The sequence below is a fragment of the Nicotiana tabacum genome, chromosome 18 (genome assembly GCF_000715075.1).
Source record: "Nicotiana tabacum cultivar K326 chromosome 18, ASM71507v2, whole genome shotgun sequence".
NCBI lineage: Eukaryota > Viridiplantae > Streptophyta > Magnoliopsida > Solanales > Solanaceae > Nicotiana > Nicotiana tabacum.
In genome coordinates this window covers 130190846-130262934 of record NC_134097.1, presented here as the reverse complement: position 1 = coordinate 130262934, position 72089 = coordinate 130190846, and the positions used below count along the sequence as shown (strand labels likewise).

At 39.0% G+C, this 72089-nt stretch overlaps 1 protein-coding gene across 3 annotated transcripts; it reads left to right on the top strand.

The window, feature by feature from the left end:
- Window positions 1-33526: 33526 nt before the first annotated feature.
- On the top strand, window positions 33527-46422 carry LOC107809471 (uncharacterized). 3 transcript variants are annotated; one of them, XR_012702309.1, is made up of 13 exons: window positions 33527-33729; window positions 34605-35127; window positions 37606-37784; window positions 38837-38941; window positions 40176-41540; window positions 41889-42566; window positions 42658-42883; window positions 43043-43887; window positions 44003-44104; window positions 45423-45518; window positions 45719-45784; window positions 45887-45946; window positions 46026-46422. XR_012702309.1 is itself a non-coding variant. In XM_016634116.2 (12 exons), the coding sequence occupies exons 2-12, from the start codon at window positions 34611-34613 to the stop codon at window positions 46143-46145; spliced, it is 4257 nt and encodes a 1418-aa protein (XP_016489602.2). In that variant the 5' UTR covers window positions 33527-33729; window positions 34605-34610; the 3' UTR covers window positions 46146-46422. The 3 variants fall into 3 exon arrangements, 2 of the variants coding, with proteins under 2 accessions (XP_016489602.2, XP_075093391.1); XM_016634116.2 differs by lacking the exon at window positions 44003-44104; XM_075237290.1 differs by lacking the exons at window positions 44003-44104; window positions 45719-45784; window positions 45887-45946; window positions 46026-46422 and having other exon boundaries at window positions 45433-45495.
- The last annotated feature ends 25667 nt before the right edge of the window (window positions 46423-72089 follow it).

Below are 72089 nucleotides of genomic sequence, written 5' to 3'. Positions count from 1 at the left end.
TTGCAGAGATGTTACGCTTCGCAATAATAAGTTACGACAGTGTTGCGCCCTGCTGCAGTAATATATTACGATGATTTTACGTCCAACAGTATTAAGTTACGACAGTGTTGCACCCTGCAATATTTTATGATGTATTTGTCGTAAAGTAATTGACATCAGTCCAAGGAAAAGATTATTTGGGGATTATAAGGATTATACTATTTCACAAGTGATTAGTAAATTCATGAAGGTAAAAGGGGGAGCAAGTCTAAGAAAAACAAATTTTATCAAAGTTTGGCATTTTGGAATAAAATACGGATCGAGCGACAATACTCGATAATTATGAACTAGTACCATGCAAGGTACCATATGACCACGGTAGTATAATATATAAAGTATATATGAAGTATTTTAAAAATAAATAGAATTTTAAGTAATTTGTATCAATTTTTAAATTATGCGGGTAATTTAATTAATTACCGGGTAATAGGACATTACCCGATTAATTAATAAGTGGATAAAAAACTATTAATTATACCACCCTCCCACGTGACACAAAGCCACAAATTAGGGAGGATGAATCATAATATACATGTATAGGTATCCTCAAGGTAAGTCTTGAGTAAGACTTATAAAGTCTTATCCATAAATCTTGAATAAGACTTGAAAACCAAGAATTAATAAAAAAAAAAACAGACTTCAAACGTTAAAGTCATTGATTCCAAGCCAAATTAAACTCTAACTAAGATAAGACTTGAATAGGTCTTATCTTTTTTTTCATTTTTAGGTCCAAAACACATGAGAAGATCAGAAACATCTCCTTCTTTAAATGTTCAAGAAAACGTTAAATATAGAATAGTAATCACTTGGTTTAAAGGTTTGATTTTTGGTTAAGTTTCAAAGCCATTGTCTTTGAGAAAAGCGTGAAGGAACATAACCAAAATTTTTCCAAAATTTCAAATCCAAAACAAGTTCATTCCAATTTCAAGGAATCCAAGTCCATATTTCGCAGAAGCAGATTCGTTCAAATAATTTTAGGAACAGGTATGTTAAGGTCATCCCTTCTTTCTTTTGGCATGGTCCAAATTATACTGAAGAAACGAGCAAATACACAGTTTCTATAAATTACTCTATTCATAGAATAGTAGGGGTGTCTATATTCTTGATTCCCCATGAGAATTATTATTATCTTTTGTTCATGGGTCTCAAAATAATATGCAGTTGGAAAAGTTTATCCGGAAGGAATATCGAGATTATTATGTATTTTTCATGCATTTCTCTCATGTATACATGTGCATTGACCCATTTGTCTCTCTCTCTCTCTCTCTCTCTCATATATATATATATATATATATATATATATATATATATATATATATATATATATGGGAAAAGGTTACGACGTTATATATATACCACCACCTGATCAGTTGGTATATGTTGATGATGTTGCCTACAGTGGCTGAAATATGATTCAAACAGTGTTATATACGCGTATATATGTATGTATATATATATATATATATATATGTGTGTGTGTGTGTGTGTGTGTGTGTGTGTGTGTGATATGGGAAAGGTTATGGCGTTATACACGCACCACCACCTGATCAGTTGGCATACGATGATGATTTTGCCCAAAGTGGCCGATATGATATGATGGGATGCCCTCAGAGGCTGATGATGTTATGAAACATGTACCTATGCATGACATGACATTCATACGCATATGCATGACGCTAAAAGTAATTTATGATTTACAAAGTTATTCAGACTTACAGGTTGAGTCATGTACTCTATATTTCTTCCATGTCTCTTATGTATTTATGTGCCTTACATACTCGGTACATTATTCGTACTGACGTCTTTTTTGTCTGGGGACGCTGCGTTTCATGCCCGCAGGTCCCGATAGACAGGTCGAGAGCCCTTCAAGTAGGCTATCAGCTCAGCGGAAGATGTTGGTGCGCTCCATTTGCTTCACAGTTGCTCGTTTGGTTAGTATGATTTAGACGTGTATTGTTTGATATGGCGAGACTCTGTCACGACCTTTATGACATTTATGTACTCTTAGAGGCTTGTAGACATATGTCGTGTACATAAAAGATTGTACGATCTTGTCGGCCTATGTTTTGAGTTTATAAAGGATCACGTTGGCCTATTAGGCCCGTGTGTCATGTGTATATGATGATGTAATAAGAAAGATACGTTACGTTGGTACTTGGTTGAGTAAGGTACCGAGTGCCCGTCGCGGCCCATCGGTTTGGGTCGTGACAGGTGTTGGCACCATCACGGCCTAATGTGGAATTTGGGTCGTGACACATACAACATTCAAATTAAAAAAAAATGTAACTACAACAGGATACAATTTACATACAATTATACTATAATTTTACTACAATTTCATAAGTTCTTCTTCTTCTTCGAGTTTTAATCTGAAATTCAGCCAAAATCAAGTCCAATCTTTCACCAAATACCCTCAAATTTGAGATATAAACTCCAAAGAATATTCTTAATTGTTTGCAACAACACTCAATCCAAACAAATAATGATTTTTGAAAACCTAAATTCGAATTCAAAGATTTTGTTTTCTTGAAGATTTTGTTTTCTATACTAAAATACTTCTTCTCTAGCGCGTTTTTCCAGCATCTTATCTTGAAGATTTTGTAATTTCAGATTTTATCTTCTTTCCACTATTGCGTTTTTGCTTATAAAAACAAACAATCCATTACCAAGCCAGAATTTGTGGAATTTTGATTGCTAAACTTGCACATCAAGAGCGTTGATATGGTCATTGAATCACTGAAATATTGCTTTTGATCAGTATTGCTCCAAGCAAAGAATCCCCAAATTTAAGGTATTATATGGATTGTATATAATTAGTAAGTAATTCTTGTTTAGGCGGGTAATATACAAAATTAAGACAATTTTAGTAAATAAGTTTAAGATATTGTTTAGGAATGATTTTTTTTTTTAATTTAGGCAGATTTTTTTAAATTGGGCTAAAGGCCCAGTAAAAAAAAGTCTTTGTTGGCAGAATTTTATAGGGTGAAGACCCAGTTTATGTATTGTATAATATTAATTGGTCTAATAGCCTAAATTAAAAATCTAAAATAGATTTATTTTAAATAAATTCCAGATAATATTAAAATAGTCATATGAACCTAATTTTCAGAATATAAATTTAGTATTTATATTCTTTTAATGAAAACTAGAATTGTTTTATTACCTCAATTGCTTGAAATGTTAATTTTTTTAACATTAAATTTATTTATCAATTTGTTTAACATACTTGAAATGTTAATTGTTTTAACATTACTTTTGTTAATTAGTTTTAATACATGTTTTATGTTAATTTGTTGAGTATGAAATCAAATGTTAGTTATTTTAACATTAATATTACTTGTTAATTTATTTAACATGTATGAGATGTTAATTAGTTTGACATTAATTTTATTTGCATGCTAATATAAGTTATTTGTTAACTTATGATCGACATGGGATTATAAAATTATATTAGATAATTATGTTGTCTTAAACATGATTAAGACGCTTAGCTAGATAATTGAATATGCTAATTTTCATAATATTTTAATTTTTGGATGATGACTGAGAACATAGTGAACTTTCGACTCCATGATTAATATATGTGTTTATTAACCTAATCAATTGATGCTTAGTATCATAATATGTATGTATGTCAAACATCTTGTCTTGCATCATTTTTATTTTTAGATGATCCTCATAATATTTTTTATTTTGTTAAAGAATGACTACTGCTTCGAAAAATATTGTTGATGAGCTCAACAAAGGGTTGAAACTTAATGGTGACAACTATGAAACCTGGAGCTTGAAAGTCCAGTATGTGCTAGAGGAGCAAGAGGCTTTGGAGGCCATTAACAATGTGATGAATGAGCCTGAGGAAGGCAACACTGTACCGCATAGGCGTGAGCGTGAAACCTATGACAGTTGGAAGAAAAAGAACTACATTGCTCGCATTACTTGTTGAGCGCCTTGGATGATGACATCCTAAGGGAGTTTAAGGATTATCAAAGAGCTACGGATCTTTGTAATGCTTTGAGAAAAAGGTTCGGTACTTGTTCCACTACAAGGCTACGATCCTTAACGATCAAATTTGATTCATATAAGAAACACCCAGAACATTCAATGAAAACACATCTGAGGCAAATGACAAATATGATCGGGGAGTTGAAAGATGTTGGTCATGTGTTAACTGATGAGTAACAAATCCAAGCTATCAGACACTCTTTACCTAGTTTTTGGGATCATATAAAAATGCATTTGACCCATAATGAGTGAATCACAACTCTGGAAGATGTCTGGAGACACCTTGAATTAGAGAAGGAACGACTTGAGGCTGCAAAGCCAATAGTTGAGTTGCACATGGAAACAACCTCCAAAACCAAGAGTGATTTAAAGAAAAAGAACTAGGGAAAGAAGAGAGGGCCACCTCAAGCTTAGCCAGCTCAGCCTGCTAAAAGAGCAAAGACTGAAAAAGGCAAGAACAAACGTCCCAAATGTGTCAAATTGCTAAAGTAAAATGCTATAATTGTGACAAGATGGGTCACTATGCTAGAGATTGATCTGAGCCTCTAAGAAAGGTATTTCACGATGCTCGAATTAATGAACTTTGTGTTTCTAGTTCTATTTTTCTAATTGAATCTAATCCTTTGTGGATTATAGACTCAAGAGAAATGGACCACATAGCTTGGGAACGCAGTGCCTTAGTTGGTTTTCGGCGAGTTCCACGTAAAGCAAAGTGGATATATGTGGGCAACAACAATAAAGTTGTTGTTGAAGGGATCAGTACATGCAAGTTAGTCATGCATGGTAATCGAGACCTAATACTATATGATATTCTCTTTTCACCAACAATTCGCCGAAATATTATTTCAGTTTCAGTTTTTCTTAAGCTAGGATTTGACTTGTTTTGTCATGGAAATTCTGCCAAGTTGACTTTTGGTTCAACTTTATTTGGTTTTGGTCATGTGACCGGAGGTTTAGTTATTATGGATTTGGATTATGATTCATTTAATACTAATGCTAATTTTTCTATGTTTGTTTCTTCACATAAATATGATATTAATGTAAACATATGGCATGCTAGACTTGGTCATATTGGCCAACAAAGAATGCAAAGGTTAGCAAAACAAGGTTTGCTTTCCAGCACTGAACATGTGGAATTGTTCACTTGTGAAAATTGTCTAGCTGGAAAATTATCAAGAAAACCTTTTGGTCAGGCGACTAGAGCCGAATATCCTTTGCAATTAGTTCATTCGGACATTTGTGGGTCTATGAATATTAGGGCTAGGCATGGAGCAAGTTATTTCATCACATTTATTGATGACTTTACCCGTTTCAGTTGTGTATATTTGATTTCCTACAAATCAGAAGTAATAAGTTGCTTTAAATGCTATATGAGCTTCGTGGAAAATCAATTACACAAGAAGATAAATGCTCTTCGAACTGACTGTGGTCGTGAATACTTATCAACCCAGTTTAATAATTTATGTGATGAAAAAGGAATAGTTCATCAGTTGACTATCCTAAATACTCCACAACAAAATGGTGTTGTGGAGAGAAGAAATAGAATGCTCCTAGAATTGGTTAGGTCAATGATGGCACAAGCTAACTTCCCAATAAGTTATTGGGGTGATACGTTGTTTATTGCTACCTTTATGCTTAACCGAATGCCTACAAAATTAGTTAATACTACTCCATATGAGTTATGGACTAGAAGACAACCCGACTTGAGTGTATTAAGACCTCGGGATTGTGCTGCCTATACACATGATTCCTCTCACAAATATGGCAAATTGGGCCCGAGGGAAAAGAAAAGTATCTTTATAAGATACTCTGATACCTCAAAGGGTTATGTGTTTATAGGTCAACAAGACAATGGGAGTGTAACTGAGTTTGAATTACGAGATGTCACATTCTTAGAGGATGAGTTCCCTGAGAAGGGAGAGGTAGGTCAAGACCTAACCTTATTTGAGATAGTGGATCAAGAAGTACAAGGATCACTTCATTTGAGTGGGAGAATTTTAGCAGATGATGAATTAATTTCTCATCAAAGACCTCCTTCATCATCAGATGCGAATGAAAGTAATCCTTTTACATTTAGTGGAAGTGACCAAATGGATCTTGTTCCTGATGGGAGTGAGATAGTTACAGATCTTGTTTCAAGTGGGAGCAAGATGAATGATCTTGATCCGAGTAAGAGCAACATTGATCCAAATATGAACAATGATGAATCACAAATAAGAAGTGGTTCTCGTAAAAAGATTCCTCGCCGACGTTTTGATATTGAAGGCAACTGACTATTTATGATGCTCTTACAAGAATAAAACGAGCCTAAAAATGTAAAAGATGCTCTCTCATGCCCTTCTAAAGATAAATGGACAAAAGCAATGGAAGATGAATTGGAGTCTATGAGAGTCAACAAAGTTTGGGAACTAGTTGACCTCCCAGAAGGACGCAAATCAATTGGGAGCAAATGGGTTCTCAAAATTAAGCTCAAGGTTGATGGCACAGTTGAGAGATATAAGGCTCTACTGGTAGCGAAAGAATATACACAGCAGAAAGGAATAGACTACGAAGAGACTTTCTCGTCTGCTGTACGATTTACCTCGGTTTGTCTAGTTCTAGCTATTGTTGCAAGCTTGGATATTGAATTACATCAAATGGATTTAAGGACTGTCTTTCTAAATGGAGAACTAGATGAAGAAATCTATATGGAACAACCTGAGTGTTTCACTAAAAAGTGCTACGAACAAAAGTTTTGTAGACTTTTAAAGTCTATTTATGGCCTCAAACAATCTTCAAGGCATTGGTATATACGCTTTCAGAATGATCTTGTATCCAATGATTTTACCATGATGGATGAAGACCATTACATCTATACCAAGAGATCAAGAAACAAGCTTGTGATTTTAACATTATATGTAGATGACATACTTAGAGCTGGAAATGATAAGGAGTTTATAACAGAGATAAAGTCATGGTTATCATCCTGTCACACCTCCTTTTGCGCGCCCGCCCCGAAGGGTTAAATGCGCGAGGGGAGTTTTTCCAATTTAAGTGACAATATTCGAAATGGGATTATTTATTTAATTCAGAGTCGCCACTTGGGAAAGGTTTGGTTTTTGGTGTCCCAAGTCACCGGTTTATCTTGAATCCCAAATCGAGGAAATTTTCGACTTTTCCAAATGAAGTCTGCGAACCAGAAATTCTAAGTAAGGAATTCTGTTGACCCGAGGGAAGGTGTTAGGCACCCTCGAATCCCGTGGTTCTAGCACGGTCGCTTAAATTGTTATAATGGCTAAATATCCGATTTAAATACATGTTGTGACCTATGTGCTTTTATTAAGTTTCAATCGCTTTTATTATTATCAATTATTTTACAGAATTGCAACGTCGTGAAAATGCGTCTCGAACCACGTCACAATCAATGCACCCGTGATTGTCGACACATTTGGACTTCATTGAGATTTGGATTTGGGTCACATCAATGTGCACCCGAATTTAAGAATGTGATTTAATTAAACCGCGCCAACAGAGTCTAACGCGCTATTATCTTTGTAGAAGGCCATGAAATTTATTAAATGGCCCATTCTGAATTCTAGATAATTATCAAGGTTATTTATTGAGGGCCCCGCGATTTACATCTCATTTGGCGAGGCTCGTCTCATTATTTTAGAAGGAACATCCTAAAACGGTTACATTTCTGATGTGTTTATCTCTTAAAAATAGAAGAAAAGATACGTGCTATTTTACCTATGTGTTTGGCCCAAATCCGGATTTTAGCTAATCGTCCGATTAACCATTTACGGACTGAAGAAACATTGTACCTTATGCAAACATGTTCTGAACTTGATAAAATAAATGTATATGGGATTGATGAAATGCTACGACTGTTACAAGAACTCCCTAACTTTAACTTATTCAGACAAGATTAATTAGAATTGCTTATTTAGGAAATGCGACTAGTGGTATTTGAAACACATCCTGTAAACTGCTTCATGCAAAACGAAACTCAAGAGTTTGAAACTGTATTGTCTTTAGCTAGAGTTAAACAATCATTTGCCCTTACATATTCGAAACATGCTTAAATAGAGAGTTTGAGTTAACAATTGTATTAAAATGGCTGCACATTTCATGGATTGTATTTACATCTTATGTACTACTAAACGAATAAAATGTCACAGTTTCAGATTGACATAAACTTTAATTAAGTACAACCTTACTAATGTGTCTCTATTAGGCTAATCAGACCAAGAAACTACAAATCTTAACAACATTAAAAGGCAATTCATAAGCAATACAACAGGTGCTTCTAAATCCTTCAAATCTTTTGATTCATGCTTTCATTGCTACATCAAATGCGAGTCTTAGTATGTACCTGGATATTGGATACAAACAGAAGGAGCAAGGGGTCAGTAGGGCAATAGCAGCGACACCAAATAACAGCAGTAACAGCAGGTACCCAAATAGAACAGAAATCCCAGTGCAAGAGGCCAATAAAGCCAATGGAGGAGAGGCAGAATGAAACAAATTCCCAGTAGTAATGGAATCAGAGAATCAAGCAATCCAATCCCAGGGGAAACCAACAACACAAATCCAAACAATAGACTTAACTGACACTTGAAGGAAAACAGGACTAACTTGGACAGTTTGAACAAAATGAGAATCGAACCAACAGTAGGGAGAAGACAATTCCTGATTTTTGTGGTATCCCTTTCCCTATCTCCTTTCTTTTCAAATTCTAATGTCAGTCCTCAATTCGAAATCTATTTGGATTATCAAAGAGAAAACTTTTCCAGTTTCTATTTTTCAGAATTTGAAATTCTCAGATGTTCCCTCTCAGTGTCTCCCTCTATCTCTGTATGCTTTTTCTGTGTATCTCTATCAGCTCTCTCTTTCAAAACTTCTCACAGTGTGTATTTTTCTTTTTCAGTTCTGATTCCCCCTTTCTATCTATGCCCTCTCTGACCTCTATTATCAGATGGTCCTCCTCCCTCTCTCTATCTCTCTGTCTGTCTTCTGATGGTCTCCTATCCCCCCTTTTATAAGCCTCAAACTCAAACCTTTATCAGCCTGTTGGATTAATCAAATAACCCCTCCCATGTGCTCCCTTTTTCAGTTCCACTTAGCTATTTAAGTATTAATCCCATGACATTCCCTTGGCAGGCTTTAACTTTTCATTTTATTATCTAAAAGCAAGTATGGGCATTAAAATATATCTGACAGCATATACTGTCAGATTGTTTAAACTTAAAAGCTTCTTAGTGCAGAAAAACAGGCTGTGCACAAGGCACATGAGGTGCACCAATGCACATGTTGTGCCAAGTGCACATGCCCTCCATTTCAGAGCTTTAGACAAAACAATCCTTCTTTCATTACTGATCAATTCAAACAAGCTATAAGTAAGCAAAACTGGTTCTTAATTGGCTCAAAGCAAATGTTCATCAGAAGCAAATTGGTTTACTTCGTTCAGACAGTTGAAACTAATTGACGACACATGTCGACTCGACTATATTAGCCTTAACATACACAATTGAAGCCAAAAATCAGACATTTGAAGTATGGGACACATGGTTGGAATTATACTGACTAAACAGAAATACCCTCGAGGAGTCAAACAATCAATACACATTTGGAATACAACCCAATACATATGTCTTATCAGAATATGAGGGGTTCAAACAAACATAGTGGTTCAAACAAGGTGGACAAACAAAAGTTGGTAAAAATTCAAAAAAAAAAATTGACACAAAACATGAACAGACATTTAATCCCTCACATGGACCAAACAAATAAGGGAAGAAGGCAGACTCACCTCAAATCTTGAAAAATCGGAAACCTTGAACCGGACTTGGACAGAGTTTCTTAAGGCTGAACGGACTTTAATCGAAGTGTTTCTCGGATGAGAAACACTTCGATTAAGGTCCCTTGGACCTTAATTTCTTTGGCTCGAACGGGTATGAACTAGTGACGAGGAACTACAAAGTTCCAAAACTCAGATCCGGGATTCGTGTTTCCCTGGTTAGATTCGGACCAAACCAAGTATGGTTTGGTCACGAGGGGGGTCTGGGGAGTGTCTGGTGTGAAGCTGGGGTTGGTTGGGTTAGATCGAGTTTTGACTCGAATCTTCGAATGAAGATTCGAGGACCTGGGGGGTGATTCGAACTACATGGTTAGCAGATCCATGTTCAGGATGGCAAGGGGGTTCTAGGGTGTTAAGGGGAAGGTCACCGGCGTTCAGGCCGCCGGGTTTTTGGTGAAGGTGTGCAGGGGCGGCTTTAGGGATGGGTTTGGGTGAAGACGACGAGGCCGGGGTATTGGATAGGGGGGGTAGGGTAAGGATTTGGGCTTATATAGTTAGTGGGTGGGTCGATCTCAACCGTTAGATCAATCTAGATCTACGGTTTGGATCTGATGGTCTTAAGTGAAACGGTGTCGTTTCAAATGTTGAGGGTTTGGGTTTGGTCCGGGTGTAAACGGGTCGGGTTTGTTGATGGGTTATGGGGATTGATCTTGGCCGTCGATCACTCTGAGATCAACGGCCCAGATCAGGCACGACTCAAACGACGTCGTTTGGACGTCCTGGGCATCAGGTGACCTGGGCTGGGCAGGCCTGGGTCTTGGGCTGTTTGTTTGGGCCAATTTTGTTAAAATTGGCCCAAGTCCGGAAGGGGTCTTTTCTTATTTTTTTTTTATTATTTTTTCTTTTCTTATTTATTTTAAAACAAAGCTAAGCCGAAAAAATCAAATTAAAATTAAATACACACTCAAATACCATTATTTGCACACATACTAAAATATTTCAAAACCGGTAAAGTCAAAGCAAATAAAATCACGGACGAAAATGCCTATTCACGATTTTCTATTTAACGACCGAACTACGGTTTGAATTACGCAGGACACATATATATTTTTTGAATTTTATTTTAATAAAGTAAATAAAACAAGAATGGGCCAAAATCACAAATAAATCCACAAGGTGCCGCACAGAAATCCGAAATTGTACAGCGGGGGTCAATTATGTATTTTTTTTATTTCTTTTTGGAGCGATTGTCGTGTGAAGCAAAAATCACGTGCTCACAGCTGCCCCTCTTTGTTCGGAAAAACACGAAGGGTTTTCGTGCAAAGATCAAGTGAGCGTGTATGAGCGATTTTTGCCTATAGACCACTCCGTATGAAGCATTTTTTGAAAGATCTGACCGAATCTTGCTTCAAAGATTTCCTACATATCCTGGGCTAAACAGGAATCAGGTCAATGTAGTTCGAGAAGTTTTGGTAGCTGGGGCTACCATGGGACTGCAATGCTTGCCGCTACTGCTGCTGCTGTTGTCACTGCTACGTCACTGACCGCCTTATTACAACCAAGCGAAAATTGAAAACTGAACTAACTACTTTTATGCATGTCAACTGCTAGTTACAAGATTCCTATCTATGATTCTTTTACGACTTGATCTTGGGTCTTAGCTGATTCTGCTTGTAGACTCTGATCTGAATCTTGATGCTTGCGAGTTGCGGCGACTTGTTTTTTTTAATCTCCGGGATACCGAATAAAATGTGACCGGCAGAGGTCAGGACCTTAGTCAAATGTTGGAGTCGATTTGCTTTCCCTTTACTCTGATATCTCGGGATATCTCTTTTTGTCTTTTTCTTCTTTGATTCCGAACTGGGATTCATCTCGTGGGTCATTTCGATTCATGTGGCTCGAGGTCAGACCTGCGGGAGAAAAGAGACAAACAAACGAAATTTTCTGCCCCAGTTTCACTAGGAAAATTTCGTTACTTATTCACCAGGAAGTTCATAAAATGGATGAAAGAGGATATGCGTGCTCAGTTCAGGGTTGGAGCCCTAATATCGACTAGCTGGGGAAAGGTTCAGTGTAGGGTTTAAAACCCTTACGCCAAACAAAGGAAGAATTCAGTTTAGGGTTTAAAACCCTAATGCTGCCTAAAAGGAAAAAAGTTCAGTTTAGGGTTTAAAACCCTAATGCTGACTAAAAAGGAAAATTCAGTTTAGGGTTTAAAACCCTAATGCTGATTGGCTGGAAAAGCTCAGTTTAGAGTTTAGAACTCTAATGCTGGCTGAAAGGAAAAAGTTCAGTTTAGGGTTTAAAACCCTAATGCTGACTGAAAGGAAAAAGTTCAGTTTAGGGTTTAAAACCCTAATGCTGACTAAAGGAAAATTCAGTTTAGGGTTTAAAACCCTAATGCTGATTGCATGGAAAAGCTCAGTTTAGAGTTTAAAACTCTAATGCTGGCTAAAAGGAAAAAGTTCAGTTTAGGGTTTAAAACCCTAATGCTGACTAAAGGAAAATTCAGTTTAGGGTTTAAAACCCTAATGCTGATTGCATGGAAAAGCTCAGTTTAGAGTTTAAAACTCTAATGCTGGCTAAAAGGAAAAGGTTCAGTTTAGGGTTTAAAACCCTAATGCTGACTAAAGGAAAATTCAGTTTAGGGTTTAAAACCCTAATGCTGACTAAAGGAAAATTCAGTTTAGGGTTTAAAACCCTAATGCTGATTGCATGGAAAAGCTCAGTTTAGAGTTTAAAACTCTAATGCTGGCTAAAAGGAAAAAGTTCAGTTTAGGGTTTAAAACCCTAATGCTGACTAAAGGAAAATTCAGTTTAGGGTTTAAAACCCTAATGCTGACTAAAGGAAAATTCAGTTTAGGGTTTAAAACCCTAATGCTGCCTAAAAGGGAAAAAGTTCAGTTTAGGGTTTAAAACCCTAATGCTGATTGCATGGAAAAGCTCAGTTTAGAGTTTAAAACTCTAATGCTGGCTAAAAGGAAAAAGTTCAGTTTAGGGTTTAAAACCCTAATGCTGACTAAAGGAAAATTCAGTTTAGGGTTTAAAACCCTAATGCTGACTAAAGGAAAATTCAGTTTAGGGTTTAAAACCCTAATGCTGACTAAAGGAAAATTCAGTTTAGGGTTTAAAACCCTAATGCTGATTGCATGGAAAAGCTCAGTTTAGAGTTTAAAACTCTAATGCTGGCTAAAAGGAAAAAGTTCAGTTTAGGGTTTAAAACCCTAATGCTGACTAAAGGAAAATTCAGTTTAGGGTTTAAAACCCTAATGCTGACTAAAGGAAAATTCAGTTTAGGGTTTAAAACCCTAATGCTGACTAAAGGAAAATTCAGTTTAGGGTTTAAAACCCTAATGCTGTTTGCATGGAAAAGCTCAGTTTAGAGTTTAAAACTCTAATGCTGGCTAAAAGGAAAAAGTTCAGTTTAGGGTTTAAAACCCTAATGCTGACTAAAGGAAAATTCAGTTTAGGGTTTAAAACCCTAATGCTGATTGCATGGAAAAGCTCAGTTTAGAGTTTAAAACTCTAATGCTGGCTAAAAGGAAAAAGTTCAGTTTAGGGTTTAAAACCCTAATGCTGACTAAAGGAAAATTCAGTTTAGGGTTTAAAACCCTAATGCTGACTAAAGGAAAATTCAGTTTAGGGTTTAAAACCCTAATGCTGACTAAAGGAAAATTCAGTTTAGGGTTTAAAACCCTAATGCTGATTGCATGGAAAAGCTCAGTTTAGAGTTTAAAACTCTAATGCTGGCTAAAAGGAAAAAGTTCAGTTTAGGGTTTAAAACCCTAATGCTGACTAAAGGAAAATTCAGTTTAGGGTTTAAAACCCTAATGCTGACTAAAGGAAAATTCAGTTTAGGGTTTAAAACCCTAATGCTGACTAAAGGAAAATTCAGTTTAGGGTTTAAAACCCTAATGCTGATTGCATGGAAAAGCTCAGTTTAGAGTTTAAAACTCTAATGCTGGCTAAAAGGAAAAAGTTCAGTTTAGGGTTTAAAACCCTAATGCTGACTAAAGGAAAATTCAGTTTAGGGTTTAAAACCCTAATGCTGACTAAAGGAAAATTCAGTTTAGGGTTTAAAACCCTAATGCTGACTAAAGGAAAATTCAGTTTAGGGTTTAAAACCCTAATGCTGTTTGCATGGAAAAGCTCAGTTTAGAGTTTAAAACTCTAATGCTGGCTAAAAGGAAAAAGTTCAGTTTAGGGTTTAAAACCCTAATGCTGACTAAAGGAAAATTCAGTTTAGGGTTTAAAACCCTAATGCTGACTGGCTAGGGGCAAAGTTCGAGAATACTAAACGACCTCTCTTTTTTTTTGAACTTTCTTGTTTTAGTAGAAGATACAAGGGAGTTTCGTGGAAACTTACCTTTCGAGTGAATTCCTTATTGCCAAAATATTTCTTGTACCCATGTACCTTCTTCTTTGGGCGACACCTGCTCCTTGCACGGTTGTCTTGGATCGTACCTGTTTCAACTTTTCAGCAAAGGACAATTGTTAGTTCGGAAATGACGGTCGGTTTGGTGACCTCGATCGTTCCCGGTTGCTTTGTTGCGTCTTCATTTCTGTTGTGAAGTCCCGCCATTGATTTGATTCATATGCCGAAACCCTTTAGACCGCTCAGGCTTGTATTTCCAGATTCTGTGATGATTTGCCTCGTAAGGCTCTCTTTTTTTTGTGTCCCGTTTTGCTTGGAGGTTCTCAACGGGGATTTTATTGGAGGTATTTTGTGGGGATTTGTACAAAAGGGAAGCTTTGTGGGGAATATTTACAAAGTGGATTCTTTGTGGGGAATTTTGTACAATGGGCATGCTGGGGATTTATTTCAAAGTGGGATTTCTAGGATTTGTTGGGGTAAGCTTGTTGGGGATGTGTACAAAAGGACCCGCTGGGATGTGCTGGGGAGATTCCATTTTTTTTTTCTTTTTTTTTTTTTTTTTTTATAATTTGGGGAGATTCTGTGGGAGATTGTACAAGACTCTGTTGGGATTCGTACAGGGGGAGACTCTGTGGGGATTTGTCCGAAGGTGGACTTGCTGGGGAAGATTTCAAGATTTCTCTCTTTTCCTTTACTCCGGAACACCATCAAACGTCATGATTCATCATGCTTGGGTAATCATATCAACGAGATGAGGTGCTTTCCTTCATGAGATGGGATTCCGTGCAAACAAACCATGCCACCTGCCCTTTCCGGTGCGTCCTGAACTCCGGGTTAAAATGCAAAAAGGGATTCGAAAAGAAACAAAGCAGGGGAAAACAAATCAGAAAAGGAATACCCTTTTCGGGACGAGAAAGACTTATCTGAGGAAGATAACGCTGGCTTTAAATGACATGACATGCCTTTTGGACTGGACGTATGACCTTCTAAGAGCTTGCGTTTTCCTGAACCAGAACGGACCTGTGATTCCAAACTGGTGGCACTCTGCCGAGACTTTCTTGGGGTGGCGTCATTCTTTTCGGCCAACAGCGCCCTTTGCGGGTTTTCGCTGGCTGACCTCTCTCATTTCTCTTCCTGTCGTCGCTTGATAGCACTCTTTGCGAGTTTTTACTAAACAAGCTCTCTCATTTTGGTTTCTCTTCTCCCGTCGCCTCGTGGTGCCCGAAGGTTTTCACCGCCGAGACTCTCTCATTTTATTTCTCTCAACTCAGGGTGTGCTGGTTTCCTTTTGTGATGCTTATTGGTTTCCCACCATCTTTGGTAATTGATTTGAAGGCTTGTACCTGGTGAAGAGAGGTAGCTGATACTAAACTTCTCAAGTGTCTGACATGCCCCGGTTTTCAATTTCAGGGTGAATGGGATTTTGTTGTTGGTGTGACTGAACCTCAGGGAGAGGCTGCCTACGTATCCTTTCGGAATCAAGTCAAACGTAGTTCAGGCCTCAATCAATGTTTTTTTTTTTTTTTTATATATACAACGGCTCAAAAGGTGGTAGCGAGAATTGGGTAGTGTTTGGGGAGTAGTGGGGAATAAACACCTTCGCCCTTTTCAACGTGTCAGGACCACTTGGAGTATGATCTAGACGTAGTACCTCTTGACTGCATCCGCATTCACCGCTGTGTCAGGGTCATTTCCTTCGATATCACCTAAATACAATGCTCCTCTTGGCAATATTTTCCTTACGATGTATGGGCCTTTCCAATTTGGGGCAAACTTTCCTTTTGCTTCTTCATGATGCGGCAGAATACGCCTCAGTACCAATTGTCCTACTTCGAAATTCCGAGGTCGGACTTTCTTGTTGTAAGCACGGGCCATCCTTCGTTGGTATAACTGTCCGTGACAAACTGCAGCCATCCGCTTTTCATCAATCAACGTCAATTGCTCCAGTCGAGTCTTAACCCACTCGCTGTCCTCGATTTCTGCTTCGACAATGATTCGAAGTGAAGGAATCTCTACCTCTGCCGGTATTACGGCCTCGGTTCCATAAACCAAAAGATAAGGAGTCGCTCCCACCGATGTGCGCACCGTAGTGCGATACCCCAATAACGCAAAAGGTAACTGCTCATGCCACTGTCGGGAACTTTGTATTGTTTTCCTCAAAATCTTCTTGATATTTTTATTTGCAGCTTCTACAGCACCATTGGCTTTTGGCCGATAAGGAGTGGAATTCCTGTGTGTTATCTTGAATTGCTCGCACACATCTCCCATCAAGTGACTGTTCAAGTTTGCTGCATTATCTGTAATGATAGTCGCAGGAATACCGAAGCGACAGATAAGATTTGAGTGTACAAAATCCACTACAGCTTTCTTGGTGACCGACTTGAGAGTGACAGCCTCTACCCACTTTGTGAAGTAATCGATGGCAACCAGTATAAACCTATGTCCATTCGAAGCCTTTGGTTCAATTGGTCCAATGACGTCCATACCCCAAGCGACAAATGGCCAAGGTGCGGACATGGGATGCAGTTCCGTGGGAGGTGCATGAATTAAATTACCGTGCACTTGACACTGATGACACTTCCGGACAAAGCTAAAGCAATCCTTTTCCATGGTCATCCAGTAATAACCTGCTCTAAGGATCTTCTTCGCTAAGACATACCCGTTCATGTGAGGTCCACACACACCTGCGTGTACTTCGTGCATGATCTTTCTCGCTTCCTCGATATCGACACATCTTAAGAGATTGAGGTCCGGAGTCCTCTTATACAACAATTCACTGCTCAAAAAGAAACTGCTTGCATGTCGCCTAATGGTCCTCTTTTGATCTCCAGTTGCATGCTCGGGGTATTCTTGTGTCTTCAAGAATTTCTTGATGTCATGGTACCAAGGCTGCGTATTTGATCCCGCCTCGATTACACTGCAGTAACCGTGTCTTTCCTTGATTTGGATTTCCAAAGGATCGACGTGGGCGTCGCCCGGGTAGGGTAGCATAGAAGCTAAAGTAGCAAGTGCATCTGCCAGTTCATTGTGACACCTCGGGATATACCTGAATTCTATTGAGGTAAAGCGCTTGCTGAGGTCCTCCACATGTTGTCGGTATGGGATAAGTTTGACATCCCGAGTTTCCCATTCGCCTTGAACTTGCCGGATGATCAGGTCAGAATCTCCCATAATCAGTAAGTCTTTGACATCCTGATCGATTGCCATATGTATGCCCATAATGCAGGCTTCATATTCAGCTGTATTATTTGTGCAGAAGAAACGAAGTCTAGCTGTGGCGGGATAATGCTGACCGGCAGGTGAGATCAAAATTGCCCCAATCCCTATACCCTTGGCATTCACGGCTCCGTCAAAGAACATCTTCCAAACATGAGCTTCCTCTGAGATCACTTCTACGGTGTTTACCTCTTCGTCTGGAAAGTAGGTATCCAATGGCTGGTATTCCTCATCGACCGGGTTTTCGGCCAAATGATCTGCTAACGCCTGGGCTTTCATTGCCGTGCGAGTGATATAAACTATGTCGAATTCCGTAAGCAAGATTTGCCATTTAGCCAGTCTCCCAGTAGGCATTGGTTTCTGAAATATATATTTCAAGGGATCCAACCTGCTTATGAGGAATGTAGTGTGGGCTTGGAGATAATGCCTCAGCTTTTGAGCAACCCACGTGAGAGCGCAGCATGTCTTCTCCAACAGAGTGTATTTGGCCTCGTAGCTGGTGAATTTCTTGCTCAGGTAGTAGATCGCCTGTTCCCTTTTCCCGGTCACATCGTGTTGCCCCAGGACGCAGCCAAAGGAGTTCTCCAAGACTGTCAGATACAAGAAAAGTGGCCTCCCTGGTTCGGGAGGGACCAAGACTGGGGGATTCGAAAGGTACTCTTTGACTTTATCAAAGGCTTCTTGACACTCCGTTGTCCACTTAATCGCCGCATCCTTTCTTAACAACTTGAATATGGGCTCACACGTGCTTGTCAGCTGGGCAATAAACCGACTGATGTAGTTCAGCCTGCCCAAAAGACTCATCACGTCTTTCTTCGTTCTTGGGGGAGGTAGATCTTTGATAGATTTTATCTTAGTCGGATCTAGCTCGATACCTCTCCTGCTTACGATGAAACCCAAAAGTTTACCTGACGGAACTCCGAAAGCGCATTTGGCTGGATTTAGCTTCAAGTCATACTTCCTTAGCCTCTCGAAGAATTTCCTCAAGTCTTGGATGTGGTTATCCTGCGTCTTGGACTTGACTATAACATCGTCCACGTACACCTCTATTTCCTGATGCATCATGTCATGGAAAATGGCGGTCATGGCCCTCATGTAAGTAGCCCCAGCATTCTTTAAACCAAATGGCATGACCCGATAACAGTAGGTGCCCCAAGGCGTGGTGAAGGCAGTTTTCTCGGCATCCTCTTCATCCATCAATACCTGATGATACCCAGCGTAACAATCTACGAAAGACTGTATCTCGTGCTTGGCGCAATTGTCAACGAGGATGTGGATGTTGGGCAGCGGGAAATTATCTTTAGGACTTGCTCTGTTCAGATCTCGGTAATCTACACATACTCGAGTTTTCCTGTCCTTTTTCGGTACTGGAACCACATTCGCCAACCATGTTGTATATTGGACTACCCGGATCACTCCTGTTTTCAGTTGCTTGGTGATCTCCTCTTTAATTTTGTCACTGACCTCGGTTTTGAACTTTCGTTGCTTTTGTTGAACCGGAGGACAATCAGGATGAATCGGCAATTTGTGAACCACTAGATCGACACCTAGTCCCGGCATGTCATCATATGACCAAGCAAACACGTCTTTAAATTCAAGAAGAAGTTGAATTATCGCCTCTCGCGTTTTCTTGTCCGTGTGAATGCTTATCTTGGTCTCTCGGATTTCTTCCGGGGTTCCTAAATTTACCGGTTCAGTGTCATTCAGATTCGGCTTAGGTTTATTCTCGAAATATTCCAACTCTCGGTTTATCTCCCTAAAAGCCTCTTCCGCATCATATTCTGGTTCTGGATTCATTAATTCGCAGTTAAATAGCTCATTGTGATCCGGGCGTGAAGTCCGCAAGCATGTCATATTTAAAGCCGCATTATTAGGGCTGAAAAGGAAGATAAGAGGAAAAGTAATAAAATCAGAACGAAAGAAAGAATAGGAAAACAATGATGATTTTTTTTATTATTTTCTTTTGAAAATTGGAAGACAACAACGTTTACAACTAGGAATTCGGAATAACAAATGAAAAGAAGAAAACGTTCAAGTTATGTCCCGGAGATAACTTGTGATACAGGAAAGGTGGCAGGACAGGTCTACCCGGACTTCCGTCTAGTTGGGAATGGCGTGATCTCCCAGTTTTGGAGCTTGGCGTTTGGCCCCATGTATATTAACTCAGCAGTGCTCGCGCCTTCGCCTGGTTGAACCATGTGGACCTCGTAGAGCATTTCCCTCATTGCCCCACATATTTCCTCGATTTCCTCAACTGTGAAGAACTCATCTTCTTCTTCTTCAGTGTACCCTGGCCTGACAAAAGTCGCATGTAAATCCGGCAGTGGTTGAGGCAACTTCCAGCCCTCATTTCTCCTTTTCTTTGCCCATTTTTCGTCTGCTGGAGTAGGTTTGAAACCTAGTCCAAAAGGTTTCTTGATGACTGGTAAAGTAATGGGTTCCGTCGTTCCCTGAAGATTTCGTCCAAGCCCCTTCCCCGGCCTAAATCCGTGTCGGATCATCTCTTTGGCCACCATAACCGAAGCGTTAGACAAGAAAGGCTGGGGGCAAGGTACTCCCTCTTCGTGCTGCTCTGCCAATACCACCTCGAAAGCTTGATAGACCGTATGCTCACTCCCTTCTCTTGGTTCAAGATACGGGATAGATGGGTCCCGATAAATGGCATGTTCATCTTCTCCATGGACCACGATCTCTTGGTCTTCATACTCGAACTTCACCATCTGGTGAAGAGTAGAAGGCACGGCTCCTGCCGCATGGATCCAAGGCCTGCCAAGGAGGAAATTGTAAGATGTGTCCATGTCGATCACTTGGAAAGTGACTCGAGATTCGACTGGCCCTATGACCAGCAACAGGTCTATTTCTCCCATGGTGTCTCTCTTGATACCATCGAAAGCTCTCACGCAGACGTTGTTGGGTCGGATTCTTCCGGTCTCAATTTCCATTCTTTGCAGCGTGGAGAGCGGGCAGATGTCGACACCTGATCCCCCATCCAGCATCACCCGCTTGACATAGTAGTCCTCACATTTGACTGTCAAATGCAATGCCTTGTTGTGTGCTGCTCCTTCCGGGGGTAGATCGTTCTTGCTGAAGGAGATTTGGTTGACGGCGAAGAATCGTTCTGTCATCCGCTCTAGTTGCTCCACCGAGGTTTCGACCGGTACGTATGCTTCATTCAGGGTTTTCAGCAGGATCTTTTGATGCTCGGTTGATCTCATTAATAGTGACAGCATGGACACTTGCTCAGGGTGCTTGCGCAGCTGGTCTATCACTTCGTAGTCCGGCATCTTCATCTGCTTGAAGAACACTTCCGCTTCTTCAACACTCACAGGCTCCTTTGGAGGGAAGCGCCTTTGTGTGGCGTTGTTCAGTTCTTGGGTATTTGAGTACCCTCCAACGAAAGTATTTTCTGGAAGTTCTTCCCTGACCTCCTTACCTTTATACGTTACCAAAGTCTTTTGATAATTCCACGGCACTGTGGACGGGTTGGTCATTGGCTTTTGTGGCACGCGTCCGATAACCACTGGCTCATTCAGCCGAGGTGGTTGAATCGTCCCCCGGACCACATAGGCCCCTTTTGGCACATACATAGGTTTTGTCTTTTTGATCCCGAAGTTCTGCGTCTTCTTGGCTTGACCTCGTGGTATGTAAAGAACTCCACCCTTTGCTGGTACTACTTTCTTCTCCACCTTCTTTTCGGGCTTGCTTTCTGCAGCCTTGGCCTTCTCCCCCCTTTCTGATTTCTGGTCTGTTTCAGGCCTCCTCGCTGTGTCGACAATGGCAATTATGGCTTTCAAGGCAGGGTCGAACTCTTTGTCTTCACAAATCATGCCGATCAGCGGCCCATTATTGTGAGCGGGCAATGGATTGTTAGTTACATTTGGGATCTCTTCGTCCCTTAGCACTATCTTCCCCTGCTCTATCAAATTTTCGACCACTCTTTTCAATGACCAGCAGTCGTTTGTATCATGCCCCTCGGCCCCTGAATGATAGGCGCATCTGACTCCGGCTTTGTAAGAAGGAGATGTCGGGTTTTGCCTTGTTTGAGGGATGGGTTGTAGGAAACCCAACTGAACCAACTTTGGGAACAAAGTCGAGTATGGCTCACCGATGGGCGTGAAAGTCCGCCGTCGAGGTGGCTCTTGGGGGCGGTAGTTATTTTGCGGGGGTTGTGGGTTATAGTGGTTGCGGTAAGGAAGCTGATTTCTGGGAGGTGGAACTGGGCCTCGGTTGGCTTGTTGTGGTGAATGGTTATAAGGCTGGGCATTCATGACCATATAAGGTTGATGAGCATATGCCACATTTGAGTGGGGGTAGTAGTGTTGTGGGGCCCTTTCCGAAAAATGGGGCCTGGGATGACGATACTCCCTTGCTTCAGAGGCTGCCATAGCCGTTTCTTCCTTCTTCTTCCCCCTTGTCGTCCCTCCAGACCCGCTTTGGACAGCCTGGGAGGTTGCCCTTATGGCTGCTTGACTCAATATCCGACCCGTTTTCAACCCATTCTCTACCATCTCTCCTATCTTGATTGCTTCCGCGAATGGCTTACCCATGGCTGACATCATGTTTTGGAAATAGTCAGACTCTTGAGCCTGGAGAAAGGTAGTGACCATTTCCACTTCATCCATGGGAGGCTTCACTCTCGACGCCTGTTCACGCCACTTAATAGCATACTCTCTAAAGCTTTCCGAAGGCTTCTTCTTCAGATTCGACAGAGAGTTTCGGTCTGGCGCAATGTCGATGTTATACTGGAATTGCTTTACAAAATCTCTGGCGAGATCATCCCATATATGCCATCGGGACATTTCCTGATCCATATACCATTCCGAAGCTATCCCTACTAAGCTTTCCCCAAAATACGCCATTAGCAGTTCTTCCTTTCCGCCGGCTCCCCGCAATTGGTTGCAGTATTTCTTAAGATGTGCAATGGGGTCACCGTGCCCATCGTATTTCTCGAACTTGGGGGTCTTGAAACCCGTCGGCAGGTGCACGTGAGGGAACATGCACAGGTCGGTGTAAGAGACGCTCTTTTGCCCGCTCAAACCTTGCATATTCTTCAAACTTTGTTCAAGGCTTCTCATTCTCTTAGCAATCTCATTTTGTTCTGCAATCCTGGGGTTCTGATCCTGTCCCGGTGCGAGTTCGCACTGAGGCGGTAGAGGATTATTGTTGGTAGCGAACCTGGTTGGTTCCATTGAGAACGATGGTGCTTGGAATGTAAAAGAGGATGAGTCAAAGCTTGGCTTGTATGTGGCAGGCTGTGCCGTAGCTGGGCAAGGCGATGCAGTAAAGATATTCATGCTTGCATCGGTGGCCGACATTCGGGGATGAGGCTCAGAAGGTGATCCGGCGGAGAAAACGGAGTTGGCTGGGTACCCAAATGGGGTAGCATGGTAATTTATGGGGACATTAGAAGTCCCACCTGACCTGGAGAATAATTCAGGGAATCCGGGGACGACACTTGGCGGCTCTTTCCCATTGTTCCAATCATCCAGCATTTCCAACATGCGGAGCCGTAGGATTCTATTTTCTTCTGCAGTTGCGGATTCAGGCGTGAGGACGGCTGAGATTGAGCTCTCCTCAGAGACGGGGACTGTTTGCAATGGAATTTCCGAAGACATTTCCACACTTCCTTTTGACCTGGTGAAGTAGGTGTGAGTACTGTTTCTGGTCCTAACAATAGGTAGTTGAACACCTCTCCTTGACCTCGTGAAGTATGAGTGCGAGGCCAGACTTTCACCAAACCAACCGTCTTTTCAAAAACCCTGGAAACATGCTCAATGACAAGCGCACGGTTAATTTGCAGCAAATAACAGATAGTTAATCTCACGTTGGGCATGATGCACCTATACAGTTAAGTGGATTACTATATGTCTGCTACGAGAGCACGCGTCATTCCGGTATTTTCCTCTTATTTCCCCTTTTTTTTTTTTTTTATTTTTCTTTTATATTTTTTTAGCAAAATAAAATGCGATCGGATCCGATGAGGATTGCCTACGTATCACGATACTCACGTGAATCAGATCATTACGTAGTTCGAAAACACGAATGAGCGTGAAAGAAACAAACTCTTTATTATTGAAGCAGTCTATTACAAACTACATTTTGCACAAGAAAAAGCAAACTTTGGAAATAAACCTAGGCTCAAAAATAGACTAAAAATCACCCTGATGAAAAAAACAGGCAGAAGATGCTAAGATACAGATTTGACCTATGAATGCATTATGGTTTTAAAAATTGGTTTCCGCGGGGCGTCGTTCGGCCTCGCCGCAGTCCTAGGCGTGAGATCCCTCTCAAGTTGCTCTAGCTCGTGCATAGTCTGCTTGACATAACCCATTACTGCCGAGAGGACGGTAGCGCTGGACATGTTCTCACATTGTAGGCATCGTCTGGTGATGGCATGGGCAATGGCCTTGATCCTATCTCTGGTTTGCTTCTTCTCTACGAGCAGGCGTTCTGTCTGATCGCTGCATATCTTGAAAACTTGAGCATCTTGTACATGCTGATGCTTCAGTCGTCGTACTTCCAACTTCATCTGGGCTATTGAGTCATACCAGTATCTGCTCTCAATTTGGAAATCCTTGGCCTGATTAGCTGCCTTGATCTCAAGTGCAGCCATCTCTCTCTTTATTTTAACAACAGTCTTCTCATGGTCGCTTTCCAATCGATTCAGGTACCTGCGATGCTTGTCCGTTCTTGTATCCCACTGTGCCTTGAGCTCTGCTATGATGTTTTCAGATTTCTCCAAACCATCTCGCCATTCCCTGATTTCACCTTTTAGCCCTTTTATCAGCTGCTCGTCCGATCGACGCCTTGGTTGTCTATCTGCATCCAACCTTATCTGTTTGATCTGGGCTCTGAGCATTTCATTTTCTTGAATCAACCTGTTCCGCTCTCCCAGATCGGTAGCAACTTGCACGTTGTGTTCATATTTCAATTTTTCCACTTGTTGCTTTAACCTGCTGATTTCGGTGCAATAGCCTCTTTCTTTTGCTAACCAATCCCACTGCTTTTGTGATGATTCGGTAAAATTCCGGATGTGGGGTCTCTTAGCTGGCCTTTCATGCTTGAGTTCCCTTCTGTACCATGCAAGGTAACCTGGCGCCGTTTCTCCTTTGGCTTGATCCCGCACGCAAGTATCTGATTTCAAATATTGACCCTCATTCCAGATTTGGCGAATCTTTGCTTCTGGGAACTGTCCGTTAGGACTTATCTCAATTGCTTGAGTGCTTAGATCTTCCTCATGAGGTACTGTCTGGCATTTTCCGAATTGTCTTAAAACTCGGCCGGGTGCGTAAGGTTGCATGCTCTTAAGCCCCATCAGCAAGAAATGAGTTTTAGCCGCTGACATATATAAGACCTCATCAACGGGCAACCATCCCAACTTCCATTGTATTTGGCTGGCAGTAAGAGCTTGAAAGAACGAGGTCCAAGCCAGGACTCCTTCGGGCAAACTAATCTCTTTGGCTCTCGCGTAAGATTCTTCCATGCGGGTCTTTTCCGGGGAACCATGGATCAAAATCTCGGAATGATGGCAGAGGTGCTCGGTCATCCATATCTGCAGGAGCAAGTTACAACCTTCGAAGAAATCTCCCCCAGCTTTACAAGCTGTGAGAGCTCGAAAGATGTCGGATACCACCATAGGCGCGAGAGTACTGTCACTTTGCGTGAGTAAAGTGCTGACGACCCCCGATATCTTCAAATCAATGTTTCCATCTTTCCTGGGAAATACCAGAAGTCCCAGAAACGTTATCATGAACGCCACCCGTCTGTGCTTGTCCCACTTCTGACGAACTCCTTTGCTGCACAGTTTGTTGATTGGATTATTGAATCCCCCCTCGTGACCGTATCTATCATATATGAAGCATGGAGTACAGAATCCGGCTGCTAGATCCGGGTTGTGGACTGTTCTAGGTATTTTCAATGAATCCAGGAACCGATGTACTGTGACGACTCTTGGGGCGACCAAGTATTTTTCCCTCAGCGGAAGTTCAGTATTCCCGATGTATCCGGCCATTTCTTCTAAAGTTGGGGTGAGCTCAAAATCAGAGAAATGGAAAACATTGTGCGCCGGGTCCCAATAGGTAACCAAAGCTCTTATGATGTCTCCCCGAGGCTGGATTTCCAACAGACCCACAAGACCTTTCAGATTTTTCTTAACCTCATTTTGGCCTTCAACACCTAGATCATTCCACCATAGCCGTAACTTGATAGGGATTTTGGTCATTATTGAAAAATGTTCATTTTGCATCGTGCTCATCCTGCACATTTATTAAGGTGATTTTAACAAAAATGACTGACTCAAAATATTTTACAGAGGGGACCAAGCTTTGAACACGGCCTTTAAGCACTTCGGGGAAGAAGATTTTAAGGCTGTGTGGGTCTAAAAATGCTAAGGAAAACCCAAAAAGTGGCTATTTATGCAAAGTCAACCTTCCGGCGTCCCTTTCGAGAACATTCGGCTATTCATGTCAAAAACAGCATCACCTGACTTATTTATGACTCTTTAAAAAAAATTTGAAACATATTTTTTTGATTTTGGCTATTTTAGCAAAATGGGGGTTGAACCCGACGAGGGTTGCCTACGTATCTCACATCCGGTGAGAATCAAACCGGCGTAGTTCGGGGCATACCGCGAATAGAGAAAATTAAATAAACCTAAAAATCAGAAATAAGTATTTTTTTTTATTTTTGAAGAAAGATAAAGACTAAAGAAAAAATAATTTTTTTTTTTTGCAATATTTGGACTATCAGTCTGAATTTATAAAAAGGGTATTACAAGAGAAAGAAAATTTTTTTTTTGAATTATGAGTTTTCCATTTTTTTACTTTTAAAAATAAATACCATTTCTTTTTTTTTATTATTTTGAAAGTGAAAGAATTTTTTTTTTATTTTATATATACCCCCCTTTTTTAATAATTCAAACTAAGAAGACAAATTTTGTTTTTATTCTTTCTTTTTCTTTTTTTTTAGAACAATTCCGGTGAGGTTTTGACAATACTTGAACATTGGTTTTATTTTTCCAAAATAAGTAATTATCCTTCCACGTTGCTATTTTCCTCTTTTTTTTTTTAGAAACCGGTCAGCATGCGGAACCGAAGCAAATAAATGCACAAAACAAATAGGATGCAGCAGGGTGGTCTTTTCAATTCAGGTTGCCTGTCCTAGACGGACCCAACCCCTGTGTTGAGCCCCCTAAGTCAAATGCAACATGATGCAAATAAACGTTCCTACTAGGGATCCGGCATGAAGTTTCGTTATACTAGGTTTAAACCTTGGTATTTGTTCTAGACTGTGTACCCGAGCGGACCAACTCGAGTCGAGGAGGGGCTACGTACCGGGGACCCGCGAGATCGTCCGGCTTTGTAACTTGTCCGTCCTCTTTCTTATTTTAGGTATTGACATTAACAGGATAGGGAGTCTCGACCAGCGAGCTTCTCCCCGGAGGTAAGAAGAGAAGGGTTTCGGCACAGTTTATATACAGTTCAGATAATATCAAAGCGGTAAAAGACAGCATTTAGCACATTATGCAAAAACATATAATAAAGATCAGATAATAAAGCCAAATATAACAATTATTCTAAGCTCGAATTCTTGAACCCTGAACCAGTGGTTCTGGGTCCACTTGTCCCCAGCAGAGTCGCCAGAGCTGTCACACCTCCTTTTGCGCGCCCGCCCCGAAGGGTTAAATGCGCGAGGGGAGTTTTTCCAATTTAAGTGACAATATTCGAAATGGGATTATTTATTTAATTCAGAGTCGCCACTTGGGAAAGGTTTGGTTTTTGGTGTCCCAAGTCACCGGTTTATCTTGAATCCCAAATCGAGGAAATTTTCGACTTTTCCAAATGAAGTCTGCGAACCAGAAATTCTAAGTAAGGAATTCTGTTGACCCGAGGGAAGGTGTTAGGCACCCTCGAATCCCGTGGTTCTAGCACGGTCGCTTAAATTGTTATAATGGCTAAATATCCGATTTAAATACATGTTGTGACCTATGTGCTTTTATTAAGTTTCAATCGCTTTTATTATTATCAATTATTTTACAGAATTGCAACGTCGTGAAAATGCGTCTCGAACCACGTCACAATCAATGCACCCGTGATTGTCGACACATTTGGACTTCATTGAGATTTGGATTTGGGTCACATCAATGTGCACCCGAATTTAAGAATGTGATTTAATTAAACCGCGCCAACAGAGTCTAACGCGCTATTATCTTTGTAGAAGGCCATGAAATTTATTAAATGGCCCATTCTGAATTCTAGATAATTATCAAGGTTATTTATTGAGGGCCCCGCGATTTACATCTCATTTGGCGAGGCTCGTCTCATTATTTTAGAAGGAACATCCTAAAACGGTTACATTTCTGATGTGTTTATCTCTTAAAAATAGAAGAAAAGATACGTGCTATTTTACCTATGTGTTTGGCCCAAATCCGGATTTTAGCTAATCGTCCGATTAACCATTTACGGACTGAAGAAACATTGTACCTTATGCAAACATGTTCTGAACTTGATAAAATAAATGTATATGGGATTGATGAAATGCTACGACTGTTACAAGAACTCCCTAACTTTAACTTATTCAGACAAGATTAATTAGAATTGCTTATTTAGGAAATGCGACTAGTGGTATTTGAAACACATCCTGTAAACTGCTTCATGCAAAACGAAACTCAAGAGTTTGAAACTGTATTGTCTTTAGCTAGAGTTAAACAATCATTTGCCCTTACATATTCGAAACATGCTTAAATAGAGAGTTTGAGTTAACAATTGTATTAAAATGGCTGCACATTTCATGGATTGTATTTACATCTTATGTACTACTAAACGAATAAAATGTCACAGTTTCAGATTGACATAAACTTTAATTAAGTACAACCTTACTAATGTGTCTCTATTAGGCTAATCAGACCAAGAAACTACAAATCTTAACAACATTAAAAGGCAATTCATAAGCAATACAACAGGTGCTTCTAAATCCTTCAAATCTTTTGATTCATGCTTTCATTGCTACATCAAATGCGAGTCTTAGTATGTACCTGGATATTGGATACAAACAGAAGGAGCAAGGGGTCAGTAGGGCAATAGCAGCGACACCAAACAACAGCAGTAACAGCAGGTACCCAAATAGAACAGAAATCCCAGTGCAAGAGGCCAATAAAGCCAATGGAGGAGAGGCAGAATGAAACAAATTCCCAGTAGTAATGGAATCAGAGAATCAAGCAATCCAATCCCAGGGGAAACCAACAACACAAATCCAAACAATAGACTTAACTGACACTTGAAGGAAAACAGGACTAACTTGGACAGTTTGAACAAAATGAGAATCGAACCAACAGTAGGGAGAAGACAATTCCTGATTTTTGTGGTATCCCTCTCCCTATCTCCTTTCTTTTCAAATTCTAATGTCAGTCCTCAATTCGAAATCTATTTGGATTATCAAAGAGAAAACTTTTCCAGTTTCTATTTTTCAGAATTTGAAATTCTCAGATGTTCCCTCTCAGTGTCTCCCTCTATCTCTGTATGCTTTTTCTGTGTATCTCTATCAGCTCTCTCTTTCAAAACTTCTCACAGTGTGTATTTTTCTTTTTCAGTTCTGATTCCCCCTTTCTATCTATGCCCTCTCTGACCTCTATTATCAGATGGTCCTCCTCCCTCTCTCTATCTCTCTGTCTGTCTTCTGATGGTCTCCTATCCCCCCTTTTATAAGCCTCAAACTCAAACCTTTATCAGCCTGTTGGATTAATCAAATAACCCCTCCCATGTGCTCCCTTTTTCAGTTCCACTTAGCTATTTAAGTATTAATCCCATGACATTCCCTTGGCAGGCTTTAACTTTTCATTTTATTATCTAAAAGCAAGTATGGGCATTAAAATATATCTGACAGCATATACTGTCAGATTGTTTAAACTTAAAAGCTTCTTAGTGCAGAAAAACAGGCTGTGCACAAGGCACATGAGGTGCACCAATGCACATGTTGTGCCAAGTGCACATGCCCTCCATTTCAGAGCTTTAGACAAAACAATCCTTCTTTCATTACTGATCAATTCAAACAAGCTATAAGTAAGCAAAACTGGTTCTTAATTGGCTCAAAGCAAATGTTCATCAGAAGCAAATTGGTTTACTTCGTTCAGACAGTTGAAACTAATTGACGACACATGTCGACTCGACTATATTAGCCTTAACATACACAATTGAAGCCAAAAATCAGACATTTGAAGTATGGGACACATGGTTGGAATTATACTGACTAAACAGAAATACCCTCGAGGAGTCAAACAATCAATACACATTTGGAATACAACCCAATACATATGTCTTATCAGAATATGAGGGGTTCAAACAAACATAGTGGTTCAAACAAGGTGGACAAATGGAAGTTGGTAAAAATTCAAAAACACAAATTGACACAAAACATGAACAGACATTTAATCCCTCACATGGACCAAACAAATAAGGGAAGAAGGCAGACTCACCTCAAATCTTGAAAAATCGGAAACCTTGAACCGGACTTGGACAGAGTTTCTTAAGGCTGAACGGACTTTAATCGAAGTGTTTCTCGGATGAGAAACACTTCGATTAAGGTCCCTTGGACCTTAATTTCTTTGGCTCGAACGGGTATGAACTAGTGACGAGGAACTACAAAGTTCCAAAACTCAGATCCGGGATTCGTGTTTCCCTGGTTAGATTCGGACCAAACCAAGTATGGTTTGGTCACGAGGGGGGTCTGGGGAGTGTCTGGTACGAAACTGGGGTTGGTTGGGTTAGATCGAGTTTTGACTCGAATCTTCGAATGAAGATTCGAGGACCTGGGGGGTGATTCGAACTACATGGTTAGCAGATCCATGTTCAGGATGGCAAGGGGGTTCTAGGGTGTTAAGGGGAAGGTCACCGGCGTTCAGGCCGCCGGGTTTTTGGTGAAGGTGTGCAGGGGCGGCTTTAGGGATGGGTTTGGGTGAAGACGACGAGGCCGGGGTATTGGATAGGGGGGGTAGGGTAAGGATTTGGGCTTATATAGTTAGTGGGTGGGTCGATCTCAACCGTTAGATCAATCTAGATCTACGGTTTGGATCTGATGGTCTTAAGTGAAACGGTGTCGTTTCAAATGTTGAGGGTTTGGGTTTGGTCCGGGTGTAAACGGGTCGGGTTTGTTGATGGGTTATGGGGATTGATCTTGGCCGTCGATCACTCTGAGATCAACGGCCCAGATCAGGCACGACTCAAACGACGTCGTTTGGACGTCCTGGGCATCAGGTGACCTGGGCTGGGCAGGCCTGGGTCTTGGGCTGTTTGTTTGGGCCAATTTTGTTAAAATTGGCCCAAGTCCGGAAGGGGTCTTTTCTTATTTTTTTTTTTATTTTTTCTTTTCTTATTTATTTTAAAACAAAGTTAAGCCGAAAAAATCAAATTAAAATTAAATACACACTCAAATACCATTATTTGCACACATACTAAAATATTTCAAAACCGGTAAAGTCAAAGCAAATAAAATCACGGACGAAAATGCCTATTCACGATTTTCTATTTAACGACCGAACTACGGTTTGAATTACGCAGGACACATATATATTTTTTGAATTTTATTTTAATAAAGTAAATAAAACAAGAATGGGCCAAAATCACAAATAAATCCACAAGGTGCCGCACAGAAATCCGAAATTGTACAGCGGGGGCCAATTATGTATTTTTTTTATTTCTTTTTGGAGCGATTGTCGTGTGAAGCAAAAATCACGTGCTCACACATCCCAATTTGAGATAAAAGATATGGGTGAAGCTGCATATATTCTTGGAGTTCAGATTTCAAGAGATTGTCCAAAGAAACTATTGTATCTCTCACGAGAGAATTACATTTGAAAAGTTCTTGAACAATTTAATATGCAAAATAGTAGCCCAGTTGAAACTCCTACCAGTAAAGGCCATGTCTTGGGAAGTCAGATGTGTTCTAAGACTCCTGAAGAGACAGAAAGAATGAGCCGAGTTCCTTATAAGAGCGCACTCGGAAGTCTAATGTATGATATGGTGTGCACTAGACCTGATATCTGTCAAGCAATTGACTTGGTAAGTGGATATCAAACCGATCCAGGTTTAGCACATTAGCAAACAGTAAAGAGGATCATGAGATATATGAAGGGAACTGTTGATTATGCCCTTTGTTACCAAGGCGGCAAGGATCAGCGGTTAGTTGGATACAATGATGTTGATCGTGGAGGAGATTTAGACGAAATAAAGTCTACCTCATGATATATTTTCTTACTCAGTGATGGTGCCATATCATGGAGTAGTAAGAAACAATCCCGTGTATCACTATCTACGATGAAAGTCAAATACGTGGATCTCGCATCAGCAGTACAAGAAGCTGTTTGGTTGAAAAAGTTTTTGGAGCACTTGTTAGATATAGCTGAAAATACTGAACCGGTGTTAGTCTACTGTGATAGTGAGGCTGTATATCCTCTACCAAGGACCCTAAGTTTCATTGTAAAACCAAACATATAGATATCAAGTATAACTATGTGAGAGACATGGTTAGGCGCAAGGTAGTGAATGTGAAGTATGTGTCTACAAAAGATATGTTAGCAGATCCATTGACCAAGCCTTTGTCTAGAGATGCATTTGTGAGACACACTAGGTCTCAAGGCTTGTGTAGACTCTGAGATACTTTATTTTGTTATTTATTTTTCCGTGTTCACAAAACTGATATTCTTTGATTATCAATAAAGTTGATTTACATACATACATATTTTTATTGTTGAATGTTATGTACATTCTTTGTTCATTTTTTTATAAGTATGTCGAGTAGACAAGAGGTTGGCCTTCTTACACAGGAAACCACCTCCCTATCTTAGTGATGTGAGGAGATGAGACATGATTTTAACCAAAATTATCATAAGGATAATTTGAGAGCTATTTGCTTAAAATCAGAATGTCGCTTAAACAAATATATAAGGTCATTAGGGGTGAAAAACGTTCACATAATTTACTTTGTGAGCCAGATATGAGTTAAAAAATAATATTGTAGATCAAATAACTCAAATTTAGATACTTATGGGGTCTAAATATCATCTGTACATCATTCTTTATGAGATAAAAGACACACGCTCCTCGGAAAAATGGAGAAAATGCTGTAGCATATGTTTCATACCATGTGTGCTAATGTCGACCAATTGGGTTAACATAAGTCCATTCTTAACTTATTGTTGTGTGAGCCCATAACTTTTATGATAGCTCAAGATTTTGTACCCTTAGAGACTCTGATCATATACTTGAGAACTAGTGCGATGTTAACTATCTTAGCGCGTTTCCAAAAGACCATGTACACAGATTCAGTCTAGCGGAGCATATCTAGAAAAGCAATCATATTAATGTTAAGGGAATCGCGAGAAGAGGAAGATTATTGATAGAATCTCATTTATTTGTGTTCACTGGTGCACCAATTATAACTTATGATTTATGATTGTAAATACAAGAAATAATGGTATATGAGATTTTGAGACTATATCAAATGTGATTTATATGATCTAGGGTACTGCATACTTTATGATCTACTTGCAGGTTTGCACTCGATGAGATGCTATATACTCCTAAACAAATGTATATCACTTAGCTCTCACAGTATGTTGGTCGCACGGTCTACTTCCCTGTATGAATGATTGAGGAGATGAGAATATGTTTCTCATATTAGATGAGCACTCACATTATGTGTGAGTGGGAGATGTACGAAAATTGGATCTACCCATAAGGAGTGCTTTAAGGCCCAATAGGATTATTAGTTAACCCTAATATTCCCTATATAAGTACACTTAGTGTGTATACTAAAATACATACCGTGACAACCACCGACGACTAATAATTCCAGCCGCGGTTCATCTGTTCTTTCCGCTTCCGCTACGCGAACAAGTAAGTTCTAGTTTTACGATTTACGCGCTAAATCTAGTGTGTTTAGATTAGCATTTCGCTAAATCTAGTGTGTTTAGATTAGCATTTTGGAACAGACTATAAGGGAAAGTACCTGGTCTAATTTGAAATGCAGGGAGTATATTTTTATATTTTAAATTATTTTAGACCAAAAATTTTAAAAATATTTTTTTCTTAAACTGCTGTGTACAAATACTTTTATACTATAGCAAAATATAATGAGTTTGGTGTTATTTAGTTGAACTGAAATTAGCACAGGGACAGCGGGAAAAAGTGGAACGCCGGGCGGATTATCCGGAATTTCGATTTATGAGTTGCAAAAGTTGGAACGATTTGGCTGAAACTTCAGCTCTTCCACGCCATTGAACGAGTGTGCTAATAGTACATACACTACACTGATTTAGGGTTTTAAAGTAAGTTTCTTCTTTGATTTTTGCTAGTAACTGAATATGGTTCATACGATTAAAGTTTCTTAAGCATTTTCAACAGTGGAGCTTAAACTTATTCTGTATAGTGTTGTGTATTTTTTTGTGGTAAAATCAAGAGCTTACATGCAGGCAATTACACTTTACGGAATAAGCAAATCTTGATTTTGAATAATGATACTATACAGGAAATTGCTTTGTTATGAGTGACTGAACATCAGATTCTTTTGAAATTTGGGGTCAACTGGTTTTCTGGGCCATCATCTTTTTTGCTTTTTTTGGTTTTTTAGTTTTATGTTTAAGAGATCTGAAAATAAAACACAAGATATTGTTTTTTTCTCCTATTCAAATTGTAAATGTGTTATGTTGAACCATTTCCTTACTATATTCAGGAAATAGCTTTTTGTAATTCTTCTGACCGATTGGGCATGCAGCTGAATTTTTGGGTCAGGGTTGGTGGGAGGGGGTTCGAGCTGTGGAATCAGTAGTCATTGATTGCTTGCATTAGAGAATGCTGCCTACATTCCACCCCTGTGTGAACATGGGATGCTTCGTGTACTGAGCTGCCCGGTAGGTGGGAGGGGGAAAGCTGGTAAACTGTTTCCAAGAAAATGAAATAGTTTCCTGTATGATTGCCATTTATTGGATTCTATTAAAACAGGCAACTTCAGTGGGCTTATGCTAATTTGCATAGAGCCTTGTTGCAGGATGGCTTTTAATCTCGCACCTTTCTATTTTTAAGCTTCAACTGTTAGTCAGGGAAGTTTTTTTTTTTTTTTTTTTTTTGCATTTGGATTATTTGCACTGTGAGTACTTGGTGCAGTAAGAATCATTCGACGTAATTTGAGGTTTATTTATCACAGCTGAAGATGGCTAATGATGCTACATCTGGGAGAAAAAATAAGGATAATGAGAGTAATAACTCAGAGAACAAACTGGTTGGTAAAGGATCATCAAGTCGTGGTTCTGGAAAGACAGATGGATCCACAAGAAGCTCAGTTCAGGAAACCTCATCGAAACAAAAGGCTTTAAGCCCTGCAAGTACAAGGAAGTCTGAGCGCCTAGAGATGCGGACACCATCTACTCCTCCTCCTAAGAGGAAATCTGTGCGACTTGAACAACAGAATAATCCGACACCCTTAAAAAGGTCTGAGAGGTGCTCTCCTACATCAAGATCAAGGTGCTTAGGGAGAGAATCCAATTCGTCTAGTACAAAGAAGGAGGAGAACCGAGAGAAGACTGCGAAGAAGCTGACAACGGAATTTGAAAATGTTAGCACTAGCAAGAAAAATGCTGCAGCATCTGTTGGCTTAAAAAGGAAGACACTGGATGGCAGAACTTACAAGTTATTATACAAAAAGCAAAAGAAAGGAGGTACCGCATCGGGTAAGCCAATTGTTCTCTTGAAGTTCTCATTTTCTTGTTTCTGTTTTCCTTGGCCTTTTTATTGTAATAACAAAGAGAAGTAGCACTAGATCAGCTCTCTCTTGGGATGCTGGGAAGTGTAAAAGAAGCTTCATGCATTGCCTATAATTTTCATTATGAGTGTTGTTGAAATGCAAGTGTTAAGATTGGTGTGTGATCATATAAGGTTAGATAAAATCAGATATGATCACATTCAGCAAAATGTGCAAGTAACACATATAGATGATAAAATGAGGGAAGATCGCGTGAGATGATTTGGTATTTCCTATGCAGACCTCTGAATGCACTGGTGCATATGTTTAAACTATGATATTTGAAGGTGTTAGCTTATCAAAAAAGAAAAATAAAGGATAATTGAAGGTGTTAAATGGGATGATGTAGGCACCATAATATATCTGAATCCATGCAGATATAACAAAATTTTAACACAATTTAAAAAAAAAGGTCAATATAGGCGACACCACTACTTGGGATTAAGGTTTAGTCATGACTCATTATGGTACGCCTATATAAGTTGTTGGATGTATAGAGATGTATACATCAATAGAAATCGTAGATAACTCAAAGTGTTTGAAAACCCCAAGTTATGGAGTACCGGAATTCAATGAGCCCAAATAGAGCGAAATAGACAGTGATTCATGTAGCCTACACCAAGTAGCTTGGGATTGAGAGGTGGAATTGTTGCTGTTATCGTTGTAACGTAAATAGACTTGTTTGTCTGTAACACTGCCTCACTTGTTTTGTACTTAATTTTGCTTCATAACAGGAACATAAACTCAGACCTCTTTCATAGTTACCTATGCCAAGTTGTTCTTCAGTTGCTGAACAGTAACATCATCCATTCCACAACCAACACCTTACTTATCACAAAAAAAAGGAACTATTCCGCAACTATTACCGTATTTTCAAAAACAAAAACGGAACTATTCCACGACAGTTGCAGTTGTGCTTCCTAGGTTGTTTCTACTTCTAAAATATTTTCATCATGCTGTAAAATAGTTGTAGGAAATGTTATATATGGATAAGATGGTGTTCTCCTCTCATACAGTGTATGAATCAGCAAGTTGTTTCTTCCATATTTTTATCTGTCAGATCTTTCTGCATCTTATTTGCATTATTTCTCTTGCTTGATGACCTTTGCATGTTGTTAGTACCTACAAGTTTAGATGTTCCTTCAGAAATGTTTGTGACTGGCATCCCAATGTGTCTCACACACTTATTATTGGGATAATTGTTATTTTGTGTGTTAAATCGCTCTGCTGTAGATGAACTGAAATGCACTCAGGCATATATATTCTTACAGCTGTCCTTATGTAGTTCGTTATAAGTTCTATGAAAGTGATGTGGTGCTTCATTTATTCTTCTCTCTCTCTCTCTCTCTCTCTCACACACACACACACACACACACACACACACATTTTGGGTGAGGTTCTCCAGAACTGTTATTTTCTAATGGTGTTCTATTGTTGGTACTGGGCCATCAATTGGTGATATCTTGGATGATTTTCTGCAACAAATATTTGGAGAAAACTCTTATGAAAGAGTTGAGACGTGCCTTGGCCGTTAACAGATTTAACAATAAGGAATCGAGCTATTTATTTTCTATTCTACCGTTTAACTCTCATTGGTGGATAGTGTTATTATATGATAGTGACTGGATCTGACAAATGATATGAAACTCTGGACTTTCTTTATTAAGATTTCCATCATACATGAATTCTACCATAGCCTTATATTCTTCAAGAAATTCCTCCTTATTCTTGAGAAATTTTTCTTCTCCTTTTTCAAAAGGCTTTTTGATATCCAAAGGGTATGATAATTTTAAAATTTCTGAATAGGACTACTCATCCTTCGTATTGCACTCATTAGAATGATTATCCTTACTTTCTTCTTTAGGCCTTTTAGCCTAGTACATCTACTAAAGCAATCAAATATCAAATGATGCTGCAAATCAATTGTTTTCCGCTGATTAGATGAAATTTTAAAATTCATTTTGCGATTGGACTTGTCTTTTGATGGCCGTATTGAAACTATACTTTATTGAAGCTTCATCGAAGAGTTAGATTAACATTGAATGCTGAAGTTAGTAATCTTAACTGTAATTTGATTATTACAAATACTAAGTTCATATATGTTTATCATTTTTCGTATGAACAAAAGTGAAATGTTTAGCAATATTTTATTTTCAGTAAATTGTGCGCTTCACTTATCAGTTCTTCAAGCCTCATAGACCTTGTTGCTTTTCTGCACTTTTCGTTTTTTAAAAACTGCTCGAAAAGAGGTATCTCTTCAGTCAACAATTTTGAATAGATTATCCTCATGTTAGTATATGTTTGTTGCACCATATATTTAACTGTTTCTAGAAGAACATACTCTTGCTGATAGATTACATGTGGCGCCTTTTTAGTAACAGCTGCTAATATGTCTTTCTTGGGTCAGATCATTGTGAAGATGATGGTATTGATGGGGAGCATGGTTCTGGATCTCCATCTAGTTTGTTGCGTGAGGAAGACCTGGTTGCGCCTGAAGAAAGAGGAATCCTATTCAATGAGCAGAAGAGCCTCCATATCCATCTAAAAGCTGAGATTGCAAAACTTTTTGGAGTGATAAAAGTTTCGGTATTGACTTCTATATTGCACGTCATATAAATTTTTTAATTCAGTTTTCCACAGAAGGAAATGCTAATCTCATATCTACAAATGGTGTAAAATGCGTGTACTCTGTGAAATGTTGCAAAAGGGTCAGTTTTCTGTTCAGTTGAAAGGTGTACGCCCTGGTTAACTTACCTCGGATATTTACTCCTTTGTTTAGAATTTTGTTTGAGTAATAAAACATTTACGAGCACTTACGGGACGCCTTGCGTTTGCTGTTGTAACTCTTTCTTTAAAGCCTTAACAGACAATATTAGTTCTGCTCTCGGTTAAGTGGTTAGAAGCGCGTTGACCAAAAACATAAGGGCGCTGCAATTTGAGAACTTTCTTCAATAACTGTCAATGAGACTGTCTTACGTTCTACAAATTTTAGATCTTACCTAAATCCAGTACTTAGTTTTCACGAATGACGGTGTTTGGTTAAGCAATCTTAAATTTTATTATTCTCCTATAATCTCTTTGTTCGCCATTGGCTCAAATATTCTTCCTTTTTTGTATGAAAGCTATTTCCATTTGGCTGTCCTCTCTTCCTAGCTTAGTACATGTTTGGTTATCCAAATTTTCATAAAAATGTGCCGGCGCCATTTCCTTAACCTGAAAGTGAATCTTACTACGATAATTTGTTCGTCCTTTCTGTTGCATTTCTGCCCCTCACCCTCCTGAGAGCTTTAGGTTCTTCGATGATGCTTTTGAAAAGCATTTTGGCTTATGACTCTATTCTTAAGAAATTTATCTTACCCTTCCTAATCTGCCATGACGAACCTCTTATCATGTATAGTTTGTTCTATTTCCCTTTCCCTTCCTTCAGTTTTTAAAGGGTTGGGGTTGTGGGAAGGGCTGGTATGATATATCAGGAGAAAAACTTAAGTTACGTTGGTGCTGTGTGTAAAGGAAAATAAAAAAGGTATTCTGGCACGACTACCATACTCAACTTCCAACTAATAAATACTGCTTTTAAAATTTAAAGTCACAACCCCGGTCTTTCACTGTGTTGATATGGCTCTAAAATCTAAATGCAGGAAGTCATCAAGCATACTGCCGAAAAATTTCTGGAATATATTATGGAGAATCATCGTGTTAGTAAGGAACCTGAAACAATTTTGCAGGCTTTCCAGATATCTCTGGTTAGTATCTTTTTTTCATCCGCTTTCAATGTGTCTTTGCTTCTGTTTTTTATTCTTAGATTATGCTAGTTATGTAAATCATAATTTTACCCTTTCTGTGTTGAATATCATATAATTTTATGTGTGGTGACAAATACTTGTGGATATAATTGTATCAGGATTGCAGTGACAAATATTTGTAGATATAATCGTATTAGGAAATTTTCTTGATCTGGCTGCTATTACTACTTGTTGTGTCTGCCTCTTTTCAATTTTCTTTGAGCCGGGGTTCTATTGGAAATAGCCTCTCCACCTTCACAAAGGTCGGGGAAGGTCTGCGTGCATTCTACCCTCCCTGGACCCTACTTTGTGGGATTATACTGGGTATATTGTTGTTGTTGTTGATAATCGTATTAGGAAACTTGCCAGCAATTTGAATGGTCTTTCGTGTGGACTGATGAATTATAAATTTCACCTATTTTTGACGTGCATATATATGCACATATATAGTAATAAAGTACTTCTGACATTTTTCATACTTCAAGTTCGAACACATCTCTTTTGGGCATGGGACTTTTGGAATGCATAGAGTGGATGGCATCAGTTCAAACACCTCTCAGCTTCATAAGTGCAACAAAAGCTTCAAGTTTCAATGCAAATCATGTCTAACCCAATGCTAGGTTCTTTTGAAGTTTTGGCAGAACTAAGGCAACTTCTAACTGAAGATTTTTGCTGATTTCTTTGTGTTGTTTCTTCTGATTTACATTTTTATTTAATTTTTGGTGCTTTGCGGAACCTGAGGGCAAGAAAATTTGTTTGCTCCTTGCCTCTATATCCATCATCTTACGTGCTTCTCCTTTTAAGTATCATACTTATAACTCTCTTGATTTCAAATCCTGCTCTAAACTCTCCTCTTTATTTTTTCTTCTCTACGTGCAAGTAACTCTAGCTAGTGATTATTTCCCATATTACGTTGCACGAATGGGATTTTATACTGGAATCACTTTTCTCACGAAAAAGAAAAGAGAGAAAACTAGTTACTGTTCACTTGTGGGGGTTACAAGTTTAACATGCTCAAGTTTTGCTAATGGTAAAGTAGTCGTTCGTGTATTAAAAAGCTTTGTGGAAAGGTATTGTCTCATTTCATTACTCTCTTTGCATCCTGAGATATCTTTATTATTGCCTTAAATTTACATGTTCATTTTAGTGAATTTACTGAACTTGTGTTCTCATTGATGTCTACTGTAATTGTCAGTCTTGGATCGCAGCTTCAATCGCGAAGCAAAAGATTGACAAAGACAATATATTCTTGCTCGTAAAACAACAGTTACAGTTTAGATGCACTAAAGAAGAGGCATACAATGTCTATCTGAAGCTGCGTTCCTTAAAGAAGATATTTTTGCAGAGATTGGATCAGAATGCTCCAAGATATCCTATATCATCAGTGAAATCTGTTAAAGAAGAGCCATATAAGGGAAGCATGTCGCAAGCAGTAGTATCTACCCCACTGAACGTGAAAACCGATATCAAAGACAGGTTACTAGATAAAGGGTTCAGTGGAGAAGGCAGTGTAATTCCTGAGGAAAAACTTATGGACAGTCAAAGGGAAAAGGTCTTTAAGGAGGTTCAGTGCAGACGTGACAGGCAAATATCCATGCTGGGACAAAAGCAACAAGAAAAAATTGAGGAGTTCCATAGAATCTGGGAGAAGAAAAAGGAAGAGCTAGAGAAGGAGTACAGAATGGAGATAGCTGTTCTTCGCTCTATACATGGTCAGACTGCAGCAACTAAGGATAGACATAAAGCATTAGAAACTGAGTTTTCAAGGAAAATGGAAGAGCACAAATGCCAAAAGGACAAGCAACTCAAAGAGCTTGAGGCTAATTTGTCTGCTATGAGGAATGAGGGGATGCATAATTCCCATTATGCGGTTGATGAGCTCCATTTGCTTGGATCTGATTCTGGGGACGGCATGAGGTGCTCCGAGGAAAGTTTAAATGTCTCTGACAGTAATCCCAAGACTGTTACCCCTGTATGTGGACAGCATGTTGAGTTACAGTGTCCGGACAATGTTGTCTCTGGCATGCATGGCGACGTGGCAGCATCTGATGCACCTGCATCTTCTCAAGACGAGTGCCATGTTCTTCCTGTTCTATCTACTAAAGTCTTAGAAGCTTCAGTTTCAGAAGAGCAAGCTGAGATCACCACCACGGGGAGAACATTGGTTACTGCAATTGAGCAGTCTGATGAAGCAGGTAATTCAGGTGGCAGTGGAGAGGAAATTGCTTGTAAGGTTCCTCTACTTTCCAAAGAACATACTGGTGAAGTCGCATCAGACAAGCGAAGTCAAGACTGTTCATTGGAAATATCTGAAGCTCCTCTTGACAAAGTTGTGGGACATGATCAAATTTCTGAAATAAATAACATTAATCAAGAACTGGGTACAGAAAATATTATTCCGGAAAATAATTCTGATTTGCCAACTGTTGATGGAAACCAGAGAGACGAAATTAGCTCCATTGATGGAAACCAATTAACTCCAGAGGAATCGCCAGCAGACTTGCCTTGTTTAGAAGCAGTTCCTTCTTCCGATAATGCTTGTTCTTTGCGGCAAAATTCAGTATGTTTGCTTTTGTGTTGCATGTTTATATGATGCATGTGTTGGATCATTCTGTTGTCTGTTTAGGTTCTAAATCTGGATACAAGTAGTATAAGGCTTTCTGGGGGCAAGTTAAAATGTCTCAAACAGTGAATATGTGTTCCGTTTAGATCATCTTTGACAGATCAATTTCCATGCGACCTTAGAGTTTGATTTCAGTCCATAAAACAGTGAAGTAAATTAGTGTTATCAGGTGCAGACGTGCTGTGCAAGTCTGTCTCAAAAATTTACATGTTGTGCCAGCATATGCATTTCGTTTGTAAGTTATGGATATAGTCAGATTGATTTGTGACACTTCTACTGGATCAGGTACATTTGGATGAATGTTCCAGGTCTTCAGGAGATAATGGAACACATGATAACAATGTGCTACTTAGTGAAAACCAGATTGGAATACAAACTGAACTTGTTTCTGGACGGATTATAAACAACACTTCTGAAGCAATGTTAGCTGACAGTTGTGAGCAACATCGTACAGTAGGTGATGGCGTTCCCGTTGCTACTCCCGTTGCCACTCACCATACTCACAGAGAGAGTGCATCCCATGTTGAAAGAAACTTTATTCCAATCCCTGGATCCTCCCCCTATGCAGCAGAACCTTTACATCAAACTGTTTCTCCAGCTGGGGAAAATCTGGTGCCTCGTGCATCTGTTGTCTCAGACATAAGTGTTACCTGCAATCAATCAATCTTACCAGCAGTCAGCAGAGTGCATCCTCAATCCATTGCTGATCTTCGTGCATCTTCTCAGAATACTGAAACTGCGTTTCAAGTGGCTCAGAGTTCCGCTGAGCTTCCTAGTCAAGCAGTCTCTCAACATAAAGTTAATGTTGCCTTTTTTCAAGGATCTAGCAATACGCCAGTGCATCCTGCCCATCAGATGGCCACTTGGAATTCAGCTCTTCCTTTCCATTCTGACCCCCTTCATATCATATGGGAAAGGGAACATAAAGAAAGAGAACAAGTGACAAAAGGCCACGAGGATATGGTTTGTGTCCAATATCTCCATGATTATATACTCGGGGACTCCATGCATCATTTATTTCATTTTGTTAAGCTGTTTTCCTCTCTTTGAACAGAAATTGCATCTGAGAGCTGAGTGCGAGAAGGAGATAGAGGTTGTTGCTGCACCAATTCGTAAGAAATATGATTTAAAGCTTCAGGAGGCTGAGGCAGCATATCTTTTGAAGAAGAATGAGCTTGATATGAATCAGAAAAAAGTTCTCATGAATAAGGCTCTGGCTAACGCTTTCAGATTTAAATGCATAGATCTTGAAATTACTGCACGTCCAGTTGTGCAGCAAGGTACTTATATATTTTTTGTTTATGTGTTCCTAACCATTAGTTGATATTTCCCGTCAGAAAATTTGAACTTATATTGGTATCTGCATTAAATATGACGGGGGATTTGAATTCAATGTTTCTCGTGAACCCTAAACGTAACCATAATTTGTTTTGTTCCAGTTGAGCCTCCTGCTTATATGCAGCATCAGGTATGGCGGCAGCATAGTTTGAGGTCTTCTCCTATGACTGGTTCATCTTCTGCCAGCGAGCAAGCTTCAGCCCGAGCTTGTTTAAGATCTTCCCCAATCAGTGGTTTGTCTTCAGCTCGCCTACCTGTGGGGGGCCAGCAGACTTCTGTCCCATATTTACCAGTTGCTGATTATTCAATATATTCTGGGGGAACCTCTCGGCCTACATTAAGATCTCCACCTGCAGCTGATCAGCAGACTGCTGCTTTTAGTCATTCAACAGCATTTCCTACAGGAATTGTAAGCAGGCCGCCTCTCATTAGCATAATCAACCCTTCCAAGGGTAATCCTCGATTAGGTGGCGATATTCGTGCTCCAGCCCCTCATCTTCAGCCTTTCAGGGTACCTACATCAACCCTTGTTAGCAGCTCATCGATCCTTCCAAATGGTGTGCAAGGTCATCCACGACCTGTTAAGGTGGCTGCATCATCTTCTTCACATCCACAACTTTCATCTCTACGATCAACATCACTCCCATTGCAAGTTTTGCAAGATGAAATACAGCCAACCATAGTGCCCAAATTAGCTGTAAATCTTTCTAATTCTGGGAGTACATCATTGGACCATGGACTTGGAGGAATGCCTGCTATACAGAATGCACATCTCTCTGCACGGGAATTGCTTCTAGACATGGAGAATCGATCTCGTGCAAACAGGCCTAATTTTATGCTACCTTTATCAGATATAGGCTGTAACATTGATTCAGTAGACCTATCTGACTTTCATTCACTGGGCAGTGTACAGGGAGGTTCTTCCTCTGCAGGGGAAGCTACTAATGTAAGTTCTGCTGTTTGTCTGTCCGATGATGACTGAACTATTGATAATAAAGAGGATTTGTTTGTCTGTTGGTGGGTCAGCTCTTCTATCTGTATGTGTAAATACTTTCTTTTAGAAAATTGAAAAAGGCAGAATGTAAAAGAATGCTGTCAGCGGGCACTGACAGAGGTCTAAGCAAATTTAGCCTTGGGAGAGGAAGCTTTGGGGAAATATATGGGTACGCACCTTCCTTCTCCACCCTGCCCCCTCAACTTTGTTTTTTTAGGGTCCCATGAGTAATGCAGCTGTATATGCTCCAATTTTCTGTCTGTAGTTATTGCAATATATCTGTTCCTTGGTTTAGGTTTCTCATGAATGTTTGTTTCTCTCATAATACCATGTTTCTGAAGCTATGATTGTTGCGAGGCATGCTTAATTGATTGTACGTTGACACTACCAAAGCATGATTTTCATCTACTTTATAATCCTGGAGAAGTGACTATTGGGCTGCTCAAGTGTAATGTGTCAGTGATCTGAACATTTCTGGACCTTATTTTTCACTTTATAGAATTTGGCTTTTCACCCTGGGAATTAGTGGCATTAGCTTGAGCTTCAATTTTTTCCTTTGAGAAATCTAGTATATGTAGATTCAAAGGATAAAGATAGATTGGAAACAAGCAAGTAATACTAATTTTGCAACCAAGTTAAATTAACAAAGGAGTTGGGCCTTCAATGAGATTGAACCGCAAACTTGAGTAAAGATTCAAATCCTTGCTAGAATTCCAATGAACAACCTAAATCATTAAGCTGAAAAGGAAATTACAACTAAACATACCTTAATTAGAGGAAGTAAGAGTTTACTAGTAGAACTAGATACCCTACACCTCTCAAGGGTTTCAATCTTCAATCTTATAAACTTAGAAAAGTACATGACAATTAGTATTTATATGGTCTTGTGAAAATAGGCCTAAGACCCAAAATAGAAAAATCTAGTTAGCTAAAAATAGAAAGAGACTAAAAAGATGAAGTATATTGAACACAATGTGCCGCTAAATTATTGGTTGCAGAACCTACATTTAGATACTTCTCTTCCGGATCCATGATTGCATAATGCAGAAATCCTTTTGCTCACATTTTCAGACTCTTTCATCCATTGTTTGTAAATCAGAGATTTATGTTTACCTGAGGAGAAAGAAAATCTCACTGGTAAGAGGAAATGAGGACAAACTAAGAAATCTTTTCAGTTATCGCAGTTGGGCAATCACATGGAGGAAAAGTATTTGGTGGTCTGATGTAAATCGTTTGTCATGTACACTCTTTGATCTCATCTATCAAAAGAAAATGCACACTTTTTGATCTTCAGTTCACTAAAAGACGAAAAAGGGTCTGTAACCATACTCTTTATCCCCCTCCCCCTCTTCCTTTTAGTCTTTTTCTTCTTTTTTCCCTATATATATTATTCGTGATGATAAGAGGCATTCTAGTGAAAGGTAGCTCTATCAGCAGCTCAAATTAAGTGACGAGCTTCCTGAAGGGTGTTGTTCTGTCTTGTGTAGCGGGTGCCAGTGAGAAAAAGCCAGAAGCTGGGGAGAAGCCAGAAGATAACGGACAAGATTGCAGTGCTGCAAAAGCTAGTTTCTCCCACTGGCAAGGTAATTAACTGCCAGAAGCAGCAAGCCACTTTTTTCCCTTTTCAGTGACTTACCAGCTTCACTCTTTTTCTCTAATTACATATCCAATACTCAAAAAGACATGAGCAAGCCACTTTTTTCCCTTTTCAGTGACTTACCAGCTTCACTCTTTTTCTCTAATTACATATCCAATACTCAAAAAGACATGACTCGTATTGCAGGCTGGCGCAGCTTCTGTCCTCCATGAGGCTTACAACTATATCAAGGCTCTTCAAGATCAGATTCAGGTTCTAATCAATTTCAGTGCATTGAAGTAAAAGAAGCGCGTTGTTCTTTTTTTTTTCTCCGTTTAGACGTGCATTGTTCATGATTTACTCATTTGTCTGCAGAACTTGTGTAATATGGAAAGCACTTCTCACAACAACAGTGATTACCTTTTTCACGCACAGGTAAAAATATGCTTAATCGTTCAATCTAATGCATAAATTATTGTTATCTCCTTGAGTTATTTATGAATGAAGTAAACAGAATGGCAGGGGGGAACAAATTGATGTACAAAGCAAAGGTATTTGTTTGGTTCCACTTTCAGTGTCACTTATGCAGAAACTAACAGGCGAAGACGTCTTCAGCGAAAACATGCAGTCATGAATGATATTGTACAGTGAGAAGTAAGAAAAGCTGTTATAGTTTTGTTAATGAAGTAATCAACTAATCATCTTAGTTTCAATACAGGAAATAACCCATTTTCGTTTTGTTTTTACCTCTCGAAATACTTGAGGAAATGATATCATGATGCTGCCTTGTGATATTCTTTCCTCAATTTTACTAACTTTATAGGTCAATTTTTGCGCCTGGTATGATGGCTGTCATTGTTTTGGAGTATGTTTTCACGAAAAAGTTATTTTATGGTTTGGTTATGAGGAAATGTTTTTCATCTAAAGGGAAAATGGCTTCCCTCACTTATGGATGGAAGTTGTTTCCTTGCAGAACTTTTAGCTTCATATTATTTGCCTCAACTAACACTTGAACATATTATCAATCGTTAATATACAAAAAGAGAGCAGCCCGATGCACGAAGCTCCTGCTATGCGCGGGGTCAGGAGAAGGATCGGATCACAAGGGTCATCCTTACCATGCATTTTTGTAAGAGGTTGTTTTCACGGTTCGAACCCGTGACCAAGGGTTACAGTGACAACAACTTTATTAGTTACGCCATGGCTCCCCATCCAATTGGTAGTATACAAAATTCATCAAAATACTCAAGCGCTTAGACAAATTATCAATCGTTAATATACAAAAAGAGGGTGGCCCGGTGCATTAAGCTCCTACTATGGTGGGGTTGGGGGAAGGTCGGACCACATCCTTAACCTGCATTTTTGTAAGAGGTGGCAATTCATCACAATATTCATTCAACTTTTTACTATTATTAGGAAGTTATTTTTCATTCGTCGATCAAGCATTAGAAAGCATGTCTAGAAAACATTTTGGGTGTGTTTGGTATGACGGAAAATGTTTTCATGGAAAACAAATAGTAATTTTATTTATTTTCCGGTGTTTGGTACGCAAATTAAGGAAAATGACTTTTTCAAGACTATTTGAAGTCATAAACTTTCAAACCACAATCTTCTGGACCCACAAATTTCTTAAACTTTCGAACCGCTAAACTTTCAAAACCGCGGAATTTCAAACCTGTAAACTTTCAAACACATAAACCTCCGAACTCATAATTTTGGAACTTGTAAAATTTGAGCCTTTAAACCGATAAATAATAAAATTAAAAATGATAAATATATTTAAAAATTATTTTTTAAGGGGGGGGGGGGGCGTAAAACGAAAAAAAATAGAAATTTAAATTACAAAAAAAAAAGTAAATTTTTTTTTGTGCAGGGGGAGGGGTGGGTGCTGCAGAAAACAAAAAAACAGAAAATTGAAATTGCAAAAAAAAATTAAGGTAAAAAAAATATTTTTTTGCGGGGGTAGGGGGTGGGTGGGGGTGGAGGGGTAAATGTGGCTAACGGGCCGGGTTGGACCGGAACCGGACCGGCCCAGACCGGTTTAAACCGGAACCGGACCGACCCGGTTCATAGGGGGCCGGGTGGGCTGGGTAGGGGGTTAGGCCGGGGACGGAGGGGTTCATTTGGGCAAGCGGTTAACCGGGCCCGGGTAACCCGGTTGGCATGAACAGTGCCCGAACCGATTAACTGTCAGATTTTTTTTTTGTACTTTCCTGCAGCGTGGGGCCCACTATCCGTTGGAAAATCAGATTTTTCATCACATATCCGTTGGCCAACGGATTTGTTGCATAAATGGCCATTTTTTTTTAATTTTTTGTATTTAATACTTTACAAAATTAACCCTTTTAAAAATCTATAAATACCCCCCCCCCCCCCTCTTCTTCATTTTTTCACTCAAAATTCTTATCTCAATCTCAATTCTCAAAATCTCAATTTCTCTCTTCCCTTCAATTTGCAAGATTTCATCTTCTAATTTTATAATTTTTATTTGACTCTCTTTTGTTGAATTTAATTTATCGGAAGTTGTCATTCGGAAATTTGAAGTTTGAAGTTCAAAATTGATATACTTGCTTGACGTTTGTTCGTGGTAACACCGGAATTGCGTAATCAAGTGCTCAATTTATTGTCGAATTCGGTGCACTCCCTCCAACTCTTTCTCTTATTTAATATTTTAATTGCATATTTAATTTTAGCTTATACTTTAATTTTTACAATATGTTTAGTGCTGCTAAAAGAGCGTGTAGAAAAGTTACTGGTAGGGGTGGAAATAAAAAAAGAGGTAGTCCTGGAGCTTCTGATAGTAATAGTAATGACACATGTTTCTGAATCATCGCCTAATGATAATGTAGATATAGATTATGAACAATTACAAGAAGATTTTGGAATAGAAGATAATGAAATTGGAATAGAAGATGAGATACCACCTACACCTACTAGTGGTGGAGTTGGTAGTATTGGAGTTGGAGTTGCTAGTGCTACAAGGGGTGGTGGTCGTGGCACCACTCCTAGTAGACCACCTATGGCTCCGACTTCTACTCGTAGAAAAAGAAGTAAGGTTTGGAATTTTTTTGAAATAGTAGAAGGTACTGATAGAGTTAGGTGCACAATTTGTAACGATACTTTTAAACATTTGACTGGAGGAAATTTAGGTGGGACTGGGACGCTTAGTAGACATATGAGAGTTGACCATCCCATAGAATGAGGCACTGATGGGGATGGAAATCAAACAACTATTAACCCTACTACTGGAGGTCTAGTAAAATATGATAAAATGAGGGATCTTGAGGAATTAGCAAAAATGATTGCTTTAGGTTGTCTACCTTTTTCTTTTGCTTCTTCATCGTATCTTATTATGTATATTCAAAGGATTTGCAATCCTTTATTTAAAGGTATCCCTAAAAGTACTTGTAGAGCAGATATCTTTAGACTTCATGGACAATATCAAACATACATACGTTATTTGTTTAGCCATCTTCCTTCTAGAGTATGTCTAACTTATGATATTGGTCATGCTGTTAATGGAAATGATTATTTAACAATTACATGCCATTGGATAGATGATAGTACTTGTATACAAAAACGTATTATCGCTTTTAAATATGATGAAGATCAGAGTCATACTGCTGCGTTTATAAGTAGTACTATTGTTGAAGTTGTTGAATTTTATAATATAAATAAAAAAATATTGTGTATGTCTTTTGATAATGCTTCTAACAATAATGCCGCAAATTCAATTTTAAAAATGCATTTGCAACCACCTCTTGATGATATTTTTCATGTTAGGTGTGCATGTCATGTTTATAATTTAATTGTTAAAAGTGGTCTTGATTTATTTTCAGTTGAGATTACTCATGTTAGAAGAGCAGTTGGTGTTATTCAAGGAAATAATAGACAATCTAGAATAAAAGAATTTAAGACTAAGTGTATCCTATAACCTTAAACCTAGATTCATGCCAGACAAAATTGTTACTAGATGGAATTATACATATGTATTTTTAAAATGTTGCTACAAATATAGATTCTCAATAACTGAAGTTGCTAATGCACATTGTACTGATCCAAGGCGTATGTTAACAAGTGATACTTGGGAGGTCATTAATGATGTTGTTAAATTTTTACATAAATTTTATACAGCTACTGTTGAGTTTTCTGGAGCATATTACCCCACTGTTACTATGGCTTTAGTACATATAGCTGAAATTTCTTTTCTACTATCTGAATTTAAGAAGAAAGAAAAATATAAGGATGTTGTTGAAAAAATGCAAGCAAAATTCAAAAAATATTTCTTTCCAATTCCTCCGATTTATTTAATTGGTGCAGTTTTAAATCCTTCTATTAAAATGTCTGATTGTCACCAATTAATGAATGCTTTATATACTTATATGGAGATTGGAGAAACTGAAATCCCAAATTTATATGTTTCTATGAACAAGCTAAATGAATATTTATAACAACTATATAATTATTATGCAAATGAATGTGATAATGCTGTTCGTGCTTCTGGCAATGTTAATCCCGCTATGCAATGTAGCACTTCTGCTACTGTGGATGATGAAGAAGGCCTTGATAGTTTTAATATTTTTTCTACATTTTCTAACACTCAAACCAGTAGCAGGAATATTGATGAACTTCAATTCTACTTGTAGAAGCAAAAGGAGCCTCGCACAAAGGAATTTTCACCGTTGGGATGGTGACATGAAAATGGAAAGCAATTTCCTGTTCTTTTCGCTATGGCTCGGGACGTACTGAATGTGCCAATTTCTACTGTTGCATCGGAGAGTGCATTTAGCCAAGCAAGACAACAACTTGGAGACACCCGGCACTCATTGGGAAACAATGTTTTGGAAGTTTTAGTATGTTTCAGAGATTGGATTAGATCGGAACGAAGAAATCAAGGAAAGGAAGATGTTGATAGCCCAGAAGACGAGGAACTTGGAGATATATTAACACATGGAAACCCATCCGAATTTAACACGCCAGAAGAAGGTCAATCGGTTCATATTGATTATGATGAACTTGCTAGGGCGATGCAAAACATTTGAAATTACTACTTTACTAGTTTACTTGTTGAAAAAAATGTAAACGTTTCATTTTGTAAGTTTGAAAGTTGAAACTTGAAATTAAGAAATAAAGTAGCACTTGCAATAAGTGCAATTTTTTCCCATATTACTTGTATTCTTCTAATTAATACAAAGTATTAATATAACTTACAATAGTTATACAAAATTCCAAAAAAAAAAATTAAAAATACACTAAACCCGGCCCGGCCCGGCCCCTTCAACCTGTAACCCTTATGGTTCAATTTTTACTCGGATTAACCCAGCCCGCTAAACCCATTACTGTACCAACCCGGAATCGGCCCGGCCCGAAACCCGGACGGGTCAAAAAAAAAGGACCCGGCCCAGCCCGGCCCACCCGTTTAACAGCTTTATGGAGGGGTAGTAGGGTGTGTGGTAATGGAAAAACTAAAATTTGAAGAAAAAAAATTGGAGAGGAGGTGGGGTGAGTTGGTGAGGGTGGGGAAGGTTAAAAAGGAGTTTTGGAAAATGTTTTCCTTAATGAGTTCATAAGGAAAATATTTTTCAAAACATTTAAGCCAACCAAACATGGGAAAATTGGAAAATATTTTCCGAAAAATATTTTCCTTCATACCAAACACACCCTTTAATTGAAAATTTTCATAGAAAATGAGTTCCTTCGTGCCAAGCACTGTTTATTCTAGACATATCTATGTGTCTTGTTATTTTTTCTATGTAATTATTAAACAATTAATCTGATATACACCCACCTCTATGTATGGGCCAAAATCCACATTTTTCGAAATAATATCAGTAAAGCATCCGTGAGGGACCATGTGTCGAAGAAATCTGGTTATCAGCAAAGGCCGTGGTCGAAGAGTCGGCGAGACTGAAGTCGGAGAGACGTCATCGAGGTCGAGGTCGAGCACCTTTGACAGAGTTATAGTAGCTACTGTTAAGATAAGACTTAAAGGAGAATATTCTAGCGGATATTCTCTGTATTTGTACTATTAGGATTTCTAGGAACATGTTCGCTATAAATAGAAAGAAGTGATAAGGGATATGTGATATTCATTTGTAAAAATACACTTTGACTTGAGAAAGAGAATCACATTTCATTGCTAATATACAAATATCACCTTTTCACTTGACTTGAGAAAGAAAATCATATCTCATTGCTAATATACAAATATCACCTTTTCACTAAGATTTTTGTCTACACTTTTCCAATCTAGAATAACTCAAATATTCGAAGGATTGTCCATCAGTCATCATTGTCAAAAAGAACATTCACTTCCGTCCTTTGTTGGGGACTCATTCATTCTATTTACTTAAATATCATTTATTGCTATTCATTGATAGTATTGAATGCTACACTATTGCCTTTGATCTTTGAAATATTTATTGCATGCTGCCGTCGTTATTCGAATATGTCTACATAGTGTTTGTTGCATTTTTAAGAACTCCATCTTAGGATATTATTGTTAGCTAAGATTAATCCTCATTTGTATAAATTTAATTATTTGAACCAAGTTCTATATTTTTTGGTCAAACAATTTAGCGTTGTCTGTGGGGATTTCTTAGTTAAATCTTTAGTTTCTTCTAGATCTACAATTAACGCAAGTCACTAACGTAGAAAAACCCCGAGATCTCTTTTCTTTGTGTATACAAAACCTACATGGCAGGTAATCAAGGAGAAAGGACAACAATAACAAGTGATATCACAACCAACCTCATGAACGTCATCAATGAAAGATGCGAAATAGCAGGCGAGGATGTGATGCCCAATGCATCCCTTAGGTGAGAAAGGTCGCCTCCCCCACACTGCAGTACAACAAAACCCAGCAGAAAAGGGTCCTCCACATTCGTAGAAAAAGGAACGCCCCCAGTCGTGAAAAAACTCCTCGAAGCATGGCTGACCGACACTCTGGTGAGCGTCCTCAGCAGACCCGTTTCAGGAACAACTACAAAAACTGCGAGAGCTTGCATGATACAATAAACGGGCGAGCGGTACGGCTAACCAAGCCCTCCAATGACAGGTATGACTCACAATATTACTAATGGTGCAGGTGATAGTGCCCTCGCTGCCGTTCTAAACAGGATGGAAGAGATGTAAAATGAAAACAAAGCACTTCGCGACCAGATGAAAGAACATCAAGAACGAGTTGACAAGATACTGGGTGCCCCTTAGCTGCTGCCAAAGAGGGACGCTGACAGGTTTATAGAGCAGTCGTACAGCGATGAAACCGCCCCATATGCCATACCAAAGACCTCCAAAATGCCGCTATACCTCAAGATACATGATAGACGACCAATCCTGGAGATCATGTGACTCATTACGTCACCCCCGTGAAAGGCAACGACCTCGCCAAGGAACAAGTGTTCTCTATTTTGCTGAAGAAATAAAGAAAAACCCTTATAGGAGGAGATTAACATGGTATTCACAGCTACCAGCCTGCTCCATAGAAACCTTTGAGAAAATATCCGATAAGTTTGTAACCGCCTATACCAGAGCCAAGAAGGCCGAAGCGAGAGTAAACGATATATTTGCCATTAAGCAGTCCTTGGGAGAGGGGCTAAAGGATTTCCTCGCCTGGATCAACAGAGTAAGGATGACCCTGCCGAACGTATCCGAAGGTATGGCGTTCGCCGCCTTCTAGAACGGATTGAGTATGGATGGATCAAGAGCAACTAGAAAACTGATGAGCTGTTTGATGAAATATCTCCCAACCACTTGGGACGAAATCCATAATGCTTATTGTGCTGAGGTCCGAGCAGACGAAGACGATCTCAACAGACCAATTAATCGGCTAGCATCAATGCAAACCGAATCCAAAAAGGATCGAAGAGACATCAGGAGAAATTACCTGATTCTGCGACCCAGTAGAGAATGACATCAACCATATGTCAAGATGACCGCCGCCTTTTCCTCCCGCTATGGAAAACGCCCATCTAGGCCAAGGACAGGGACTCATTGAAGCGAAAGAGGTATGCCTCCTTTATTATCTACTCACAATTTTTGTGTGTCACCTACAGAGATAGTTTATGCTCTTGAGAAACTCGGAACGAAAGTGAAGTGGCCGCCGAAAATGAGATCAGACCCGAACACCAGAAAATCCGACGCTCTCTGTGATTCCACCAGGAATGAGGGCATAAAACTGAAGATTGCATCACTCTCAGACAAGAAGTCGTAAACATATTGTGGCAGGGACACCTCAAAGAGCTTCTAAGCGACAATGGGAGAACCAATTTCGCTAGAGGACGTGAACACCAAGGCCCGCCAAAGCCGCCATCGCCAGATTGTACTATCAACATGATTATCGGTGACAATGATGACGCCTCTATCAACAACGTGAAGTTCACCACCACTCATAAACTCAAGCGATCTAACACCCGTGAATGGTATGACAAACTCGAAGAAAATATCATCTTTGACAAGTCAGATGTCGACGGTTTGACTTTTCCTCATACTGATGCCCTCGTTATTACTTTATGCATTTTAGATATCAATGTCAAATGCATCATGGCAGACGATGGGAGCAACGTATGCATTATCCATCCTCGGGTCCTTACCCAAAGGAGACTCGAGGATAAGATAATGTCGTGTTGCATCACGCTAACCGGTTTTAATAATGTAGTTGAACGGACATTCGTAGAAATTACATTCCCTGTCTTGGCTGATAGCGTGACTTTAGAGACAACATTCCACATCATGGACCAGGCCACTGCGTACAATGCCATAGTGGGACGACCATGAATACATCCTATGAGAGTCGTCCCCTCCAGCCTATACCAAGCAATTAAATTCCCAACACCATGGGGGATATTCAGTATACACAGACATCCCGGGAATGCTACCACATTGCCTTAGATGACACAACCACCCAACAGAGAAAAGACAAAGAAAGAGTGGCGTAGCAATCAACGGTATTGAGACTGCAGATTCGATCATAGAAGACCTCGACCCCGTTCAATTGAACCTCAACGACCATAGCAAGAAAGCCTATATCGGCTGCAAACTACGGGAACCAGGTAAATTCAGTCAATTCTTAATAGCTAATGCAGATTTGTTTGCTTTCAGCCATGCAGATATGCCGGGAATCCCAAAGGAAATCGCCACACACAAATTAGACGTCGGCCTATTCCACCCCTAGTAAGACAGTTCAGGCGTAAATTCAACTCCGCTATGAACGACGCGGTCCACGAGGAGGTGGAAAAAGTTTTAGAGAACAACTCCATCAGGGAGTCGAAGTACCCCAAGTGGATCACCAATGTAGTGATGACCAAAAAGAAAAATGGGAAATGGTAGATGTGCATGAACTTCACAGACTTGAACAAAGAATGTCCGAAGGATTAGTTCCCATTACCTCATATCGACCAACTCATCGAGCAACAGTCGGACACGAACTATTGAGTTTCTTGGATGCTTACTCAGGCTATTACCAAATTCTTGTGGAGGAAGAAGATCAGGAGAAGACCACGTTCATCACCCACCAAGGAATATATTTCTATAGGGTCATGCCATTTGGACTAAAGAACGCGGGGGTTACTTATCAAAGATTGGTAACAAAGATGTTCAAAGACTAGCTCGGCAAAACCATTGAGGTATATATAGACGACATGCTGGTCATGTCTTAAAGGGCAGAGGATCACATCGATCATTTGAAAGAAACTTTCGACATACTCAGATGGTACAGAATAAAGCTGAACCCGGGAAATGTACGTTTGGTGTAGCCTCAGGAAAGTTCTTGGGTTTTCTGGCATCACAGCGAGGGATCGAGGTCAACCCAGACCAAATCAAAGCCATCGAGGGGATACCAGAACTCCTAACCACCCAAAAACAAGTCCAAAGGTTGACTAGTTGAATCGCCGCCCTATCCAGGTACGTCTCGCGGCCGTCAGATAGATGCCATAAAATTTTTGGCGTACTCAAGAAAGACAACAACCTTGAATGGACTCCCGAGTACGTCCAACATCTACGAGAATTGAAGGCGTACTTATCATCACCGCCCCTACTTTCAGAACCCCAATCAAGGAAGCAACTCCTCGTCTATATCGTCGTCTCCAAGGTAGCAGTAAACGCAGTCCTGATTTTAACTGTGGGCCCCTTCCTGCAGGGAGAAGTAATGTACGATTCCTTTTGGTTTTAACTGACTATTTCTCTAAATGGGTGGAAGCTAGGAGCATTTACCCAAATACGAGAACACAGGAGGTAATCACCTTTATATGGAGAAATATCATCTGCCGATTCGCCCTACCAAAAGAGATCAGTTGTGACAACGGACCCCAATTCATAGGAAAGAAAACTGTTGAATTCTTCGAGAAATAGCATATCAAAAATGATACTCTCAACCCCATATCATCCAGTGGGTAACAAGAAAGCAAAATCCTCCAATAAGTCCATACTAAACATCATAAAGAAAAAGCTCTAAGACACCAAGGGACTATGGGCGGAGATACTACCAGAAGTATTATGGGCCTACCGAACAACTTCGAAGATGAGCACATGAGAGACATCCTACTCTTTGGTCTATAGGACCGAGGCAATAATACCAATCGAGGTCGGAGAACCAAGCCTAAGGTAATCCCACGAAAGTGGCTCGAGTAATGACGAGAGCAGAAGATAGGAACTCGACAAACGAAGAGATATGGCATTAATAAGAATAGTCGCCCAAAAACAACAAGTAGAACGATATTACAACAAGAAAGCAAATGTACGGCCGCTCAAAGTCGGGGACCACGTACTGAAAGCCAAAACTTAAGCGAGCCAAGACCCTTGGAAAGGCAAGCTGGGAACAAACTGGTACGAATTCTCAATGTCAGGGACTACATTACTATTTCATTGCTTGACTTCTCAATACTCTCCAAGTCAAACAATGAAGGGACTAAAACTGGGACTGGAATACCAGCCAACACCCAAAATCTGTAATTTTCTCCAAATATGTAACCAAAGCAACAATGTCAAAGAAATAAGAAGACTACGCTTATTAGAGCACCTTTTTTCATGTTTAGGTTATGCTTGACACTGTCGGAACGAACACCTACCGGCCCTCGGCTGCGATTCACTAAAAGGTTATGTTTGACCTTGCTCCCTCGGTCGCGACTCAACAAAAAAGTTATATTCAACTAAACTCGAACAAACTCCTACTGGCCCTCGGTCGCGATTAAATGAAAGGTTATATCCGACTAAGCTCAAACAAACACCTACTGGCCCTCGACCGCGATTTAACAAAATGTTATATTCGACTAAGCTCAAACAAACACGTACCGGCCCTTGGCCGTGACTTAACAAAAAGGTTATATTTGACTACGTTCGAGCAAACACATATCAGCCCTCGACCACATTTCAACAAAAGTAAGGCAAAAGCGAAATGAACAAACAATAGAATAAAAAAACATATAAGTACAGAAAGTAAACCACGAGAAGGAAAAAGATGCAAGGAACAACATTGATATTTCATGTAGCAACCCCTTTGGGAGGCTACTACTTAAGAAACAAATCTAACTCCCTACTAACAAAATATTAAAAGAGATATTAATAAAAATATCCAAAGTAATTTAGTAGCGGAAATAGGCCCATGCGAAAAGGTTCAAAGTGCAATATATTTTTTTTCACATACACCATAATTTTATTTAACATAAAATACAATGTCAAAATATTAACACAGGGTGATATAACCCTTCTTGAGCAATCAAGAGATTAAAACAACTTTCTAACAAATTTATACACTCATTCAAAATCACTGCAAGTTTGTATTATACATAAATTTTAAACTATCGGGTATAAAGAAAGGGAAACTAGTTTTCTCCTTTTCTACATATTTACAAGACAAAGTGTAAATTCAGCATATTACAAGACCTGAGTCATTAAAATACCCTAATACAATAAAGTAAGTTACAAATTCAAGTTACGAGTTTTTTTTGGTCTTTAAAACCCAACAAGCCTCCAAATAACATAAGTGTGACATATATATATATATATATATATATATATATATATATATGACATATATATATATATATGTATATATTCTGTATATCCTGTACATCATGTATACGTCCCAAAACTATGCAAAACCAAGGTGCATATGCAAATGTGATCTTCATAAGTTCTTCCAAAAGACCAATTCACCCTGGACATCTTCAGATTTCATCCCGAACATTTCCTACGATAGAAAACAACTATCTCTAAGCATAAAGCTTAGTGGTGTATAAACTTTAGGCTTGGAGTCATTAAATTCTCCAATTCCCCTTTTCAGTCATAGTTAGATCAATTTAACATAATTTAAAACAAGTGAACAAATATATCAAACATACCAATATCAAACTTTGAAGTGTTTCCAAATATTAATAACAATGCTCAAGAGTCTAGAAAGTGTATACTATCAATTTAAGGAAGTATACCAATTATCCATTTTTCGCCCAATATGTACGTCATGCCATCACACTAAGCATAATCAAATATCAAGATGGACCGAAGCCCCAAATCAAGTAGGGTCAAAACCCAATAGACAAGAGAATCAAGAACCATATTAAAAATGGCTTCCTAGTTCGTACTTAACACGGACAAGTTCCATAATCCAAGACGAACTACAAATCCAAAGTCAAGATGGCAAAAGATCCGAATCAAGAGGCATGCCAAGTGAGTGACCAAATCACTGCCACAAGAAGGACAAAGTCCCAACAAGAATGCAAAATGATCAAACAATCCGTACGAATGGGCGATTTAGCAAATTTCTGACAAGAGTTAATATAATACGAATAAAACAATATAAATTGAAGACAATAAAAAAAAATATCAGGTTATTTCAACATATTTCCAGCAAGCAAAAAGAGTACAAGTTTATACACAAACTTTGGTGTTTTACCATAAAACAGTTCAATCACAACTTGGGGACGTTCGAATCGTCTACGCCGTAAACAAACCAAATCTGTCCACTTCCTCAAACACTTCTCCTTTGATGTTTTTTTTCAAGGGTTTATATACCTTAAATACATAATCAAATATCTAAATAAGTTCAGTGATTTAACAAGTCAACTAAACATGATATTGGTGAAAATTACCCAAAAACGTTTGAAACAGAAATTCTGGACAGTATCACTGTTCTAAGTTGTGACTTAGTTTTGAAGATTTATACGGACAAACTAGACTTTATAGTCTTCATAAAAGTTGTAGATCTATGTCTTACCATTTCAGAACATCTTGAATCACCACCATATCAATTTTGAAAAAAAAGTTATGCTAAATTTACTAACAGAAGTACATGGAGTATTTCAAGAACTGAAAATCTGGACAGCACCTGCCCTGTATTTTCTGACTCTTTTTCAGGTATATAACAACAAAACTAGATTTTGATTCCTTTATAAGAGTTGTAGATTTATGAAATACCTTTCCAGAAAGTCCTAGATCACTTAAATCGGAGCTCTGTACAAAAAGATATATAGAAAATACTAGTAGATATCTAGTATAAAAACGGGTTATAGAAACTTACCAAGAGGAGCAACTTGATCTTCACCAAAAACGAATTTTGTGTGTTGATTTAGTAGAAATCCATGAGTTTTTTTTATGAACCTTCAGCTTCTTGTTCTTACAGAGGAGAAAGATAGAGAGAGATAGAGATAGAGAGATAGAGTAGAAAGATAGAGATAGAAAGAGAGAGGTAGATATTTCTTCTTCTTTTTTTGTTTCGGAAGAGTAGAAGAATAGGGAGCTTACGGATAGATATGAAATAAAATGATTCCTCAACTACTAAATATTCTTAGATAAATACAAAAGGTTGGAAACCCAAAACTTAATTATATACTATATTTAATAACAACTCGTCAAAATAATATTAAGTGTTACATATAGCAACACCATGGAACTTCCTTGCCAATTTTAACACAACCTAAGTAAGAAATTTTCATATACTGACCATTTCACATTTAGGAAGTGCAAAGTAAAATATTTCCTCGTTAAAAAAAATGCTCACTCAAGAATGCAAATATTGTAAAAATTTTGGGGTGTTACAACTCTCTCTCCCTAAAAAAAAATTTCGTCTCGAAATTTACCTTGTACTAGTCCCGAAACAAATGTGGATATTGAACTCGTATATTCTCTTCTCCCTCCCAGGTAGCTTCTTCGCCTGAATGATTTCTCCAAAGAACCTTCACTAATGGGATTCTTTTTTTTCTAAGCTCTTTTATCTCCCGCGCTAAGATTTGAATTGGTTCTTCTTCATATGTCAAATCAGGATTAACCTCAATAGACTCAATAGGAAGAACATGAGATGGATCTGAGCGGTATTTTCGAAGCATAGAAACATGAAAGACGTTGTGGATCTTACCTAATTCAGGTGGCAAAGCTAGCTTATATGCAACCGGACCAATTCTTTCAAGTATTTCATAAGGTCCAATAAATCGAGGACTCAGTTTACCTTTTTGGCCAAATCTCATAATCTTCTTTCATGGAGATACCTTTAAAAATACCTTATCGCCCACCTGATGCTCAATTTCACGTCTTTTAAGATCAGCATAGGACTTTTGTCTGTCTGAAGAAATTTTCAAACGATCCTTGATGATTTTTACCTTATCTTCAGTTTGTTGCACAATCTCAGGACCCACAAATTTTCTTTCACCAACCTCATTCCAACAAAGAGGCGTTCTACATTTTCTCCCATATAAAGCTTCATAAGGAGGCATGCCTATGCTTGATTGGTAGCTATTATTGTAAGCAAATTCTATTAGGGCCAAATGTTTGTCCCAACTACCCTTAAACTCAATAATGCAGGCTCGAAGCATATCCTCCAAGATTTGTATTACCCTTTCAGACTGGCCGTCTGTTTGTGGATGGAAAGCAGTGCTAAAATTCAACCTGGAACCCAAAGTTTCTTGCAGACTAGACCAAAATCTGGATGTAAACCTCGGATCTCTATCGGACACAATAGAAACAGGGATTCCATGCAGCTTCACAATCTCATTAATGTACAATTCTGCTAAACGTTCCAGTGAGTAGTCCATTCTGATTGCCAAGAAATGAGCACTCTTAGTTAGTCTATCTACAATGACCCAAATTGCATCATGATTTCTTTGAGTACGTGGAAGTCCAGAAACAAAGTCCATCGTTATCATTTCCCATTTCCATTCAGGTATTGACAAAGGTTGCAGTAAACCAGCTGGGACTTGATGTTCGGCTTTTATTTGTTGACATACCAAGCATTTAGAAATGAACTTTTCAATGTCTTTCTTCATACCACTCCACCAATAGTGTTCCTTAATGGTCCGATACATTTTAGTACCTCCAGGATGCATTGCATAAGGTGAACTATGTGCTTCAGTTAAGATCTGTTTTCTCAATTCATCATCATTAGGAACACACAACCTATTTTTATAAAATAAGGTACCATCTTTCCTTAATGAAAAATTTGATTCTCTTCCATTTTGGACTTCTTCAACCCGTTTCACCAGCTTCTCATCTAACTTTTGTGCTTCTTGGACTTGCTCAAGTAAGACTGGCTTGACTTGCAAATTAGCAATGATAGAACCATTAGAATTAAATGAAAGGCAAACATTCATGGCTCTTAATTCAAGAAGCAAAGGCAAATGACTTAGAGTTAAACTTGCAAGGGAATTGCGACTCAACGCATCTGCAACCACATTGGCTTTACCAGGATGATAATCAATCGTGCAATCATAATCTTTGATGAGTTCAATCCATCTACGTTGTCTCAAGTTTAACTCTTTTTGTGTACCCGAGTACTTCAAACTCTTGTGATCAGTAAATATGTGACACTTCTCTCCGTACAAGTAATGCCTCCAAATTTTTAAGGCAAAAACAATGGCAGCAAGTTCAAGATCGTGAGTGGGATAATTTAACTCATGTGATTTCAACTTTCGAGAGGCATAAGCAATTACTTTCCCTTCTTGCATCAAAACACAACCCAAGCCACGATGAGATGCATCACTGTATACCACATAATCTTTTCCTTCAGCTGGCAAAGAAAGTATTGGAGCTTGTGCCAACAAGGATTTGAGCTTTTCAAAGCTCTCTTAACACTTGTCATCCCATACAAACTTAGTATCTTTCCCCAAAAGTTTGGTTAAAGGAGAAGCTATAATAGAGAAGCCCTTCACAAACCTTCTGTAGTATCCTGCTAAACCCAAGAAACTCCTTATCTCAGTTGGAGTTTTTGGGAGTTTCCAATCAACAATAGCTTGAATCTTACTAGGATCAACCTTCACACCTTCAGATGATACAATGTGCCCCAAAAATGCCACTTCATTCAGCCAAAATTCACATTTGGAAAGCTTAGCGTAGAGTTGTCTCTCTTTCAGAATTTGCATGACAATTCGGATATGCTTATCATGATCTTCTCTATTCTTGGAATAGACTAAAATGTCATCAATAAACACTACCACAAATTGATCGAGATAAGGCTTGAATATACGGTTCATTAGATCCATAAATGCGGCAGGAGCATATGTTAAACCAAATGGCATTACCAAAAATTCATAATGGCCATACCTGGTCCTAAAAGCAGTTTTAGAAACATCTTGCTCCCTCACACACAACTGATAATATCCAGACCTCAAGTCAATTTTTGAGAATAAGCTGGCACCCTTCAGTTGGTCAAACAAGTCATCGATTCTAGGCAGTGGGTATTTGTTCTTGATTGTTACCTTGTTCAGCTGTCGGTAATCAATGCAAAGCCTAAGAGTGCCATCTTTCTTTTTCACAAATAAAATAGGAGCTCCCCAAGGTGAAATACTGGGACGGATGAAACCTTTCTCAAGAAGTTCTTGCAATTGAGCCTTCAACTCTTTTAATTCAGCTGCAGCCATTCTATAAGGAGCGATAGAAATAGGGGTAGTTCCCGGGACAAGATCTATAGGAAATTCAATCTCCCTTTCTGGAGGCAACCCAGGAAGATCATCAGGAAATACATCAGGAAAGTCGCACACAGTTGGTATGTCCTTAAGACTTGGACTCCCCAATCGTGTATCGACTATATGAGCAAGATAGGCATCACAACCTTGACAAATCATTTTCCTTGCCAAGACCGCTGAAATAATATTAGATGTCAATGATCTTTCTCCTTGAACTACTATGTGTGAATGTGCAGGAGTTCTAAATGTCACTTGCTTCAACCTACAATCAACCACTGCGTGGTGCCTATGGAGCCAATCCATGCCAACAATAACATCATAGTCTTGGAAGGGCATTTCAAGCAAGTCGGCAGGGAAGACCAGATTTTGAATCATGAATGGACAATCTCGGTAAATCCTGTTAACAATAGCCTGATGACCTAATGGACTCGTGACCAGCACATCAAAGTCAAGTCTCCCAGATTTAACAGTATCAGGAAATGCAAGTGATGAGCAAACATAAGAGTGCGAAGATCCAGGATCAAATAGTGTAACAACAGATATGCCAAATAAGTGAAATTTACCAGCAACCACGCCTGGGCCATCCTGGTCATTCTTCTGTCTCATAGCATAAACTCGTGCAGTAGCCCTTGACCCACCAGCCTGATTAGCTCCACTCGAACCCGCTGCTTGCATATTTCGAGGTCTAGCACTGCTATTAGCTTGAGAATGAATAGTGACAGGCTTTTGAACTGATCCCTCTGTATGTGAATACGAAAAAGGATTAGGATTAGGACAATCCTTCACTTTATGATCCATACTTCCACAATTAAAGCAAGCACCGGAAGCTCGTCTACAGGCACCATAATGATTCTTCCCGCACTATGCACAAATAGGGGTATGAGTTTTGCCTTGGCCATAACTTGGAGTACTGGCAGTAGAAAAATTCGACTTGTTCTGCTTATGATGTAATGATTTATGTGTACTCTCAGTCTTGGAATAATCAAATTTTCCCTTTTTGGATGGACCGCCATAATCTGAATTACCCTTCCTAAACCTGTTTTCTCTCCTACTAGCTTCTTCCTTGTCAATTCTTTCCCAAGTAAGAGCAGCTGAAATCAGCTTGGAAAAATCATCAAGTTGTAAGATTGCCACTGATTTTCGAATGTAACCATTCAAACCTTCTTCAAATCTTCTGCACTTGTCTCTTTCACCATCAATAATACCTTTAGCATAGCGAGAAAGCCTGAGAAAGTTTTGTTGATATTCTGCAATAGACATACTTCCTTGTCTTAAATTCAAAAACTCTTTCTTTTTAGCATCACAATAGACAGGGGGAACATATTTTGCATGAAATAATTTCACAAAGTCATCCCAAGTCAGCACCGGAGGTTTTGCTTTTGCATTTGGCACACTTACCCACCAATCATAGGCGTCTTTTTGTAAAAGAGAGATAGCATACTTAAATTTGGAAGCATTAGTACACTCTAGTTGTTCAAAGACCCTCTCCATGCGCTCGAGCCATTGTTCAGCTACCGTGGGATCTGTAGTGCCTTCAAATTCAACTCCGCCCATTTTTCTCATCTTCTCAAAATTCATTTCACTAGGTTCTGACCTTGTCCCAGCCAAGTGACGAAAGAACTCAGCCATTTGCTGGAATGGAGGAGTCATAAATGGAGTATTATGACTCATTGCTCTTGGATTACTGCCCACTTCATTTCCACTAACACAAGGATGATTTAGGTCAGGCAAGGGTTCCTCATTTTCTCCCTGAAGGTGAGGCATGACATTATGCTGAGCCTGACTTTCATCAACGGATTCAACATCTCTATTCGAAGAAGAGGCCATGTTAAAATTCCTATAAAAGATAAGATCACACTGCATTAGGGACATGTACATGATGCACGTGCACACAGAATCCAATAAATTAAATTAAACAAGTATGCAAAAATTTATAAACTCCAAGTCATTTTCACAAAAAAAATAACAACAAATACTACGTACTATCACAACAAAAAAATCCTAGAATCACAAGCTGTGGCTCTGATACCAAAACTTGTAGCAACCCCTTTGGGAGGCTACTACTTAAGAAACAAATCTAACTCCCTACTAACAAAATATTAAAAGAGATATTAATAAAAATATCCAAAGTAATTTAGTAGCGGAAATAGGCCCATGCGAAAAGGTTCAAAGTGCAATATATTTTTTTTCACATACACCATAATTTTATTTAACATAAAATACAATGTCAAAATATTAACACAGGGTGATATAACCCTTCTTGAGCAATCAAGAGATTAAAACAACTTTCTAACAAATTTATACACTCATTCAAAATCACTGCAAGTTTGTATTATACATAAATTTTAAACTATCGGGTATAAAGAAAGGGAAACTAGTTTTCTCCTTTTCTACATATTTACAAGACAAAGTGTAAATTCAGCATATTACAAGACCTGAGTCATTAAAATACCCTAATACAATAAAGTAAGTTACAAATTCAAGTTACAAGATTTTTTTGGTCTTTAAAACCCAACAAGCCTCCAAATAACATAAGTGTGACATATATATATATATATATATGTATGTGACATATATATATATATATGTATATATTCTGTATATCCTGTACATCATGTATACGTCCCAAAACTATGCAAAACCAAGGTGCATATGCAAATGTGATCTTCATAAGTTCTTCCAAAAGACCAATTCACCCTGGACATCTTCAGATTTCATCCCGAATATTTCCTACGATAGAAAACAACTATCGCTAAGCATAAAGCTTAGTGGTATATAAACTTTAGGCTTGGAGTCATTAAATTCTCCAATTCCCCTTTTCAGTCATAATTAGCTCAATTTAACATAATTTAAAACAAGTGAACAAATATATCAAACATACCAATATCAAACTTTGAAGTGTTTTCAAATATTAATAACAATGCTCAAGAGTCTAGAAAGTGTATACTATCAATTTAAGGAAGTATACCAATTATCCATTTTTCGCCCAATATGTACGTCATGCCATCACACTAAGCATAATCAAATATCAAGATGGACCGAAGCCCCAAATCAAGTAGGGTCAAAACCCAATAGACAAGAGAATCAAGAACCATATTAAAAATGGCTTCCTAGTTCGTACTTAACACGGACAAGTTCCATAATCCAAGACGAACTACAAATCCAAAGTCAAGATGGCAAAAGATCCGAATTAAGAGGCATGCCAAGTGAGTGACCAAATCACTGCCACAAGAAGGACAAAGTCCCAACAAGAATGCAAAATGATCAAACAATCCGTACGAATGGGCGATTTAGCAAATTTCTGACAAGAGTTAATATAATACGAATAAAACAATATAAATTGAAGACAATAAAAACAAAATATCAGGTTATTTCAACATATTTCCAGCAAGCAAAAAGAGTACAAGTTTATACACAAACCTTGGTATTTTACCATAAAACAGTTCAATCACAACTTGGGGACGTTCGAATCGTCTACGCCGTAAACAAACCAAATCTGTCCACTTCCTCAAACACTTCTCCTTTGATGTTTTTTTTTCAAGGGTTTATATACCTTAAATACATAATCAAATATCTAAATAAGTTCAGTGATTTAACAAGTTAAACATGATATTGGTGAAAATTACCCAAAAACGTTTGAAACAGAAATTCTGGACAGTATCACTGTTCTAAGTTGTGACTCAGTTTTGAAGATCTATACGGACAAACTAGACTTTATAGTCTTCATACAAGTTGTAGATCTATGTCTTACCGTTTCAGAACATCTTGAATCACTACCATATCAATTTTGAACAAAAAGTTATGCTAAATTTACTAACAGCAGTACATGGAGTATTTCAAGAACTGAAAATCTGGACAGCACCTGCCCTGTACTTTCTGACTCTTTTTCAGGTACATAACGACAAAACTAGATTTTGATTCCTTTATAAGAGTTGTAGATTTATGAAATACCTTTCCAGAAAGTCCTAGATCATTTAAATCGGAGCTCTGTACAAAAAGATATATAGAAAATACTAGTAGATATCTAGTATAAAAACGGGTTATAGAAACTTACCAAGAGGAGCAACTTGATCTTCACCAAAAACGAATTTTGTGTGTTGATTTAGTAGAAATCCATGAGTTTTTTTTTATGAACCTTCAGCTTCTTGTTCTTACAGAGGAGAAAGATAGAGAGAGATAGAGATAGAGAGATAGAGTAGAAAGATAGAGATAGAAAGAGAGAAGGTAGATATTTCTTCTTCTTTTTTTGTTTCGGAAGAGTAGAAGAATAGGGAGCTTACGGATAGATATGAAATAAAATGATTCCTCAACTACTAAATATTCTTAGATAAATACAAAAGGTTGGAAACCCAAAACTTAATTATATACTATATTTAATAACAACTCGTCAAAATAATATTAAGTGTTACATATAGCAACACCATGGAACTTCCTTGCCAATATTAACACAACCTAAGTAAGAAATTTTCATATACTGACCATTTCACATTTAGGAAGTGCAAAGTAAAATATTTCCTCGTTAAAAAAAATGCTCAATCAAGAATGCAAATATTGTAAAAATTTCGGGGTGTTACATTTCATACTAAAAAAACTATTTACAATGGCTTGTGAAGACACCGGCAAAAATACATACAAATCAAAAGAAAACTATTTCTCTCTGCCATCACGACCTTTAGTGCCCTCGCCAATTTGGTTCTCAATTGCGTCGTCATCTTGACCACCAACACCTTCGCCATCTCGATTCCCTTTGCCATTGCCACCTTCACCCTCAGGATAAGAAGTATTGTACCAGGCATTCTCCTCACGCCGGTCTACGCCCTCGTCCACCTACTCCTCACCGGCCATCAACCGTAGCGGGATCATACCCATAAACAACTCGAGCTTCACGAGCCTTAACACGAACATCTTTGAGGGAAGCCTCGGAAATGGATCCCGCCGCATACAAATTTTGAAAGAAATCTAACTGGGCCTCGGCATGAATCCATTCCTCATATAACTCCCGAGGAACATTAGGAAAATCCGAAGTGCGGGAAGAGGACAGTTGTGCCAATAATTGGGCCTTCTCGGCCTCCAGAGCAGCAACTCGATCGTAAAGACTAGAAGTCTCTTTCTCCAACTCCCTACTTCTTTCATCGAGGCGTTCTTCTTTGAGCATTGCTGTCGTTAAATCATTTTATTGCTCGGAATAGAGAGTCTGAATCACCACCTCAAGAGACTCCACCTTCCTTAAAGCCTCTGACTGCACAAACTCTGCCTTCCTTAAAGCCTATTGTTTCTCAGTGACTTCGCCACTAAGAGCATCTGCCCTAAATTGACATTCCTCAAGTTGGCCTCGCAATGACACTGCCTAATCTTGGAGGTCGCTGCACTGGGCTTTGACCCCCTGCTAAGCTCAAGCTCTTCTTCTTTGCTCCTCAACATCCCCTCCAGGACATTACACTTCCACACTACCCGCACCAGCTCCTCATCTCTTGTCTTCAAGTCTTCACTCAGTTGGCGCACATCGCCCCTTCACGAAGCCAACACCGAAGCTATCGGTACTTCTTAAGGCATCTGAAGTACTTATCCTTCAACTTCACATAGATATCTTTACGTCTCTGCTCCCGATGGGCACTTTCAATCTCCAAGACGACCGTCTATAAAACTAACGAAGAAAGTTAGAATTTATGTAAGAACAAAACCTAAGGAAAATAACCAACAACAAATGTGCTTACCTGAAGGGAGAGACCAGCAGTGTTATTTGACAGGGCGCGGTTATCTATAATCTTGAGGGTCGTACCCTCAATCTCAGAACAAAGAGGGATGAGGGAGGGGATAATCTTTTCGGTGTCCACAAGAAGATTACGATCCATCGAGATCATAATAGTCCTTAATCCCCCTTCCAACCTCACCTCAAGTTGAATAAGATCCTCGTCGATCATCCTCAACTCGTCCATGTCTATATCGGAATCGGATCCAATATCCTCCTCAGCGACAACCTTCCCCCTATCACCAGTCAAAGAAGGCACGTCAGCTGCAACCCCGGAAGACGAGGCCCCTTCGCGTCTCCGAAGGACATGGCCATCATTTCTCACCACGTCTTCGACCACATCCCCCCTGGATGCATATTCATATCCTCCAAATGCGGGGTCTCGAGACTTATCTTTGGGCTCTCCCCGATATGCATTGTAGTCATCTCCGGAAGGACAAGGTCATGATCTCCCACATCGACGCTCGTCGGCCTCCCTCCCCCAACGTCCATGACCCTCCTCTTACAAGGCATCAAATCCCCGTCACCGGGCAAATGTTCATCTTTCTCATCGATGAGAAAATATAAGGGAGAAGCCGAAGTCTCCACGGCCGAAGTAGGGATAAATTTGGACGCAACAATAAGAGGAACTGGAACAAAGGCGGAATTAGCCACAGTCGAAGCAAAGATAGAAACCAAGGACGTAGTAGTTTTCTTCTTCCGGAACGAGGGAGCGGGGGCTCTCGACTTCATCGTAGACCTCTTGGTCGAAGCTGAAGAAAAAACAGAAGGAAAATCAGCAAAGGAAAATGAGCAAAGAAAGCAAGACGCTGATGTTAAAAATGAAATTACCGGTCGAAGGGAGAGTAGGCCCGAATTTCTTGAAAAAACTTGGCCATTCACGAATCCCTACGTTGTGAGAGAGAAGCCGCTCGACCCAATCAGAAATATGAGTAATCAAAGGAGGAGGCGAGGTCTTGGCTACACAGGAACAAGACAAGAGGTCAAATTCTATGTCCAAACATAGGGAAGAATGAGGTACCTACAAGTAGAGAAGTCATGTACTTACGAGTATAGTTCTAAGCCTCAAGAAAACCGTCAACACTGAACACCACATCCATGGTCCTGGAAAAAAAAAGTTGAACCAGAATTGGCGGCTAGCTTTGTCATCCATCTTCACCACCAAGCATTTGCCCCTCGGTGGCGAAGATTCAACATTGTTCCCTTGTAAAAACTAGGGGTGTATCAAGTGCCGATGCGTCAACTCGAACTTGGCCAGCTCGGCAAACTTGGTGAACATATTTATAAGTTTATAAATGTACATGCGCGAGATAACCAGGGGAAACGTCGTAGTAACGACAGAACTCCTCGACCAACGGTGGAAGAGGAAGGGAATAACCAACTTGGAAACCATAGGCGCAGAAGGCACAATACCCTAGACGGTGGGCCTGTTCCGCGTCTCTACCAACGGGAATTAACTCGACATGATCAGCAAAGTCGAATTTGGTCTTTAGCTCTACTAATTCTTTTACCGTCATCACTGATCGAAAATCACTAGGTACGGCCTCAGGGGCTTTGGTAAAATCGGATTTGAAATCAGGGTTGCGAGGGACTATTTCCTCCACTGAAATGAAAGTTTCATCCTCAATGATAGTAGAAATACACTCCTCACGAGAAGGGAACACCATTGCCAAGAGGGCAACACGACTCCCGTCATCGGATTCAGAAGGTACATTAGACATGATTCAATATAGTAAAGGAGAATAACAAGCCAGAGAGAATGATGAGCAAAGTGAATCGAAGAAACGGAGAGCAGGGGGGGTTCTGCAAAGAAGATGAAGGGGAAGCTAGTGCTAAAAGAGAAGAAAAGTTTTGAAAAAGTTCCAAAATCAACAAGCCTTCTCCTATTTATAAGGTTCGAGAGACACCAAGATCGAAACAACGGGTCATGATTAGAACGGGAAATGAAATGATAGAGCCAATCGGGGGTCACACATGAATCAATACAATGCGTCGGGAAACGACGTCATTATGACGCATGATGTCATGACGTCACCTTTCTCTCTTGGACGAGATGGATCCAACAAACTTCCCGGGTAATTCAAGAAATTCAAAATATGCGGACCTCAGAAGGCCACATTGCCTTATCTCCACGACCACGACCTCAGCTAACTCCATAGAATCGTATCACGAACGACATTGTCTGCTCATCGACCTCGTCAGCGGGAACGGCCTCGATAAGCAGAGGGACTAACCGTATGGGCCAAAATATACATTGTCGAAATAATATCAGTAAAGCATCCGTGGGGGACCACATGTCGAAGTAATCCGGTTATCAGCGAAGGCCGTGGTCGAATAGTCAGCGAGACTGAAGTCGGAGAGACGTCATCGAGGCCGAGGTCGAGCACTTTTGACAAAGTTATAACAACTAATGTTAAGATAGGACTTAAAGGAGAATATCTAGCGGATATTCTCTGTATTTGTACTATTAGGGTTTCTAAGAACATATTCCCTATAAATAGAAAGAATCATAGTGATATGGGATATGTGATATTCATCTGTAGAAATACACTTTGACTTGAGAAAGAGAATCAAATCTCATTGCTAATATACAAATATCACTTTTTTACTGAGATTCTTGTCTATACTTTTACACTATATCCGAGAATAACTCAAATATTCGAAGGATTGTCCATCACTTATCATTGTCAGAAAGAACATTCATTGATTCCGTCCTTTTTTGGGTGACTCATTCATTCTATTTACTTAAATGTCATTTATTGTTTTTCATTGATAATATTAAATGCTATGCTATTGCTTTTGTTCTTTGAAATATTTATTGCATACTGCCGCCGTTATCCGAATATATCTACATAATATCTGTTGCATTTTTAAGAACTCCATCTTAGGGATATTATTGTTAGCTAAGATTAAACCTCATTTGTATAAATTTAATTATTTGAACCAAGTTCTATATTTTTTGATCAAACACTCTACCCATTAGGAAATCTAGATATTAATATAAAGGAGGGACATAGAAGAGTGATGTGACATCTTTCATAGGTGAGGATTGCTATTTATCTTTTTTCCTGTTTTTTTGCCATTTTCCCTTCTTTTTTAATTCCGATTTGTATTATCAAAAGTTATGTTTTTCCAAAATGAGAGGAACGGTTGCAACGATTAATTACTGTTGGAGTTTGAAAGACGCCTTCTATGAAGGGTTACAACAGTTATTTCCTTTTCTAATGATGGCAATTAAAGTAGTAAACAAGTAATTGCCTCTAAATATTTGGTCAATTCCCCTGTAACTAATGTTATTAATACATTTAATATAAATTAGGCTAAGCTATTTCTTTTTGACAACTATAGTAGCACTCCAACATATATATTTATTCGCTTTAGCAACTTAAAAAATATAATGCAAATGATGGAAATCCATGTCATGAAACATTTTATTTCACTTTCTGTATACTTTTCTTTGAGGAAGATAATCTCATGAAAAACACTCTGCAGAAGCAAGCATCTATAAACCGATTGGTTCATCATAGGCGATCGAGAAAGGATTGGACAAATATGTATTAACAGAATAATTGAGGTGAGTTTTTCAAAATCTTATTTGGCATTTTCTTTTTCATTTTATATAACTATATATAATGTTAATTTCTTTCTTTCTTTTAATGGTGTTCGTGTTGGAATCATAAATTTTCATTTGATTTGTGATTTTATCAATTTATAGAAATTATTTATCTTTGACTTTTTTTTTTATCTTTTCTATTTTAAACTAAAATACCATTTAGTAAGATTATTAATGTGGTCCTCGTCTCTAAAAACTAAAATTGTGAGTAATCCCTTCAATTTAAAATAGTCGTATATTTTGGTTCTTTACTTACTAATTATTTGCCTTATATTCCTCAGGCAGTTGAAACATCAAAGACGGAAAAGTAACACTGTTTCATTTTAATAGAGC

Excerpts from the sequence above, each read along its gene's own strand:
- LOC107809471 (XM_016634116.2), top strand. The coding sequence starts at position 34,611 with ATGGCTAATGATGCTACATCTGGGAGAAAAAATAAGGATAATGAGAGT. Across the intron at positions 37,785-38,836 it reads TTGGAGTGATAAAAGTTTCG|GAAGTCATCAAGCATACTGC; the intron begins GTATTGACTTCT and ends ATCTAAATGCAG. Across the intron at positions 43,888-45,422 it reads CTGCAGGGGAAGCTACTAAT|CGGGTGCCAGTGAGAAAAAG; the intron begins GTAAGTTCTGCT and ends TGTCTTGTGTAG.